This window comes from Mustelus asterias, chromosome 12 (assembly GCF_964213995.1).
Source record: "Mustelus asterias chromosome 12, sMusAst1.hap1.1, whole genome shotgun sequence".
Lineage (NCBI taxonomy): Eukaryota > Metazoa > Chordata > Chondrichthyes > Carcharhiniformes > Triakidae > Mustelus > Mustelus asterias.
The window spans coordinates 41,914,349-41,986,437 of record NC_135812.1 but is presented as its reverse complement, the minus strand read 5'-3'; the positions used below and the strand labels follow the sequence as shown (position 1 = coordinate 41,986,437).

The following is a 72,089-nucleotide window of genomic DNA, read 5'->3' as shown; positions in this document are numbered from 1 at the left end:
AACGTATACAATTCTTAAGTGGTTTGACAAACTAGATGCTGAGGCAATATTGCCTCTGGCTGGGGATCGAAAACATGGCCACAGTCTCAGCATAAGGGGGGCAGGTATTTAAGGTGGAAAAAAAATTCTTCCCTCAAAGGATTGTGAACCTTTCTAATTCTCCACCCAGAGAGCTGGAGATGCTCATTCATTGAGTATACTCCAGGTAGAGGTTTAATAGATGTTTGGGCAGAAGTAAATGAAAGAATCTGGGGTCGTGCAGGAAGTTGGAGTTTAGTTAGAAAATTTGTCATGATCTTGCTGAATGGTGGAAAAGAAACAGAAAATACTGGAAAAACTCAGCAGGTTTGGCAGCAGCTGTGGAGAGAGAAATAGAGTTAACGTTTTGAGTCCATTGATCCTTCTGCTCTTCACAAATGCTGCCAAATCTGCTGAGGTTTTGCAGCATTTCCAGTATCCGTGGCATTTGGCTTTTGTTGTTGAATCGTGGAGCAGACTCAAAGGGCCAGATTCTCTACTCTTATCTCTGATGTTCATATGTGACTGCTGACTTGTTTGAGTAGCAGCTAGGTATAGTTTATGATTCCAGGAAGATAGGTTGCTGTTAAATGCAGCAACCTATCAGCAAACCTCCTACCTTTTGGTTTTGATCTTTTGATGCCACTCTGATAACATTTTTGGGTTGCACTGAACCTCCAGTTCAGGTGGCACTATATCACAATTGCTGCTCTGTGCTGAGGCAGCTGATCTCCATCGGTTTTCCAATTGATCTCGCTCTCCTAGAGGAGAAAATCAGCCAATGTTCCCATTCTTGATTGTTCTTTATGATATTGTACAGGTATTGGGGGCAAGACAGTATCAGACTGAGCTGTGATCACTTCCACTCTTGAATCACCTGCCAACTGCACCAAGATTACCCATAATAACCACTCGAGATGCTTGAAGGCTGCCAGTTAAGTCAGATATTAACGAGTTGGTGCCTCTAGGAGGGAGAACCGGAGACTAAAAATCTTCTGTGAGGACCAGCTAGTGGGAAAGTGTACAGCGTTTCGGGGTTGTCTCTGTTTGATGCATTCCTGTTTCTTCCATGTAGACTAGTCAATCTGATGCCCTCATGGCCATATCGTGGTCTAGCCACTTTCCTGGAAGGCCCCTGGTGTATCCGGGCTGCGCCCAAAGATACTTTGACAAATGGGTTTTTTGTTGCCATGTTTGAAAAGCGATGTGGAGAGGAGACGGAGCAAATCCAAGAGAGGTATGAATTCAATACAAAAATCCCTGAAATTCTGATTAACCACCTCTTTATGTTGGAGAAATAATTATGATGTGGAGATGCCGGTGTTGGACTGGGGTAAACACAGTAAGGAGTCTAACAACACCAGGTTAAAGTCCAACAGGTTTATTTGGTAGCAAACGCCACTAGCTTTCGGAGCGCTGCTCCTTCGTCAGGTGAGTGGGAGATCTGCTCATAAACAGCAAACAGGGCATATAAAGACACAAACTCAATTTACTGAATAATGATTGGAATGCGAGTCTTTACAGCCAATCAAGTCTTAAAGGTACAGACTGGTCACAATGGATGTCTCTGCACTCTACACCAGCATCCCCCACGATGATGGCATTGCTGCAACGGCCTCAGTACTCAACGCCGTCAACTGCCAGTTTCCAGATGCAATTTTACAACTCATCCGCTTCATCCTGGACCACAATGTCTTCACCTTCAACAACCAGTTCTTCATCCAGACACACGGAACAGCCATGGGGACCAAATTCGCACCTCAATATGCCAACATCTTCATGCACAGGTTCGAACAAGACTACTTCACCGCACAGGACCTTCAACCGATGCTGTACACTAGATACATCGATGACATTTTATTCCTTTGGACTCATGGCGACCAATCACTGAAACAACTATATGATGACATCAACAAGTTCCATCCCACCATCAGACTCACCATGGACTACTCTCTGGAATCGGTGGCATTCTTGGACACACGCATCTCCATTAAGGACGGTCACCTCAGCACCTCACTGTACCGCAAGCCCATGGATAACCTCACGATGCTCCACTTCTCCAGCTTCCACCCTAAACATGTTAAAGAAGCCATCCCCTACGGACAAGCCCTCCGTATACACAGGATCTGCTCGGATGAGGAGGATCGCAACAGACACCTCCAGACGCTGAAAGATGCCCTCATAAGAACAGGATATGGCGCTCGACTCATCGAACAACAGTTCCGACGCGCCACAGTGAAAAACCGGACCGACCTCCTCAGAAGACAAACACGGGTCACAGTGGACAGAGTACCCTTCGTCGTCCAGTACTTCCCCGGAGCGGAGAAGCTACGACATCTCCGGAGCCTTCAACATGTCATTGATGAAGACGAACATCTCGCCAAGGCCATCCCCACACCCCCACTTCTTGCCTTCAAACAACCGCGCAACCTCAAACAGACCATTGTCCGCAGCAAACTACCCAGCCTTCAGGAGAACAGTGACCACGACACCACACAACCCTGCCACAGCAACCACGGCAAGACGTGCCAGATCATCGACACGGATGCCATCATCTCACGTGCGAACACCACCAGGTACACGGTACATACTCTTGCAACTCGGCCAACATTGTCTACCTGATACGCTGCAGGAAAGGATGTCCCGAGGCATGGTACATTGGGGAAACCATGCAGACGCTACGACAACGGATGAATGAACACCGCTCGACAATCACCAGGCAAGACTGTTCTCTTCCTGTTGGGGAGCACTTCAGCGGTCATGGGCATTCGGCCTCTGATATTCGGGTAAGCGTTCTCCAAGGCAGCCTTCACAACACACGACAGCGCAGAGTCGCTGAGCAGAGACTGATAGCCAGGTTCCGCACACATGAGGACGGCCTAAACCGGGATCTTGGGTTCATGTCACACTATCTGTAATCCCCACAGCTTGCCTGGACTTGCAGAGTCTCACTCGCTGTCCTGTCTGGAGACAATACACATCTCTTTTTTTTATACTTTTCCAATTCAACCAAATCAAGTCCAATTCAGAGTCTCAACAAGTTGAGACATTTCCGATCCAGGCTGGCAAGACAGGGCAAGCGACCAAATTACCCTGTCCTGGGCCTGATTTACATGAGCCAAGCTGATTGGAGGAGGGAAAGCAATTCCTCCTCCAAGACTTGATCTCATTTGCATCTTAGCCAAAAGGCCGAGATACCGCTTTTTTAAAAAAAAATTGCTTCATATGAAACATATGAAGCTTAAATGCAACCCAATGACCTCAACCAAGTGCAACATCCGCATAACTACACTTGATCTTAGCCAAAAAGGCCTGTGCCAATGCTCTCTCCACTCACATTGTCTGTACCTTTAAGACTTGATTAGCTGTAAAGACTCGCATTCCAATCATTATTCATTATTCTGTAAATTGAGTTTGTGTCTTTATATGCCCTGTTTGCTGTTTATGAGCAGATCTCCCACTCACCTGACGAAGGAGCAGCGGTCCAAAAGCTAGTGGCATTTGTTACCAAATAAACCTGTTGGACTTTAACCTGGTGTTGTTAGACTCCTTACGGAGAAATAATTATACATTGTTCTTAGACAGCAAGTGTTTAATTCTCCAGCACAGCATGAATGGATTATCTTTATTCAGGTCCATGGCAGCTGAAGATTTTCTCTGTTGTTCAGTAACCTATCGTTTGAATCCAATCCAGTCTTGTATTTAGTACATAGATTCTACATGTATGGCTGCTGCGTGTGTGTCACATGTAAATATATGGTGTTTTGTGATAGTTGTAATTTTGAGATGGCTCTACACAATTGTGTGTTATTTCTTTATCGTTTGTGATTTGGAGCAGTGTCAGTGGCCACTGCGTGCACAGTTTGTTGCAAAGTCTGTCTTTAGTTACTGTTTGCTAGCTTCTTGTAGTATGTTGCTGCCGTAGTCTTGTGCGAGTTATAAAGAGATGCATTTTTCCAAAGAGAAATCTGACTCAGGATATCTTGAAAAGATGTTTGATGTGGTTTATAAGAGACTTGTTGATAGTGGAAATTATTATGGAAAAATTGATTGCAGACCAGAAAGCAGTCATGGATAATTTTTTGACATGAGAAATTTAAACATTAGTGACCACTGGCCTATATCTATATACAATATATATGGATGATGTGGCCTTGGATATGGGGCACAATATCAAATTTTGTAGATAACACAAAAATAATGGAACATGGTTAGCAGTGAAGAGAACTGCAGGAAACTCGGATAGAAACAGGTTGAGATTGGATTAAATTTAAAGTCAGCACCATGAGGTGATATATATTAAATGGTAAAATTTCAGAGTGGAAGCGACAAGGCAGTTTCAGACATATAAACAGAGGATTTATAGTTTACACATTACTTACACAAGTTATGCCACAACTAGAGTACTGGGTGCAGTTCTGGTCATCTCATTACAGAGGGTTCAGAAAAGATTTGAGGATGTTGCCAGGACTGGAAAACTATAGCACTGAGGAAGGAGTGGAGAGGCTGGGATTGTTCTCCTTGGAACAAAGGCTGCCGAGGGGACATATGGTTGTACAAGGTTGTGAGGGATGACCTGGTTGGAGAGGATGGGATACGAATTGCCCCTTAGAATCCTAAAAAATGCGTAGGTTAGAGGGATTAGTGGGTAAATATGTGGGGGTAGGGCCTGTGTGGGATTGTGGTCGGTGCAGACTCGATGGGCCGAATGGCCTCCTGCACTGTAGGGTTTCTATGATTCTATGACCTATTTCCCTTAGCAGAGAGGTCAGTGACGAGGGGCATGGATTTAACGTGTTTGGTAAAAGGATTAGAGGGGAGATGGGGAAGAATGTTTTCAGAGGGTGGTAGATGTCTGGAACTCTCTGCCTGAAAGGGTAGGAGAGGCTGAAACCCTCAGCTCATTGAAAAGGTGTGTAGGTATGCCTCTGAAGTTCCATAGCCTCCAGCCTAAAGACAAAGTGCTGGAAAGCGGGATGAGGCTGAGGGGCTTGTTGTTCAGCCAATGCGGACATGGGCAAAGTGGCTTCCTTCTGTGCTGTGAACTTATCTACATTTTACTTAATCCTTTTCAGAGGAGTATGTGAATTGTTCTTTAGGAGAGCCAACATGGTATAATGATTCTCTAGTATAATTGAAACTGATGTATTATTTTCAGCTCTGCTGACGAGGTAACTGGTCTTAATCCTGTGAGCATATCAGAAAAACAGCCTGTGGCTTCCTCAGAATCTGCTCGGTCTCGGAAGATGAAACTGAAAAGGGTGAAGAAGCAGAAAGTCTAGCTGGTGTAGGGAAGATGAGAAGTATAAGAATCCATGGTGGAAGACTTCGCTGGGGCTCTTCAAGTCCATCGATGACGATTAGGACAAAGAAGCCAAATAAATAGAACAGGGTGGACCATCTTTCTCTGAATATGCAAGAGCACCTTTGCACGATCTGGACCAAGAATGTCCTCTGCTGATTTGGCGTTAACTTATCTCAGGTGTGTTAGTGCAACTATTCCCCCTCTTTACCCTATAACAGATTACCACATGCAATGTGCAAATATGTATCTTTCAATATTGGTTGTCCTGGTTTTGACAGGAGGCTCAATGAAGCTATTTCACCAAACCTGGTGACTTATGGCTAAACCAACTGTGTAACATTTGCCCCAATTTGTGCCCCTTATGACCGGGGGAAGAAAACGTGTAGTCAGACCTTCCCAGCTGAATCTTTGCTGGAAATGTCTGTAGTGCGAATCAGTTTTGCTATTTTTGTTCTATTATATATGGTTAATTAAATTGATATATTCCTTTTCTCCTGACTTGATCACTGCCTCAAGTGCAATTGGAAAAAAAGCAGAATTGAGAAGACAGAAACAATTAACATATTGCATGAACTGCCAGCCTTCTTATTCTTGGCAATCCTGTGGCCCTTTTTGTTTCAATTATTGTACTATAAAAGCAGCTGGAGAGCTCAGACAATGGACACTTGGGCTTGTACCATTCTTAAATTTAACAAGCTTCTTTGTAGAATCTGGAAAAAGGGTAAAGGCAGGAAACAAGTACCAAATTATATAACAATGATAGTGAAGTAATGGAAAGATAAATGAGAGGATTGAGCTAAGACAGGTGCAAGGAAAACAGAAAAACTGACTCAGAGGAGGATAAAACATCCAGCAAAGTATAGCCAAGAGAGAAACAGGTCAGGTTGGATATAGAATGAGAAGATCAAACTTGGTTCTAATTAGCAAAATCCTGCCAAGATTTGAGGCTCGCACTTGAAGAATGAAATTCTGGTGAGGTATGTGATAGCTACTGGCAACAATGGAATTAGAACTTTCAAGATCAAATTAAGAGATGACAAGCTTACACAAAGACAGCAGAGATTGGGTACAATCCTCATAGGAATGTGTGATGCTTAGCCAAGGTAGGTGTAAATCATTTCAGAATGCAGTGTTTGAGCAAAACAAGTTATAATCACAGCTTTTTATTTAAAACCATTTCCATTTAATGACATAAGCAAAAATCAGATCTCTTGAACATTCGCAGCCAACTCTACCTCTGCACATTCACTCACTAGTTCTATCAAGCTAGGTAGCACTGATAGAAGTCTACAATTTTTTTTTTTAAAAAAAGCATACTAACAAATCTCCACAACCACCCATTCTACAACTTCATCAGCACTCGTCACTCATGTTTGTTACCATCCATGCCATTGGGACCAATGTAATTTCTTGCTTTTTATTCAGTAGAGGTACATAGGTGTATACTCTGCAACTGTCTCTCCTGGATCAAACATTTAAGCACAACTTTTTCTATATCTAGAACCAAATCTCACCAGTTACTAAGATCGAGGGAATTGATGGAACCTAGGCAGTTAATGAGATACTGTCAAAATTTGGGACATAAATGGACCTTTGGAACAGTTAGAAAATGCTAAAAAAAAACCTCAGCTCATCAGCCCAGTTACTAAGAGTTTGGAGGGAATTGAGAGATACGATTGGAAGGTATCATGTCCATTCTTCATGTGGAGTATTCAGTTCTGTAAATGTAGACATATATGGTATGTATAAAACAGCAAAATGCTTTAATTGAATGATCTTGCGCGTTCTTTGGCCAGCCAGTGTGCACTGGTGATTAACTTCCTCACTAAAATGACTTGGTAACATTGCAGAAGTATTGGGCTCTCACATTTGGAAAGGTGGAACAGTTCAAAAAGCTGGTTTGATCCAGGCTCTATCTCATAACAATGTTACTCAACCCAAATCATCCAAAATAGGACTCCAACGCTGTTTTTTTTTTATATACCTGAACCATCCCAGGGAGAATTTTTAAAATAAATGTAGCAGGGAAAGATCCAAATAAATATGAAAATCATGGCCTTTGTGGCTTTGCAATTCAGAATGTAGAAGTCCATTTTTCCTTCCTTAATTGAACATGCAATGCTGCCGAGTGGCCCCAGCCAGAATTAACCACTTGCCATTTCATGCATCAGACAGTGCTGATACTCAGCAACGAGAGCTCTCAAGAAATGGACATTATGTAAAAAGAGGCCAAACTGCCTTGAGGGAGGGAATCAGAGAGAGAACTAGATACCAATCCTGCTGTAATTCAGTCTGCTTCTTTGTCCTCCTCAGCCGTGAGATGACTTAGGTCTCTCTATCAATGCTATGCTTCAATTGGGAAAAGGCGCATATGGTAGTGATCTGCTAAGTACAGATTGGGAATCAAAGCTGGAAAATTCTGGCCCATGATTGCTTAACAAGAGAACATTTTATTGTAATCACCTATTTAATATTTCCATAGCCTGAAACCATCAGATTTTCTTAAAGCCACTTTAAACCAGACATATTTAACAATCTGAAGAAACAGAAGCAAGCGCTACCTGAAACAAATAAGAGTTCTCGGAGCAAGTTCTAATGATGTGTGTGGAAATGTTATCATTGATTGACACTGCAAATACTCAGCATGTGAGGTGATCAATATTAATGACTCAGCAGTGACTGAAATGGCACACAAAATTAGCTGATCATGGAGTTTGTTGCAACTCCCGAAGCCTGGCAATGCAATGGGATTTTGTTTATAGTTCGATCCTGTTGGAATTGTGGGCTTAGAAGTTTGGACATTTCTGTTAGCACCTGTGCTGTGGAATTACTAAATCAGCACACCAAGATCTATTGTCAGCAATTCTTATTTATACAAATCAATGGGAGTGTAAAATGTAGACAGTGTTTTTGCCCTGCCTCACCCAGTACATCCACCAAGGTGACCCAGGATGACGAAAGAATGTAAGGCCCTGATTTAGTGATCTGGATAACTGGAAGGGAATGATTAATGCAGTGAGCTGTCAATTAAGCAAACCACACATTTCAATACAAAGCAAGGAGTGTGGCCTTTATCCACTCAAGCACTGTCAAATGTAAATAAGAACTGGGAAAAACATTTTAAATGCTTACATTAGGTTGGGCAGAATACAAGGAGAGGTGAACAACAAAAATAACACTAGCATGTAAAATTTTGAAAAGCCATGCAAATGATGTCTGCAGCATCTCATTACAGCTGCAACATAACATGTCTGATATTCTTGGAGATATTAAAATAATGGGGACTAAGACTTGATGCTTCAATAATGCAGTGAAAAGGCAGTGGCACAATCCCACACTGCACTGCTGGGTACGAACGTTAACAGTCGTATACCAGTGCAGTAAATGTCAGTACCTTGCTGTGACATGTGATTCCCTCAAACAGACAAGGAAATGCTTAAAATGCAATACTGATTGTTACATATAAATCAGTGGCTCAGACTCTTTTGCTTTCCAAAAAGATAATGGACTGTGGAATAATCCTACCTTGCAGCAAGTTAAACAGGGGAGAAAAATAACAAATTACATTGAGATGATAATCCGAAGATGAGATGTATCCAGGTTTCTTCATTTACAGTCCATTAATCTGTTTGATTCTTAGAAAGTAACCTGTTTACAACTATTGCTGTCAAAGTTGTCAGCTCAAGTATCTTGCCCTTAATAATCTATTCAGCATTGTACATATTTCTAAATTCAAAGATGCCTAATTTGAAAACCACCTATACAACTGCCATTGGAAGGGGGGGATGGGGGGGGAGAAAGAGTTTGGGGGGGGGGGGAAGGAGGAGGAGAAAGAGTGGGGGGGGGGGAGAGAAAGAGTGGGGGGGGGGGGAGAGAAAGAGTGGGGGGGGGGGGAGAGAAAGAGTGGGGGGGGGAGAGAAAGAGTGGGGGGGGGGGGAGAGAAAGAGTGGGGGGGGGGGAGAGAAAGAGTGGGGGGGGGGAGAGAAAGAGTGGGGGGGGGGAGAGAAAGAGTGGGGGGGGGGAGAGAAAGAGTGGGGGGGGGGGAGAGAAAGAGTGGGGGGGGGGAGAGAAAGAGTGGGGGGGGGGAGAGAAAGAGTGGGGGGGGGGAGAGAAAGAGTGGGGGGGGGGAGAGAAAGAGTGGGGGGGGGGAGAGAAAGAGTGGGGGGGGGAGAGAAAGAGTGGGGGGGGAGAGAGAAAGAGTGGGGGGGGGGAGAGAGAAAGAGTGGGGGGGGGGAGAGAAAGAGTGGGGGGGGAGAGAGAAAGAGTGGGGGGGGAGAGAGAAAGAGTGGGGGGGGAGAGAGAAAGAGTGGGGGGGGAGAGAAAGAGTGGGGGGGGAGAGAAAGAGTGGGGGGGGAGAGAAAGAGTGGGGGGGGGAGAAAGAGTGGGGGGGAGAAAGAGTGGGGGGAGAAAGAGTGGGGGGGGGAGAAAGAGTGGGGGGGGAGAAAGAGTGGGGGGGGGAGAAAGAGTGGGGGGGGAGAGAAAGAGTGGGGGGGGGAGAAAGAGTGGGGGGGGGAGAAAGAGTGGGGGGGGAGAGAAAGAGTGGGGGGGGGAGAAAGAGTGGGGGGGGAGAAAGAGTGGGGGGGGAGAAAGAGTGGGGGGGGGGAGAAAGAGTGGGGGGGAGAAAGAGTGGGGGGGGAGAAAGAGTGGGGGGGGAGAAAGAGTGGGGGGGGGAGAAGAGGGGGGGGGGAGAAAGAGTGGGGGGGGGGGGGAAAGAGTGGGGGGGGAGAAAGAGTGGGGGGGGGAGAAAGAGTGGGGGGGGGGGAGGACAGAGTGGGGGGGGGGAGAAAGAGTGGGGGGGGGAGAAAGAGTGGGGGGGGGAGAAGAGTGGGGGGGGGGGAGAAAGAGTGGGGCTGGGAGAAAGAGTGGGGGGGGAGAAAGAGTGGGGGGGGGAGAAAAGAGTGGGGGGAGAAAGAGGGGGGGGGGAGGAAAGAGTGGGGGGGGGAGGAAAGAGTGGGGGGAGGAAAGAGTGGGGGGGGAGAAAGAGGGGGGAGGAAGAGTGGGGGGGGGAGGAAAGAGTGGGTGGGTGGATGAGAGTGGGGGGTGGGAGAGTGGGGGGGGGGAGAGAGTGGTGGGGGGGGGGAGAGTGGGAGAGTGGGGGGGGGGAGAGAGGGGGGGAGGAGGGGCAGCGATTCACCCAAACCTCCATACTATTGGAACACTAATAAACATTGCTTTTGATGAACTTGAAACTCACAGGACATTTAAAGGTAGAGTTAAACGGGGGGGAAGAGTGGGGGGGGGGGGGAGAGGTGGGGGGGGGGGGGAGAGAGTGGGGGGGGGGGGGAGAGAGTGGGGGGGGGGGGGGGAGAGAGTGGGGGGGGGGGGGGGAGAGAGTGGGGGGGGGGGGGAGAGTGGGGGGGGGGGGAGAGTGGGGGGGGGGGGGGGAGAGTGGGGGGGGGGGGGAGGGAGTGGGGGAGAAGAGTGGGGGTAGGCAGCGATTACAACCTCCATATATTGGAACACAATAAACATTGCTTTTGATGAACTTGAAACTCACAGGACATTTAAAGGTAGAGTTAAACTCAAAGTGGACATTTGACTAAAGAGATGCTTGAATTCAGAATCACAACTCCAGCATGCATGGCCTGCTATAAAACCAATCACTTGCTTTAGTGAAAATTTACAAGCCAACCATCTTCATCCTCGAAACAACTCCTCTGACTCTGCAGTCAGTGGGCAGGATGCAACCTCAAAAGGGACCAGCACCTCGCTGTCTTGCAACCGAGTATTCTTCAGGATCAGCCAACTGTTCAACCTGATCACAGTTGAGCCCAACCTTGTTGTCTTCCGACACCCAGCGTGCAGACATTTTAGCAGGAATACTGGAAAACGATTAGGTACAACTTGGATCACTCCCCACCCCTATGTCCCCTCTCCTGAAGCATGATGATTTGCAGTACCTGCAGAACAACACAATTTATGATTGGTATTTTCTGTGTAAGTCACAGAATTACTGAGACCTCCCTGCTTTTTTATGATTCAGCACTCTACCTAGCTATGAATTTACAGATGGGACAATTCAAACTAGTTCTAAGTAGGGGCTTCCCCCAGCCTCTTTAACACTGCTAAATGTGATCCAAACTGTACAGTAGGATGATTACAGGTTCAGTTCCTGTCCTGTACTAAGTTAATTGATCTCTGATATGATAATGGTTGGGCATTGGGAAGAAATAAGTGTGTGATGGGTAGTATTCTGTCACCAGGAGCTTACTGGAGAGGGGGGATTCTCCATTACAAGTCTTTTTTTGGTGGGGGAGCAATCTCACCTTGTTCGGAATGGATGTCAGTTTCCAATCGAATTACGATGCTCAATTATACAATACCCAAGACAGCAGAACACTGTCCTCTGCATACCAACAATCACAACCTTTTTGTCCTGTCCAATTGAAATAAAAACTAATAACTGCTGACACGAAGAGCACTGCTAAGTTTCACTTCCATCCCCACCTTTGATAATCAATGGGCATCGTAGAAACCAAATAAAATTTTTAAACATAAACGTTCTCCTCCCCCCCCCTCTGTTTCAAACAAGAACCTCAGCAATGCCTGCTTCATAGTGAACTGACTGCAGAGAGAATCGCATTCATAACAGACCCTGTGCTTACGTGATGTCCACGCATGCAGGCGTTTTCCAGTAGGCAGCAACAATGGTTAATAACTAATAATTTAGGGAGTGGAAAGCACATGCAGCATTCCCTGTACCATACAGACTGTGTTCTGCTAACAGCACGGCCCAGGAGTTGAACCTGGCATTTTCTTTTCTCTTCAGTTTAATGCTACCTCGGAATGAATCCTAATCCACTGAGAAATCAAAAGGAAATTTAAAAAAAACATTAAACGACACCCAAATTTTATCCAGTATTATTTTGGCCCAAATACAGGCACGAGTATACCAACCTACGTGTAACTTCCAGCAAAAGAAAAATCATTGCATCCCAACCGTTTTTCCACACACCATTAGTTCTTTCAAACTTACTCACACCAACTTCATATTCCATAGTTAAAAACCAATTTGTACATACAATTGTTTACCAGAAGTATACTATTTAACCAGTGTAGCATTAAGTCTCAATGAACCAAGCTTGAAGGAACGTAGAAGTTTTTGCTTAAATATAAAAATAAAATTTATTGTTTTTTTTTAAACAGTTTTATCTAAATTTAGAAGTTGCCAATCACCCGCACACATTCATACTCAGACATCACAAAATGGCAGTCGTTTATAATGGGATGAGGAGGAACCTTCAGTCTGTCTGGTCACTTGGACCAGCCAGAATTGTCTTAAAAACCTTCCAATGGAAATAGTACAAACATTCTCTGAAAATAGTCCATAAATGGTTAGATTGCAGTGTCTAACAGAGCAATGTGTGTAATCAATGATTGGATGTTATGTTGCAAAACAAGTCATCACAGTTTTTTCATTTTCTGCGTCCTATCCCATCCATCGCTTAACTTTGTCTTCCTTTTTACACCCTTCTTGATTTTAACTTAGTTATATCTCTGTAAACCTGTCGATTTTTAGCCATAATGATGGGGAGGCAACTAATTTCCAAATTGATCAATGGCAGATCACCCAGCATTGTAGTTTGAATGGAAGAACACCGTTGCACTTTGCTACCTCATGGAAGGGCTCATTAGTTATTGGCCAGTTACCATTTCGGAACCATTGAGGGCAAAAACTAATCCCATATGGCCGGCAACGTGAAAAATACTCAGGGATGGGAGTGTGGGGGTAACGGAGTTGATGGGGCTATAGAAAACACAAAGGGTGTTAGAGAAAGTCCAGTTCTGTTACCACATGGAGAAGACAAATGTTTTTTGAAAAGGAGTGGCAAAATTTACAAGTGATTTCATGAAAGCACAAGGAGGATTACTGTTTCTCCACGTAAACCTATTCAGATCACACTTGTGTGGGATGCTGCCTCCTCTCATTCCCCTCCAAATCTTATCCCAAGTTTTCCCAATTTTCATTTAGCAACTTGGAGGATGGGACAGATCTCACTATGGTAACCCAAACCATATGTCAAATGACCATTAGCAGCTTGGTCATGTGGCTGAAGAGGCACTCCTATCTGGACTACTCGGCCAATAGATAGTGACATTATTTTGAATGCCAGTCCATCCTGTTCCACAACTAGTCTAAGGGCCCCCAAAACTGGCACTGTCATGTTGCCCAACACTAAATTGGTTCCTGAGAAGCCCTGCTCAATGTGTCACAAGATTTACTAAAAAAGTTTGCCAAAAAATATCCAAAACAAAAATAGATCAGACCTCATAACCTGCCATGAACTTGGTATTACAACTGCAGTACTACCAGGAGACTGGTGAGGTCCACCTTCAAGGCTCCACTCATACCAGATTTTTGACAACAGGAAGCATGAGGTTTGTATAATACGTGATCTGTATCCCACCAGTTATAAAAAAGCACTACGCAACGTGACTATGTACCCAGTATAACGACTACTCCTAATAAAATCTGAGTTTAAAGTCAAGATTATTCAAAACATTTTGATGAGCCACTTTACTTTTTAAAAAAATCTTTTGAAAAATCAGTTTGTTTTTAATAAAGAAAATTAAAACAGGTACGTTTGCAAGCTGCACCCCAATAAGATGCAAGTACCTAGTCGCGGTTAAAATATACACGGTATATATGTATACATGTACAATTCTTAACATTGCCAGCCAAAGTTTTGGTATAAGCTGAAAAAATTTGTATTTTTTTTAAACATTATAGCACCGGATTTTTAAAATCTGTTTTTGAGAGTCCTATATTGTGTATTCGGAACCTCCTCCAAAACTAGCCATGACTGCCATTTCTCCATAGAACACTGCTTAATGTGTCACGCAGTTATAGTAGCAAAACACTATCGCGTCAGATTAGCAAGAGTCAGATTCACATATATCCAATGAACCAGCCAGGTCCGGCATTACTAACATGCCGCCACACATACTGAAATTTTTCCTCCAAACTCGATTCACTGAGCAAAAAAGTGAGATATACAAGCAAACACTGATAACATTACTGTATATAAAAAAAATCTGACACTTGGGTGGGGAAAGGGAGAGGGGCTGGAGGAGTAGTATGGAAGGGGAGAGCAATTTGGATTGGTTTCCTTTACCTAACTAAACAACATAGATTTTAAACGAAGCTACTCACAGGAGGAAAAATAAAGAACAGAGGTAGGCAGCAAAGCAAAGGATGTTGAGAAGTGACTCAAACAGGCACAAATTTTCTTCTCCCAAGTTTCAGTAAGGGTTAGAATTCATGTCAGGTGTAAACTAAAATGAATGAAGTGTCCAAGGAAAATGCGAGGGCATACAAAAAGAAAGGAAAAAAAAGATTTAACATTAGCCTCCAGTTCAGTTTTGCCTTTGGACAGAAGACACCACAGAAAGTGGTGATATTACTGGGAATTGTGCCCTTAAGAAATGTAATTAAAAAACGTTTTCAAGTGCAGCAATATGTACAAAAAAGGGTCAGTCCAGAAAGGTCTGCAAATCGCATTTTACAGCAACCTTTAAAGTAAAACATTTCAAGTAAAGCTATGTCTGTTGCTTACTGAGTCACCCATTACTGCTGTACCCTGAACCAAACTAAAATCACTGTTCTGCAGTGGTCAGTTTAAAGAGGATGCATGAACTTAAGACGACGAGGGCTTCACTGCAGTCCCAACGAGCTTTCCGTCCAGTTGCAGCGAAATATTTTTCAGCAGCCACAAGCCATTCGTTGACAGTTCAAGCCCAGAGAAAAAAAAGACCTAGATTTAAACATTATTTTTCTCAAGTATATATTCTCGGCTTTTGAGGTCAGTTGCCTGCACATCCACGACTGGCGTTGTTTAGGGTACAAAAGTAAAAAGTGGTAATGGTTTTCAGAATAGTCAACACAATGTTCATTTGCGCCATTCACATTTCCAATGTCTATCTCTTCCGTACGTGTTGCCGTCGAGCCTGCAATCTCTGTCTGGTTCCAGTAGGTCGAGATCCAGCTCCTATGGAAAAGGTCGGTGTTGCTGCTGGGAGAAACAGAATTGAAGGCACGGTTAATCCATGAGCACCGATATTAATAGGATGTGGAAACTCTCCTCTGTCCCTTGACCCCATAAAAAGACTGTCCACAGTAGGCCAAGATCATGAGGGAATTGCTTTGTGTGGAGACACGACGCATTCCCAAGTGCTGCTTGGATTACCTGACAAGAGTACGATGCATTTTTTGTTCAAAGTGTTAGAGACATTAGGCCAGGGCCCATAAATTAAACAGTACAGGCACATATCTGGAGAAAAGACTGAGCTCAGCAAAGATTGGACAAGCCCAACTACAGACATGCGCCACTGTTTTGTCGTTGCTTTTATCAGCTGGAGAACCCAAATGGATGATTACAAATCTACATTTAAAATTCACAGCACAAGGGACATGGTGGTGTATGACGATGCACATTGAATCACAATTCCTTCTCAAAGTATAGATCTTCACACTTAAAGCTTTTACATGAACACCTGCCATTATGTAGAAATGTCTTAAAAACAAATCTGAGAGGAGGCGCCTTGTTATACAATTAGGACAAGCTATCATTTTACTCTGCTTATAACAGAGGCTGAGATCAATGTGTATTAGGAGTCCTGTTATGTAGCATGCAGAGATGATCAAAGTCTAACAATTCCATTTAACTTAACCCTTGGATTATCCTCAAAAGTTCAACAGCACCTGAAGATTTCTAATGTTCCCGAACTTTCATGTGTAGTACAACACCCCTGCAATCAGTGTCTGCCTAATATACTCCTCAATTTGTTCTGAAGTCAATTGATAGCTGTGCAGCTTCTTTGGAGCTTCATCACGTTGATCAACTGGTTAACAGGTAATTTTAGAGGTAAACGTTGTGATTCCCCGTTAGAAACTAGTTTCCTGAACAAATGTCCTAAGTGCTGAAAGACTCTTGTCAAGATTTAACTATGAAGGCATGTTCTGTTTAATTGCTTCACAAGGCTTTTAACTGTTGCCTGCAAGGATATGGTGATGTAGTGTTGGGTTAGACGGCAAATAATCCAGAGATTGCAAACCTAAAACCCACCATAACAGTCTTAATAGTTTGAATTTAGTTGGAAAATAAAATCTGGACATTGAAAAATGTGGCCAACTGTCATAACTTAATAAGGTGGCTAACTGCTTTAGTGAGAAGCTTGCTGTCCCAAAACAGCCTGACCTTAATCGTCATAGAAATCATAGAAACCCTACAGCACAGAAAGAGGCCATTCGGCCCATTGAGTCTGCACCGGCCACAATCCCACCCAAGCCCTCTAACCTACGCATGTCAGGACACTAAGGGCAAATTTAGGATGGCCAATCAACCTAACCCACACATCTTTGGACTGTGGGAGGAAACCGGAGCACCCGGGGGAAACCCACGCAGACACGAGGAGAATGTGCAAACTCCACACAGACAGTGACCCAAGCCGGGAATCGAACCCAGGTCCCTGGAGCTGTGAAGCAGCAGTGCTAACCACTGTGCTACCATGCCACCCAATTGCATAATAATATTTTCAATTTACCGTCATCTGAATTGGCCTAGCAAGCCACAGTACAAAATCAGAAATGGGCAATAAATGCCAATTAAACCCATACCCTGAGAATGAATTGTTAAAAAAGTCTCCCTGATCTTTAATACTATACGGGAAAGCATATGGACTGAAATTGACAGCCCACATCTGTGTTTTCGCCTTAGATAAGCTTGAAGCCAAGGTTATAGAAACAATGTCTTTTTAACAGGGTCTCAGTTTTTGATTGTGCATGGAGTACCTGTCAGTACAGTTACTGACCATCTGTTTTTTTGAGGGGATGATTTGCATATAGGGGCCTAATGACAACACACTGGCTGAAGTACATTGAGTTAGTGCAGTTGGCTGGGCTTGCAGGATTTTGTTTACTCCAATTGCAAATGCCATGGGGTTTTCCCCCAGAGGCATCTATTTCCCAGAAGCTTCAGTGAATTCTCTGCTTTGGCTTTTTTGATAGCTGGATGAAATAGACCTTGCTCACGACGCAACCAATCCCTAATGTCTGATCGGTTGATACCACTGACATTCCAATGACTTATTTGATCAAAGATACTCATATATATAGGAATCATGCTCTGATATGATGAATATCTCCTGTCAATAAACATATTCTACAAATTCCCCCATCCATCAAGCCACAGGGGGAACATGTAGAACCTTTACGCTGCATCAAAGAGCCACGTGGGCTCATTAAATGGGTGTAACTGCTAGGGACACTCAATGGAACTTGTAAAGTGAAGCAGATTATGTTATACATTACAGGGCTCTGAGACGATGGGTACTCTCTCACCAAATGCTGATGCTGCTGCTGCTGCACTTGCTCCTGGACTCCCAAAGTTTGTTGCTGGAGCGCCAGTGGTCCCAAAGGAAAAACTGCCGCTTGGAGTACTCTGTCCAAAACCAGGTGCAGCAGTCCCTGGAAGAACAGGAAAAGACATGAAGCTGTTGAATATCCACTTCGTACAGAATTAGCAGAAAATACAAAAAGGTCTTAGTTTTTGTACGAATGAGAAATTTCTAATACTACAGATGCAAATCTTTTACTTTACAGCCCCACAAAACCACACTGCTTCCTTTAATGAATGATTCTCTCTCAGGATATCCAGCAATGCTTTACATACTATTGACCAAGAGTCCCCAGGGTTACCTTTAGCGTTACATTTATACTTTTCCAATCCTTGGATGATGTTTTCATTGAAAGTGTGGTTGATTTTAGTTAGCTATTTTCCACAGCTACCATGGAGGTTTCCGCTGGGCCCATGCCCTCATTCAGCACCTGTAGCCTGCCCTTCACCTCCATACTTGTTATTTCAAATATGAAGAACATTTCACTTAATATGGGCTCCAATTTTAATCTGGACTCAATGCAAATGAACACTGAATCCTTGTTCACTCTCAAGGAGACAATTTAATGAAAATTCAGGTAAAACACTAAAGCCTTTGTTTTTGGTCCCTGCCTGACAACCACCCAAGATCAAACCAGACTGCCTGCAAACATGGTGGCCTATCTGACCTCCAAGGTGAGCTTCCAACCACACACCTACAGCATCAAGACTCCATTTGCATAATATTGCCCAACTTGGCTCCACCGTATTTCATTTGTTGCTGAAGCCCTCTCCTCACCTTTGCTAGCTCGAGATCTCTAGTACACTCCTGACCAGTCATAGAAACATAGAATTCCCAAGTGCAGGAGGAGGTTATTTGGCCCATTGAGCCTGCACCAACAACAATCTTATCCAGGTCTGTAGAAGTCTTGTTGAAGTTGTACAAGACATTGGTACGACCACACTTGGAATACTGTGTACAGTTCTGGTCACCCTATTATAGAAAGGATATTACTAAACTAGAAAGTGCAGAAAAGATTTACTCGGTTGCTACTGGGACTTGATGGTTTGAGTTATAAGGAGAGGCTGGATAGACTGGGACTTTTTTCCTTGGAGCGTAGAAGGCTGAGGGTTGATCTTATAGAGGTCTATAAAATAATGAGGGGCACAGATCAGCTAGATAGTCAGTATCTTTTCCCAAAGATAGGGGAGTCTAAAACTAGAGGGCTTATGTTTAAGGTGAGAGGGGAGAGATACAAAAGTGTCTAGAGGGACAATTTTTTCACACGCAGGGTAGTGTGTGTCTGGAACAAGCTGCCAGAGGTAGTAGTAAAGGCGGGTACAATTTTGTCTTTTAAAAAGCTTACATGGGTAAGATGGGTATAGAGGGATATGGGCCAAATGCAGGCAATTGGGATTAGTTTAAGGGTTTAAAAAAAAAAGGGCAGCATAGACAAGTTGTGCCAAAGGGCCTGTTTCCATGCTGTAAACCTCTATGACTCTAAGTGGGTACAGAAGATATTAAAACAAAGTAGACTAGTTTAGAATAGGGATCACAGTGTGCCTTATATATATATATATATATAATCTCATGCAAAGGTATTGTCTGCATAGACACATATCTAATAATTGGTAGGGAATTTTGAACACGTATTGTAGAATTTAATTTATTATTAAATGTCTTGTAAGTTTTGGCCAAGATGCAGGTTGCCCCAAAGCATAATGGGAAACGAGCAGAACTAGAAAGGCCACATTCTTTGGAAACAATAAGGTACAGAATATATTCTCTATTATCAGTAGGAGACCCTGCAGCTGCAAGCTACCAAGGTTTTAAAATGAATGGAGGCATCTAGTTTCTGGTTGCAGTGAATGGAAGCATTCAGCTTCTACTGACAAAGCGTAGCATGCAGACAGAGGGAAGTGACTCCCTCTCTATTCCCATGGTTTACAGGTGGTGAGGGTGATCAATGAACCCATCGGATTTGCGCACGTAAGGTTACTAGGCAACCGGTTGACCAATGAATTCTCAATTCTGCTAGAAGGTAAAATGCTATTGGCCATGGTAAATAATGTGTATTAATGCAATTGGATCATCCAGTTTGGATGACAGGCTGAGCGGGACAAACACACATTCGAAAATGTATATCTGTCTTACACATGTACTGTAACGGCAGAGAGGAGTTGGAACCTTCCGTCTCTCTCTCCCTCCCAATGCGTAATGGTCAAAGAAGAATGTCTTTAACTGCATACTGTCTTTTGCGAGTCTTTGTATTAGCTGAGTTCAGCTCAATACGTAGCACCAGGGGGAAGCCCCTAGAAAATCCCCATACAAGGTCCTACCCCCATAATTCCATGTATTTACCCTGCTAATCAAGGGGCAATTTAGCATGGCCAATCAACCTAACCTGCACATCTTTGCTGTGTTGGAGGATACCAGAGCACCCGGAGGAAACCCACACAGACACGGGGAGAATGTGCAAACTCCACAAAGTCACCCGAGACCAGAATTGAAAGCAGGTCCTTGGTGCTGTGAGGCAGCAATGCTAACTACTGTGCCATCCCTCAGTAAATTCGAGGTCATACAAAACTCTGTTGCTTATATTCCAACATGCATTAAGTTCTGTTCCTGCATCATGCCTGTGCTACATTGCCTCAATTGTAGGATTTCCATCCTTGTTTTCAAATCCCTCTCTGGTCTTGTCCCTTCCTATATTTGTGATCTCCTCCAACCTTAACAAGGTATCTGCATTCCTCGAATTCTGGTACCCTGCACATCCGATTTTAACCACCCACCATTGATGGCTTGCCTTAAATTGCAAGGTCCTGAAGCTCTGGATTTCCAGTCTAAACCTTTCTGCTTCTCTATCTAGCTTTCCTCCTTTAAGATGTTTCAAAAACTTGTCTCTATTTACTTATCTGCTCAGTGTTAGACATTGTTTGATGATACCTGTGAACTTGGGGGTGTTTGGCTACTTTTAAAGTGTTTTATAAATATAAGCTGCTGCTGTGCTGGGACTCCCTGTACCTGGGCTCTAAATGATTGAGCTGGAGAACGGGGAAAACCCTACTCATGCCGGGAATTGCAGTAAAGGTAAGCAAACAATTAGCCAACAACACCCCACATAATAACACATCCCAAGGTGCTTCAGATGCATTACTTAACCCGGCCACATAAGCAGCTCAGATAACCAAAGGTTGGTCAAAGAGGTAGGTTTAAAGGTAAATCTTAAAAGGGGGAAAGAGAAGGATGCAGAAAGGTGGACAGGTTTAAGAAGGGAATTCCAGAGATTAGGGCTGTACTGCAGAATGAGGAACAAATGCTCAACTGCATTCACAAAATAAAACATGTGCTAGATGCAGTCTATCTCCATAAAACAAGCTAAAATGGCAAACGCACAAACTTTATCTAATAGGCCATTTCTGAAAGGCCAAGGTTTCACTTTTTCCAAAAAATAATTTTCTCCTATTTGAGATGCTGACCCCTGTGGATATGTTTGCAAAGCCGTGCCAGCATTCTAATACATTGTTAAATAGCCATTCTTTACATTTGAGCATTGGTGGGCTATTCAACTGTAGGAGACATCCCAGACATGTCTACTATCCAAATAAATATACAATAAATCACTCATCTGTACTGGTTTCAGTCCTATTTTCTTAACATGCTAGCAATACAATGCTAAATATATTATTGGAAAGGACTTGCTCACACCCACTGCCTACAAATTCTGAAAGGCCGAGAGAAGAAAAAAATACAAGAATTGGGCAATTTAGCAATGATTTGTCAGATGTAGAGTTAGCACTTGTGCAAAATGCCTGCATGGAAAAAGCACTAACACTCAGAGGAATATCTTGGAAGGGGACCATTCAAAAAGTACATTACAGTTTTTGAAACAAAACGATACTCTCAGGATGAGGGCAATATTACAACACTGCATTTGTTGCTCATCCCCAGTTGTCTGAGGTGGTACTGTGGTAAGTTTTCCTATAGCTGTTACAGTGATGATGCTCACATAAGAGTTCGTTAGGGAGTTCCAAGATTCTGCCCCAGTGATGACAAAGGAAGAATAGCTACATCAAGATGGAATGTGATTTAGAGGTGATGGTACTACTTTGTCATTGCTTCTCTTCTTGCTGGTAGACATTATGGGCAGCAAGGTGCTCATGAAATTAGATTTCTGAATTGCTAAATTCACCCATATGTTCTTCAGCTGGAGAGGAGTGGGTGGATATTGAGATCAGTGACAGAAACACAGAGCATGCAGCCTGCTGTGCCCTGGATGGTGTTGAGCTGTTTTGAAGCAGGCCAGTGCTGTGTATTTCATTACAATGCTCATTTGATCTCTATAGTGAATAAGCATTGAGGCATCAGAAATTAGCCACTTCTCCAGCCTGTCCTGCTCATGTCAGTGTTAATATGGCTGGTCCAGTTAAGCTAACAATGGGACCTCCTTTACGTTAATGGGTGGAGATGCAGCAACAGAAGGGGTTGGGTCTTTTCTTGTAAGAGACAATCACTGTCTGAAATATATGGGTTAATGTTACCTATCACATGTCAGCCTAAAATCAGACGTGACCCAAGACTTCCTGCAGACAGGTGTGGGCTGCTTTGTAATTAAGTGGAAAAATCTGGCTGAAACATGTAGAAACACCTGTCGTTTTCCTCACTCATGACCTTATCCCAAGGATGATTCATGAAGTACACCAAGATGATTGAGCTAATGTCACTAATCTGAGGAAGTCAATGATGCCCTGAACCTTCTACAATTATAAACAGCTTCCTGTGTTTAGGGAGTTTAGCCACTGAAGGGTTTTCCTACTGCCCTCAATTTTGCTTCGTAACCTTGAAGTCCTACTTGCTCAGGTGCTGTTTTAATGTAGACTGCATCACCATTCTGGATTTTCAAGTATCCTTGCTAAGTCATAAAAATAAGAACCGAGTACGTGACCCCCATCAAGTCTCAAGATAGTTTTAAGCCTAACAGTGCATGCTGTGAAGGCTGCTTTCTTTAGTGTGATGTCTCTTTAAGAGCAAGTGGGCTGGAGAGTATTCTGAAAAAGGGTTTTTAATTGGTTTCCTGATTTCAGCATAGTGAATGTTTCTTGGAACCTAATATGACCTCAGCTTTTTATCACCATGGCAACCTAAGAAGGGTAAATAAAAAGCCATTTGCATCGGTTTGGGACAGCCAGTATTTTCTCCGTTCAGCAGTTCTGAACTCACTGAGAATACATGTAAAAAAGAGAAAACAAGCAAGGTTCTATCCAAATTTAACCATTTTCTGTTTGTCAGTCTTCGAAAAAATCTTGGCGTTGAAACAGGTCTCTGAAAATAGAGCAGACACTGGGTGCGTTATATAGATGGAAAGAGCAAGAGATCAAAACCAGAAGGGGAAATGGTTTGGACAAGATGCAGTGTTGCTGTTTCAATGTGACCAGAGACAACCAGCCCATTTAAAAGTGTTGGAGAAGGGAGTCTCTGGAGTTCAGCAACTCAAGGGCTGAAGTGGAGACAAGAGTTATTCAGAAATTTGGGAAGTTAACATAGTTGACAGTTGACCTTGATGACAAAAATAACAAAGTATCAAGATTCGCAGACACCGAGAGGAATAATGAGGTGCAATTTGCTCAGTAACAAGATTAGCAGGTATCTAGAGAAACTGAGGTGCAAATTGCCATATTAGAAAAACTATTTACCAGAGATCAGTGCACCTACTCAAATAATAACTTCTAAAGGCAAGGAATCTGAGGTACGAAGCCCAATCCATAGGGTGGAACATAAAAGAAACTGAACAAAATAACTGCCAGCATCCTCATAGGGAGAGAGGTCAGTTTTCCATGCAACAGTCAGAGAGGCCTGTTCCATCTAACATTCCACAGCAGATTTCAGATAATCTCCTCTCAAACATCGTTTTGAGTCTTCGCTGAACCAGGAAAAGACGTTTTCTGAGACTTGGTCACCAAAGCTGTATTGTGTGGTAACTAGTATCTGGATTTGTCTGAGGGTCACGAAATTGAATGCTTTTTGGGAAAAGGGGTGTCCCAGTGAGTTCATGGAACGTGGATATCTTTTGGGAACAAGAGATAATTTCAGATAAAATGGTGTGTTTAGTTACTCATAATTAAATGTCAGTGTTTATTAATATTTTTATTGTTTTCTTTTACTTTAATAAATACTCTTACTCCAATTGTTCACACAGCAAGTGGACTGGTTCCTCACTGGGTTGTACATGATTCCTAACATTATTTAAAATGAAATATACACCACTAAGAACCGGTGTTTCAATTATCCTTTGGGGGTTTGAGAGACTCTTAGTGGGGTTCTTAACAGAGTTGGAAAGACAGAGATTGCATGCAGTCCCATGGTTGTTCAGGAAGTAATGACAGTGCTTGCAATTACATTACATACACCTTTGTTGTATCGATTATTTAAAGTGAAATTTACTTTTGTTTGAAATATTCTTTGTCAATTGATGTTTGAATTAGGTTGATTTTAGTTGGTTTGTTACAGTAAAAGTTTTAAAAAGTAAAATCTTGCTCACAGGTTCTTCCCATTTGTAGGGATTCCTTTCTTTTAATAGTTAACACCCTTATAGGGTCGTAACAGCACGCAGCTAGAATTACCTTGGTGATCTGGCAATGGAAACAATGCATATTCTAATTTCCTGAGGTACACATTTTACGTGGAATATTTGGGCACATATTACCACCTATCTAGAAGGAACCAGCTATTGATAGTGTCAGGGTGAAGTGTAAGAAAACAACTCAATTGCAACTGCCAACTATTATGCTGATAATTTTATAGTACAATAGTTATCTAGATAGATGCAATGCTATAAGATAAGGAATAATGTTTTACTTTTCATTTGAAAATCAATTCTTTGTTATGTATATAGATTGCTCCAATTTTCTGTTTCCAGGGTTAAGTGAAAGGTAACTACTGCAGCAGCAGCTAAGGTTATTAACAACTGCATAATCTACAGAAAGAGCTGTGCCATTTCCGTTAAGCAGCTAGGCTTGCTGGAGCAGAGGCAGCAGAATCAAGTCAAAATGATCTTCTAAAGCAGACAGTTTTTGTTTTAACATGTCTTCTTTGCTACTGGTAGAAAATAGCCAATAGTGAGCAGCCAAAGCTTACAGAACACCGCAACATTGCATTAACTTACCAGTCCCAAAGTTCAAACTGGGAGTTCCAATGTTGAACCCTAGTGGGAAAAAAAAGGTGACTGTCACCAGCAACAATTAATCGTTAAAGCGTTCATACTATTTCAGGCAGACTCACACTGGCTTCAACACCACCTTTTGAAGGTTCATCTACAGCAATTCAGCTTTCTCCACAGGAACTGGATTACGTAGGAACAAATAACCACTGGAGAGCAATACAAGAACTTCCACAATCTGCAATGATTCCTGAATGTTGTTACTAACTCTGGCTGGAAAACATATGTGGATATTACAGAAGAATAGGATCAGCTTTAGCTATGATACTCCACACATGCAAAGGTAATTCTTATCCGTGGATTCACTCCGCACTTGTGTACCATGCTCTGCTTTCAAAAGTTTCAAAATCCATAAGTTTGACTATGTCTTCAATCCCTTAAATCAGTGGTTCCCAAAGGGTGCGGCACGCCACACTGGTGCGGCGAGAGAGGATGGCAAGTGTGGCGGGAAGATTCAAGGACAATCAAAGAAACATTTAAACATGGTTTGAACAAGCATTGTTTTATCCTTTCTGGATGTCCCACGATCATATTATAAAGTAGTTGTGGTTCTATGTTATGAATCAAGCACTGCTAGTTGTTTTTATTTTTTGTTTTTGAATGTATTTCTTATCAATAAAAAATTCAGTGCGGCCCAGTGAAAAAAGTTTGGGAACCACTGCCTTAAATCATGTCTTTGTCAATGTAACTTTGGAGCCAATATGGTGAAGTGGACTGCATAGTTTTTCTGGGGAAATTCTGATCCACATAGTTCAGGCGAATTAAATTGAATTTGGGATGCATTCATGGAACCTGCCACTTAAACCAATCACATTGCCAAGCTAATTCACACTGCCTTAGCAAGCACTTCATTCAATGTTAAAATCTAATCCATATGATTTGAGATCCAACAACTCTGGTCATATTAAATCGAGCCATTCTATTAATTCACACTATTGATAGGTAATAATTAAACAAATTAAGCACTGCCACTGTTTACGACTTCTAACCATCACTCTTCCCACACTGTACAATAATTGATTGAGCAAACCTGGACTTGAAAAACCTCTCAATTGTTTATAACTTCTCCACTGGCCAAGGTTAGATTTTAAATGGGTCAATTTCAATAATTCAAACAAGGATTTTTCAATTTTATCCAACCTTTAAAGCAATAAATTACTAATTATATTAACTCTACCATGTAGCTTCTGGACTATCAAAGCTGCTTTTTATTTTGATATTTTAAGATATCAGCACTGCTTCCACACAAGAGGGATTAGAAGGCACCAACTCTTGGCTGCATGAATCTAAGTATGATCATTCAGAATCAGAAACTGTAGCGCAGAATAAAGCAGTTTAAGCCTGTATGCTGATTATAACACTTTCATTTGGGTTATCCAATCTAATGTCATTTCCCTGCCGTCTTCCCTGTAATCTTGGAAAATCTGTGGGCCATATGAAGAAAATCAGCCCGGACTTTAACTCCTCACTGCTATCCAGTAATCCTGATTGGATACTGGTCATAAACACGTTTGTAATTGAACATTTAAAAAAAAAATGATTTGTTCATGGAATGTGGGCATCGCTAGGCCAACATTTGTTGCCCATCCTGAATTGTCCCCGAGTCACATGTAGGCCAGGCAAGACTGGCAGATTTCCTTCCCAAAAAGACACTTGTGAAACAAATAGGTTTTTATGACAATTGACAATGGTTTCATGGTCATCAGTAGACTTTTAATTCCAAATTGTTTTATCAAAATCAAATTTCACCATCTGCCATGGTGGGATTTGCACCCGGGTCCGCAGAGCATTACTACCCTGGGTCTCTGGATTAGTAGCCTAGTGACAATATCACTACGCCACCCAGTCATGTCTCTCTTCAGCTCTTCAATTCAGAATTGCAACAGCTCACAATCAACTGGAGGATATTGGTACAGAGCTGTTAGAAAGAGATCTTTGCCAAGACCATTGCTAGTCATAGAATCCCTACAGTGCAGAAGGAGGCCATTCAGCCCTTCGAGCCTGCACCAACAACAATCCCACACAGGCCCTATCCCCATAACCCCACGTATTTACCCTGCGAATCCCCCTGACACAAAGGGTCAATTTAGCATGGCCAATCCACCTAACCTATATATCTTTGGAGTGTGGGTGGAAACCGGAACACCCGGAAGAAATCCATTCAGACAGAGAGAGAATATGGATACTCCACACAGACAGTCACCTGCGGCTGGCTCACACAAAGAATAGTAATTCGGACAAAATACCCAGGGAAGTATACTTCAATAGAGGTCAGCATCATGAGGACAGGAGTCAGATAAAGAAACACAATTATACAAAGACTTATCTTCCAATGCAGTGAGGGGGACACTTGTTCAATGAAATGAAATCTATCGGGGGTAAATTTGATGATCTGTGCAATAATATTGAGCGAGACCCAACATCAATTTGCATGATGTCCGACCAATGCCCATGACAAAAGACATGTCAAATGAACAAAGGAAAAATCCTAACTATACCTAGATTTACCAAATTCAATATGCAAAGTTCCACACAATCAGCTGCTGATTAAGCTCAAAGGGAAAAGGATTGAATTAACTTTGTGAATGGATAAGAAATAGGTTAAGGGGAAAACAGGGTTATTTGTTGCAGGAGTTATGTAGGGATGTATTTTAGTTACTATTGTAGATTATATAAAAATTAAGAGGGATAGACAATTCTGAGATAGAAAATTAGACAAAAGGATGTATGGGGTAAAAGAAAATACATTAAATTTATTGATGAGTAGAAAGCACCGCAAGAAGAAAAAGCGTGTAACGTCAACTCCAACAATAGTGTTGAACTAAAGTCAAAGAACAGCTAAGCCTAACAATACATCCAGCCACTAAACAGTAGTATTGAAATAGAAAAAAGAATTCTGAACTAAATCACCTTATCAACACAGTACAAGTTAGAGGAAGTCATGCTTATATTAGGTTTGGTTAAAGTCATAAGATAGGCATTTAATTGCTGATGGTGGCTGAAAGGAGATTGAGGAAACTGGTCCCTTGACCCAAGAGGTGTGGCATTCAAAGATGAGAGAAATAAGGGAGAACCCAGGTTTAAAACAGTCAAATATATACAAGGATAGATCCTAAAAACAACTTCAAAATTAAGACTGTCTGACAAGGAGTGACTGTCCCACATATGAAAAGCAAAACTAGGATTGTTTTTTTTTACAAGTGATGAGCAGAGGATGAAAAGTAGGGAGGAAACAGAAGGAGCTTCCCCTCAGTGGATGAATTAAGGTGCCTGACAGTCCTTTGATGCTGCATTCCTATGCACAAATTTAGCTCAATTATCACCAAAACTATCAAAAGCATTATCAAAACTTAAATAATCAGGTTACTGGACCACATTAACGGTTGGTTTTTAACATGTCCAAAATGTTCAGGTAGTATTACATTAAAAGACTGAAGTTCTGTTAACTTTAAAAATCTGAACCTGCACAATCTGTCCAGAGATTGAAGTCAAATAGGTGCTGGCAGTGTTTTGAGCTCAATATAAGTATTTGAATCTTATGCACACAAGTTTAGCAGACAATTTAAAATTACAACTTCATATAAACTCCAACAGACCACAAAATCTCAGGATATACCGAAGTTGAGATACTTGATCTGAAGTGGGGCAGCAGTGGGGACACTTCAATTGGTCACAACATTCCTCTGTAAAAAGGACACTTTCGCAACGTCCATTTTTAGTTTGACTCTCAAGATTAAGGGAAACTTGAGCAACCAGTGCCTTGGATGAATACCTCAATGAAGGACTCGATGTGTTGGACAGGAACAGCAATTTTTTCTAACGAGATTGTAACATCTGAATTTTCCCCTCTGACCCAGAATAAAAAGTATCCCATGGACAAGTAACTTCAATACTAACCAAATCGAACACCTACAGATCAAAATCAATTTGTTAAAATAACTGAATTAAAAGCACAGAATGTTCCTGTGCTGAATACCTAAAAATTCTACTTGCAGTGTAAAACGGGTTAATAATCTTGGGCTCCGGCTGCTTTCAAGTCCAACTCTCAATCTGAGACTTATTTTTCATATTCACAAAATGCCTGTCCTCCAAAACCGAAAAGAAAGTAATGGTACAAATAAAACACAATGTGTCTTAGTAAGTTTCATCGTCGAGAAATCCCAACAGAGTTCAGAACAGAACTGTATAGAGTAAATAGAATTGTCTTTAGCCTGCCATAAAGCAATGCTGAAGATTGGCCTACCAATGTCTTTGTAAACAAATATACTACGAGGCATGAAGACCAAGGGGTTGCCAGAAATCACAGTCAGTTAATGGGACTTGGTGCAGGTCACGTTATGGACAGCAGCTTCAACACAAGTTGGGTCATTATGGTGGTGAACAAGGAATAATTAGTCTGGACTTAGAATCAAATTTAAGTTCAATCAAGAAGCTTGATTATTCATTCCAATTTGTACTTGTAATTAAATCAAGATCAAATGCACCAAACTGATATTTAACAAACTCAGGCTCATTCAGATGGTCAGAAAGGAGATCCTATGGCATTATTTCAAAGAGGAGTACAAAATTCTGATGAGTAGTACAATCAAATTAACTGGTTATTCATCTTTGTTTTTGAGGAATCATCTTATACACATTGTTACCATGCAGGCAAATGTGGCATAGCCAATGACTACATTTCAAAAATCATCCTTCACTTCACTTGGGGACAGTCAGAGCACATGGCAGCTGCTATGCAGTCACACACCAGAAGAATTCAACACCTTTACATGAGGAATTGGCAGAAAGTACTGCAAGTCTGCCATGAAGATATCCTCAATCTAGTTCTGACTGTGAACACACTGGACAACATAACAGACAATACAAAAAATGGAAAACTCACCAGTGTAATGGGACTGCTGGTCTGAGACACAGACATGGAACAGTGGCTAATTTTAATATGTCAGACCAACAACTGGAGTGCCTTTTACCACTGCTGCCCAAAAGCAGAAAAAATCCAATCTCTACCACTGGTATCCCTCACTTAGAGGAACACAAAACACCAAAAGCCCAATGTAAGAAGTTAAATTAAACTAAGTCAGTCAATTATAAGAAAGCATGATAATGAGAGGTGCAAACCAATTTGAAGGGCCCAGCTGTAGATTCTAGCAAAGTAATATCAGAATTTGAGTAATTGGGAACACAAGGCCACACAAACTGCTGTTAAGGAGAAACATATGCAGCAAACCCCAACAATCTTTTGAATGGCAGGTTAGGAATAAAGCTTCACTCACCTCCAAAGGTAGGTTTGTTCTCAACAGTATTGGTAGCTCCAAAGTTGAACTGTGGAGTGCTCTGGTTCTGCTGGCTCTGGTTAGTCAATGTCGAACCAAACATATTTTGAGATGATGACGTTGAGGTGGAAGTGGCAAATGGGACGGAAGGGTTTGAAGAGCAAAATCCACTCTGACCTGAACCAAAGAAGCCAGCAGTAGCCATATTTGGATTTGATGCAGCAATAGTGAAACCGGTAGTTGTTACAGCTGGCTGATTTGATGAACCAAAGCCAACCACTTGTGAGGAGCCAAAGATTGACCCAGTTGTACCAGCACCTGAACTCTTAGTAGCGTTGAATATTGGAGCAGTAGTGGAAGAGGTGGTTGTGCCGAATGAGAAAGCTGCAGAGGTGCTGCCAAATGCCGGTTGTGTGGAAGTTGATCCAAATGCAGTCTGAGCTGTAGCACCCCCAAACACTGGCTGGCTGGGAGTTCCAAACGTAGACTGTGAAGTGGTGCTTGGAAAGGCTGACTTAGCAGCAGAAGTTCCAAAGTTGAAGGGAGTAACAGCATTGCCAAAGGCGGGAGTTTTACTTGGCGTCTGTTGAGTTGCTACAGCATTAGTTCCAAATGTTGATTTGCTCCCTGTACTTCCAAAGTTTAGTTGGGTAGTCGGCCCTCCAAAAGGCGGTGCGTTTGCCGCATTACCAAACAAGGAGGTTTTTGCTGAGTTTCCAAATGAGAGAGCATGCTGCCCGCTTGATGTGGTAGAAGGTGTTGACACTGAAGGGGTAAAACTCCCAAATAAATTTGAAGTGGATGCAATGCTTGTTGATGCCTGGCTTGTAACCACTGTTGCCTGTCCAAAGGCAGCTAGTGGGCCAGCTGATGTTGCAGCTGTATCCCCGGGGCCCTTCCCAAACTGGAACACAGCACTGGCTGCAGCAGTGGTGGTTGTTGTTGAAGGGTTTGAACCAAACTGAAACAGTTGCTGGGATGACAAGTTGTTGTTTGCATTGGGTGCTGGACTTGGTTTTGATGAAACAGCGACATTTAAACCAAAACTAAATGGGGTTTTTGAGCTCTTGGCTTCTGAATCAACGTTTGAACTTGCCAATGTATTGGAAGCTGCAAATGGGAACAGACTGGAACTTGATTTTGTAGAAGTTGTGAGAACAGTAGTTTCATTACCAACTGCAGCTTGAGTTGACTGGCCAAACGTGAATGGTGCGGATGTGGTGGTTGATGTTGCATGTGCCGGAGAGTTCCCAAACACTGGCTTGAATGAAACAGTTGAGGTAGCAGGACTTGATGTTATTGATGCCACCAAGGTTGTGGGTGTAGCAACTGGCATTGCCAAACTCAAAGCCGTCGAGACTACGTTGGTCTGGTTTGCCATTGGCAGACCAAACACTGGCTTAAACCCAGGTGTGCCAGCAGATGACGGAGCTGGGGCACCAATGACCGTTGGCATTACAGTCACTGTGCTCGGCAGGCTAAAATTTGTGCTTGGAGGTGCAGAACTCCCAGAATGCGCAGCTACACTAATTTCAGGCCCTTTGCTAACTTTACTTTCTTGTGCACTAACCAAAGCAGAAAGCTGGCAGGAGTTAGTGGTGGTGGTGATGGCTTTGGTGGCAAGCTTATTGATTGGAGTTATCAGCGGCTGGTTGATTGAGGAACATGAAAAGTTCAAAACATCAATTGGTTTAAACCCTGCAATGTCAGTCGTCATCGGCATAGTAGTAACAGTAGTAGTGGAAGGAGGCAATAAATCACTCTTGAAAGTATTAACAGAAGGCTCTAAGGCTTTAACCACGTTGCTTGAAGACACTCCATCAACAGAATCTGTGAAGGGAAAGAAAGGTAACATAATAAGCCACCTCAGCAATCAAGAGTTTAAAGTTTATTAGTCACAAGTAAGGTTTATATTAACACTGCAATGAAGTTACTGTGAAATTCCCTAGTCGCCACAGTCCGGTCAATGCACCCAACCAGCACGTCTTTCAGGATGTGGGAGGAAACTTACGCAGACACGGGGGGGGGACGGGGGGGGACGTGCAGACTCCACACAGACAGTGATCCAAGCTGGGAATCAAACCCAGGTCCCTGGAGCTGTGAAGCAGCAATGCTAACCGCAGTGCTGATGTGTCACCCCTTTTTAGCTTAAAAAGCTAAAACAATACATTTGCAACTCAGCAATCACCAATATGAATCCTCCCCTCAACATACCATTAAAAGTATCAATGCATTTTTGTTTCTCAGAAAAAAAATTTAAAAGCTATAATCTTAGGTGCACTCTCTGGGTTATGCCTCAAATTCAGACTTGGGCAGTGAGTCAAACTGCAGGAGACCTAGATCTGTAACACATTCCAAATGCAGAACTGATTCTTATGGGTAATGGTTCACAGAGCACAAAACTGAACTCAGCACCCACCCCTTCAACTTAGCAATTCCAATTTGCATTTCTAGACATGCTAGAAGAGCATTATTAAACAAAATCTAACAGTGTCACATTAGGGCAGTGAATGAAAATTTGCTCAATGAAACAAGTTATAAGAAACACCGCCAAGAGAGGCAGAATGGTTGAAGAAGGGAATTCCAGAGCTAGACACCTGAAAGCACAGTCACAAATCTACAGGATGCGCTGCAGAATTTCACCATTAGTTCCACAGAACCTCCCTCCCTGCAATGTTTAGAAGCAGTAACAAATGTCACTGGAACCCCATTACAATATATAATTCTGACCTGGACTTTTTTTTTGGATTGTCAGAAATACATTATGGGCTGATAATGTAGCAAGAGGCCCACACTTGTTTGCAGCCTTCACACTCTGCTCCAATCCAAAATATTAACACTGGCAAATGATCATGGAACCATAGAATGTTACAACACAAGTGGCAACCATTCAGCCTATTGTATCAGCATCAGCCCCTTGCATTCACGACTTGGTCCACTTGCCCACTCATGCCCAACAGCTTTGCAAATCTTTTCCCTTTAAATTTATAGAATCCCTTTTTAAAGTTTTTATTGCATTTGCTTCACGTTGATCCCATTTCTGCTCCTATTTTGTATGTTCATGTAACTCACTGTGTAAAATAAAATGCTTCACGATGTCACCTCTGGTTCTTTTGACAGTTGCCTTAAATCTGTCTCGCCGGTCACCAACCTGTTTGCCACTGGAAACAATTTTGCTTCATGCACTCGATCTAAACAATTTATGATTAAATATCCCTATCAAATCTCAGAATTATAGAAATCCTTCAGTGCAGAGAGGGGCCATTCGGCCCATCGAGCCTGCACCCCACCCAGGCCCCATCCCCGTAACCCCACGTATTTACCCTGCTAATCTCTGTGACACTAATGGGCAATTTAGCATGGCCAATCAACCTAACCCGCACATCTTTGGAATGTGGGAGAAAACCAGAGCACCCAGAGGAAACCCACGCAAACATGAGGAGAAAGTGCAAATTCCACAGAGTCACCCAAGGCAAAATTGAACCCAGGTCCAGATCGAGTGCATGAAGCGAAATTGTTTCCTGTGGCAAACAGGTTGGCAACCAGGGGGCACAGATTTAAGGCAACTGTCAAAAGAACCAGAGGTGACATGGTGAACCATTTTATTTTACACAGGAAGTTACATGAACATATCAAATAGGAGCAGAAATGGGATGAACGTGAAGCAGATGCAATAATAACTTTAAAAGGGGATTGTATAAATTTAAAGGGAAAAGATTTGCAAGGCACTGTGAAGCAGCAGTGCAAATCACTGTGTCACACATACTCATTTAGCTTCCATTGCTTCAAAGCTAACAAGCCAGATTTTCTTGTCTCTCCACATAACTGATTCCAACGAATCTTCTCTGCAATCTCTTCAAGGTGAGGACATGTCTCTTTAAGTGTAGTGCCTAGAATTGTACACAATACTCCAGCTGTGTCTAACCAGTGTTCGATAAAGGTTCAGCATAACTTGATTGCTTTTGTACTCCATGCCTATATTAAAAAAGCCAAGGATTCCATGTGCTTTTTTGTAGCCGTCTCAACTTGGTCTACCACCCTCAAAGATTTATGTACATACATTCACAGGTCTCGCAGTTCCTTCAACTCCCTTAAAATTGTAGCATTTACTTTATATTTCAACTCCTCATTCTTCTGAACAAAATATATCATTTCACAATTCTGTTAGATTTCATCTGGCACTCATGCTCATTTTATCAATGTCCTCCTGAAGTCAATTCTCACTTTTTAACTACATTATTGAGTATCCTGTCATCAACAGATTTCAAATTTAAGCCCTGTATGTCCAAGAAGTATCAAAAAGAGCACTGGTTCCAATACTGGCCCCTGGGGAACATCGGTGCATACACCTTTCCAATTTACAATACAACCATTTATTATATACTTGCTGCTCCCCTTAGCCAATCTTATATCTGTATTGCCAATGTTCCTTTAATGCCATGTACTTTAATCTTGCTATCAAATGCCTTTTAAAAGACAAAAAAGGAAAGCACTGATTTTAAAGAGAATCTTTTCAATTCAAGAGTCTGTTAAAGGAGAATCACATTTTTAGTGAGTTAATCAAAGCAGCCCTTATTGTTAAGCCTTTGAACAGTGACTGGGATCCTGCAAATAATTAGATGAGTGACAAGTGGAGAGATGGCTCATCCCAACACAATCAGGATGAAAACAGAAAAAATCCATTTGTCAGTCAGTAAAAACCAAGAACAAAAATCATCAGATCATCAGTTGTGCGTCAATTTTTTTTGTCCCCTAAAGAAAATGCATGTTCACCTTGGCACTGGTTCTGTGATAGAGGTATCAACATCACAATATGCCATAGTCAACACCCAGTGTCAGCTTCAAGCACTGCTAGGTCAGTTCGGGGATCACTCAGCCAAATGCAGAATAACTCCTCTGTTCTGCCCCTAATCCAAACTCAGATGAGCAACGACAACAGAGGCATGACATTTTCCTACACCAACCATATTGTGACACCTCTGCCGGAGATTTCTACTGTGTTAAATTAAGAAGCGTTTTGCTTTAGGCCCATGTCCATTAACAACCGGAACAACACATCATTGGACAATGCTGAATAATTAGCTTAGCAGAGACAAGGATTCTGGTGGTACCCACAAAAGGCCTATTCTGCCTGATGTTTCTTAAGTTATTGTGCTGATGCTTAAAAGGTATTTATTCTAATCCTTGCACACACAGTGAAGTAAAACTCAGTGGTTAGGTGCTTTTAGCACAGGCCCATTATTACACACCTGAACTGGTAACTGAATTTGTGCAGTTCTGCATCTTTTTCAAACTGGCCAGCAGAGGGTTGGAGACAATAGTAGAAATGGAGGTGGAAGTGGCTGTTGGGTCAGCAGAGCTTTCCACTGCTGGGGCAGTAAATGTTATCGACAACGAGGGCCCTGTTGCTGTCGTCACAGGTGCTGGCGACTTTGAAGGCTCTGTTAACAGCAAGAATCATCACTTAAATCTCATCAATAACACTTTCAATGACCTTTAATAGACTAAGAATAGACTTTATATAGTCATGCCCAATTGAGAGAAAGCTGGTTGCATCATTGCGTCAAAATGTGGGTGTCATTTAAATCACAACATAAAATATAATGATAAAAACTGATTGTAAATGAGAGCCTGAGAGTTAAGTACAGCATCTTGTTGCTTCATGACTTATGATTTTTGAAGAACATGTCTCATCTTATGAGATAAATGATTTTAAATGATAACTCAATTTTTTTTTACCTTGGGTGCATACCATAGAGCCTAAAGGTAACAAACTATTTAAATTGATGTTAATAATACTTGGAAAATTGAATCCCATGTGGCTTCCTTCAGGCTCAGGAGATGCCAGGTTGCTGATATGAACTGATTGATATCAAGTTCGAGGAATTTTCCATTTCTGAGGCAACTGTCTGAATCGCAGACCTTTCCCAAACAAGACAAACCAACAGCAAGGATTTTTTTTGTTAATTTGTTCATGGGATGTGGGCGCCACTAGCTGGGTCAGCATTTATTGCCCATTCCTAATTGTCCTAAACCGAGTTGATTGCCGGGTCATTTCAGAGGGCAGTTAAGAGTCAACCACATTGCTGTGGATCTGGAGTCACATATAGGCCAGACCAGGGAAGGATAGCAGATTTCCTTCCCGAAAGGACATTAGTGAACCAGATTTTTTTTTAAAAACGATAATCGACAATGGTTTCATGGTCATCATTAGACTTTAAATTCCAGATATTTGAGTTCAAATTTTAACATCTGCCATGTGGGATTCGAACCTGTGACCCCTGGGCATTACCCTGGGTAATTTCTAGTCCAGTGACAATACCACTACACCATTATCTCCCTCTGGTCTCATGGGCTATATATGGCTCAAGGCTGTAATTGAGATAGCCATATTCAGTGCCTCCCTCAGGTCTGGGGCTATAAATGGCTCAAGGCTGTAAATGGGACAGCCCTGATGAGTATCGGAATTGCTCCCTTCATGACAGAGAGATCCCGGGAATGTTCAGCTGCGCATGGAGTATTTTATAACACCCCTGCAAGGGAGGAATTAGAGGTAATGATTACTCAACCATAATAAAAATGTTCCAAGTTCCCCAAAAATAGTTTAATTTATTAGTTTATTTATTAGAGTCACAAGTTGGTTTACATTAACAGTGCAATGAAGTTACTGTGAAAATCCCCTAGTCGCCACACTCCGGCGCCTGTTCAGGTACACAGAGGGAGAATTTAGCATGGCTAGTTCACCTAACCAGCACGTCTTTTGGACTGTGGGAGGAAATCCACGCAGACACGGGGAGAACATGCAGACTCCGCACAGACAGTGACCTGAGCCGGGTCCCTGGCGCTGAGATAAATACAGTTCCTGGTATGTCTGATGAGTTGCCACAAAAGACAAGGACAATCTTAACCCCAAGTGTTGGCCTTACCTTCCTTTTCTTGCAATGCTTTTTTAATTCTGTCAAGACCTGCTTTCTTTTCAGAATCCACAACATCCGCTGTGATGATATATCCAAGCTCAAGCGGAGGATGCTGTAGGAGAATGGAGTCGGTTAGCAGCACAATTGTGCATTAACTCATTTTACAACAATTTGAAAGAGGTTATACTGCTAGAAGTACAAATAGTGATAGGGGCGCACTGTTATTTTGCAGGTATCAGTGTGTCAATTTTGCTGTAAAATAAAAACAAAATACTGTAGTTGTTGGAAATCTGAAATAAAATCAAGTAGTGCTGGAAAAACTCAGAAGGTCTGGCAGCATCTGTGGGGAGAGAGAGAGAGGAAGAGAGTTAATGTTTCAATACAACCTTTTCGGAACAGTTAACTCTCTCCCACTCCACAGATACTGTCAGACCTGTTGAGTTTTTCCAGCACCTTCCATTTTATGTCAATTTTGTTCAGCTGGTAGCACAATCACCACAGAATTAGAAGGTTGTGGGTTCAAATCCCACTCCCAAGATTAGGGCAAGTAATTTAGAATACAACAGTACAGTGCCATGGGAGTCACTGTTGGAAGTCACATTTGCAGATCAAATTAAACAAAGATTTGCTCTGTTTGGTCAACTGAAAGTAAAAAAATCCTGTGGTATTAATTCAAAAAAAGGGTGTGCTCCCAGTCAACATTTATCCCTCAAACAACATGATTATTTTTCTAATTTACCATCTTTAAATTTGCTGCTATGCTAGCTTACACACAAGAGTCTGCACTTATTTAGTGCCTGTGAGCCAAAGATAGGAACATGAAAGTTCTGACATGAATGCATATTTTTATTAAATAGCTCTTACAACCTTTCACAAGACATTTAGTTGTGCCATCTATTGGAAGATAATCAGAACTTCAACTTTCCAAGGGGGTGCATAAATTGGCACGGTCTCAATGGAAGTTCAATCAACTTCCGATCAGCAAACATACTGAATCAGACTGATTGGCTGCCTGTGCAGTTATTCAGCCTATTGAGTCCATGCTGGCTGTCACTAGAGCAATCCAGTCGGTCCCCATCCTCCCTTATCCCTGTAGCCCAGCAAGCTCATTTCCCACTTTCCTTTTTAAAATCATTAATAATCTACACTTCTATCACCCTTGTAGACAGCAAGCTGCAGATCATGACCACCCTCTGCATCAAAAAGCTCTTTCGCACTTCCCCCTGCACATCTTGTCCAAACCCTTAAATCCGTGTCCTCCAGACATTGCACTAATAGCTAGTCAAAACTGTTTTTCTTTGTCTACATATAAACCTCTCATCTCGTGTATCAGATTTCCCCTCAATCTACTTTGCTTCAAGAGGAGGAACTCCAGCTTCTTCAATCAAACCATCTTGCAAAAATCCTTCTCATCACTCGAATTATTGCTGGAAAATCTCCTTTATAACCTCTCAAAGATCCTCATATCCTTCCTAAAGTGCAGTGACTGGACCAATTCTTCAGCTGTGGCAATAACTGGTACTTTATAAAGGTCCCTGCTTTTGTACTCAATATACCTATTAAGAGGCAATGGGTCCTAAATGCTTTTCAATGACTCTCTCATTAAGTCACGTCACCATCAAACATCTGTGTACACCAACCCCAGGTCCCTCAGTAGAACGGAATCAGTCTATTTTGCCTCTCACTTACCCTTTGGCCAAAATGCATCATCTCAAACTTCACAGAATATTACAGCTGCCACTCTGCCCATTCTGCTAACCTGGCTTTGTTCTACTGCAGTTGTTCGATAGCCTCTTCACTGTTTGCCACACCATCCTCTATCTGAAAACAACCATTCACCAAAACTCACTGTTTTCTATCTTTAAATCTTTTTTTTAAACCAACTGATACTGACCCTTCTATTCCATGAGCCTCAAATTTGTAATCAGCCTGTGTTTTCTTATAATTTATAAACATCCACTGCATTGTTTTCATTAAACTTCTCTGTTGCTTCATCAAAAAATGCAATGAGATTGTCAAGATCTGTCTTATACAAATTAACTCAAACCTCAGCAAGTGCTTGCTGACATTTTTCTCCCTATTACTGAGTCATTTCAAACTGACCAGCCTTTAGTTACTAGGAACGCCCTTGCCCCTTTCACGAATAAGGGTTGTCACATTTGCTGCTCTGCAATCCTCCGGAAGTGATGCTTCAATTACACAAAGTCCTGGTTGCACAACATCTGTAGTTCTGTGAGCTGTTAAAAGTTTATTTACTAGTGTCACGAGTGGGCTTACATTGACATTGCAGTGAAGTTACTATGAAAATCCCCTCGTCGCCACACTCCGGCACCTGCTCGGATACACTGAGGGAGAATTTAGCATGGCCAATGCACCTAGCCAGCACGTCTTTCGGACTGCGGGAGGAAACCGGAGCACACAGAGGAAACCCACACAGACACGGGAAGAACGTGCAGACTCCACACAGACAGTGACCCAAGCCAGGAATCAAACCCGGGTCCCTGGCACTCTGAGGCAGCAGTGCTAAACCATTGTGCTGTGCCGCCCTATGTGAGTCAACACTCAATGCCAGAAACTATTCATCACAGTTCACGTCGCAGCCAACTAAAACCCTGGCCTCATTCAATATCCACTCATCCAAACCTTTAAAGTTAATGAATAAATGTTAAGAGCACAAATGTCAATGCATTAACTCAAAATATAGGGACAATGAGGTCAAAATCATAGCAACATGTCTCTTAATTTTTTTGTTCTACAAGATGACAGATTATCCCTGGATTATAACCAATTTATTTTAGTTAGAGTAGCTAAATAGCAGTGAAAGTGTTTGGAAATTAATGAGGAATAAGTAGTACATTACTCACCAGAGTAAGCTGATCTCCTTTGCGTTTCGACAGGAGGGGAATCTTCCGCTTCCGTTTCCCATCACCCTCTGAGGGGCCAGAGTCCACTGTTGAGGGTGACAATTTTGACAATGGAGACACGGTTTCTAGAAACAGAAAAATCAACTGTAAATAACAACCACTCATTTTTTTAAAAAAAGGTTCTTCTGGGATACGATTGCATTGTTGTAATGACATCAGTACTGCAGCACTACAAGAAAAACTGCAACGCATCAATTCACTATTTGTGCATATTTTTTATCATTTCATGGATATTGCTGGCAATTTCCTCTTCTGGTTGAAAAGCCCAAGTCTCTCTCCATAATTCAGATCCCTAATGCTAGGATACAGCTTTATGGGTCCTCTTCACACTGCCACAAGCCTTTCCAGTTTCTCGCAGTCTTACCAGAGCACTGGATGGTTTGAGAACACCGTCCTCCACTTGTATTCTATTATTTTGGCTGTGTAGTTCAACATTCCATCAGCTGCTGCCCTGTATTGATGACACACATTCAATGCAGAGTCCATCTAGACTCCAAGGTTTCTTTCCACTTGATGCCTAGCTATTTCAACACCATTCATGTAATGTGTCCGCTATCTATTTTTCCTTCATGTACCATATTTATCAACACTCAATTTCATCTGCAAATGCTCAACTTCGAGACACCATTTGTTTGCCTCATTCAGTATTTTCTGGACCACCTAATTTAATTTCACTGTGTAATTTCATATCATCTTCAAACTTGACAAATGCTCATTCAGTTATGGAATCAAGTTTCTGCAGTAAATATGAAACAATACTAGCCCCAATATTGAGCCCTGTGGTGCCCAACTCAATGCTTCCCACTATGGCATGAATCCTTTAACTAGCACCAGTTGTTGTCAATCTTTAGCTAATTTTCTAGATCCTGCATATCCTAGCTTTGAACTAGTCTTTTTTTAAATGGAACTTATCAAAAGCCTTTTGGAATCCCAAGATCAAAATATTGTAGGGTTTAAAAGCTGAAGGATTTATTGGGCTGACAAGATTTCTCATAAAACTATCCCAGGGGAATGATTTTGCTTTAAGCCTTTTCAGTTTGGCTGGAACTTTTATTGCCCATATATTTTAAGTCCTAAATGTTGCTCGTACATTTTTGGGAGGAAAGTACAATTGTCTTTGTGTTTGCTTGTGAACAATTGAGGAACTAATTCGTTATAATATTTACCACTTCAACCTCAGTTTTAATTTTATTTGCACCTTTGAAAGTTCTCACCTCTTTTCTGAACACAATGTTTTTACTCTTAGACATATCCATAAGTTCATAAGATATAGGAGCAGAATTAGGCCATTCGGTCCATCAAGTCTGCTCCGCCATTCGATCATGGCCGATATGCTCCTCATCCCTATTTTCCTGCCTTCTCCCCATAAACTTTCAACCCATTACCAGTGAAAAATCTGTCGAACGCCTCCTTAAATTTACTCACTGTCCCAGCATCCACCGCACTTTGGGATAGCGATATCCACAGATTCAGAACCCTTTGGGAGAATTAGTTTCTCCTCAACTCTGTTTTAAATTTGCTACCCCTTAGCCTAAGACTATGACCTCTCGTCCAAGAATGCCCCACAAGAGGAAGCATCTGCTCCACATCTACTTTATCCATACCTTTCCTCATCTTGTATACCTCAATTTGATCTCCCCTCATTCTTCTAAACTCCAGAGAGTATAAGGCCAAACTGTTCAATCTCTCGTCATACAACAAACCCCTCATCTCTGGAATCAATCGAGTGAACCTTCTCTGAACTGCCTCCACTGCAATTATTTTTTAAAATTATGTGCAGGTCTCATTTGCTCCTCCAATCAACCTTTTTACATATTTCTGTGCATTTCCATATCCCTCCAGTTAATTACTTTCCTGATCTTCACGCAAGATTTGTAATTTTGCTTTTAGCTCGATCTTAATTCATTCAGAGCCATGTTCGTTTAGTTTGCGTTTACTGACCATATCTATTTACTTGTCTTACAAGCTCAACATTGTTCTTTTAAAGTTCTTCCACTGAGATAGTTATGAACATCTGCCTCCAACCTACTTCACAATCTCTTCAACTGGGTTCAAGGATAACAGGAGACTGGACATTCTTGTTGGTTGGCATGAACTGTGGTGTTTCCACAACTGCAGAAGGTCTACAAGAATGACAATGGGTGACGGTTTCATTTGATACCAATTGCTTGAAGGGCTACAGGACACAGGTCTGTCCTAAATCTTGAAGTATTAGCTATACGCTGACAACACACTCACCTTTTAGGCTACTGAAGTGGAACAGAATAGGCAACTTTTGAACAACAGAATTCGTAACTTTTGAACAACAGAATTCAGGGATGCACTCTACACCCGAAGGAAGCAATTAAAACATTCTTCCATGCAGCACCATTCAGGAAGCCATGAGAGTATGCAGAGAGCAAAAAGTGTGCTCAATGGAGTTCTGCAGGGAAAAAGGGAAGGCCTATCTGCAAAACAGCAGAGTGGAATTATTGTAATTTTGAGAGGAAGCAGCATCAGGTCCAAGAAATCTGGGAAAAAGTCCCCGAGAAAAGAGGGGTTGGAGGAGTTCCACCAGCTGCAATGGCAATAGGGCCATCCAACAACTGTAGGGACTGTAGGTGAAAGCTATAACAATGATCTGACAGACAGTGGGAACAAGCAGGTGTGGAATGTCAATAACAATCTGACACCAAACTTGGGCTTAAAGGCTGCCTGTTTGGCCAACAAACAAAACAGACAACTGTGTAAATTAGGGTGTATTGCTCAACGCACGACAGAAACTGGAAAACATTTAACTGCAAATTCCAAGCTTTACATAGAAACATAGAAAAACTACAGCGCAAACAGGCTCTTCGGCCCACAAGTTGTGCCGAACACATCCCTACCTTCTAGACCTACCTATAACCCTCCATCCTATTACGCTCCATGTACTCATCCAGGAGTCTCTTAAAAGTCCCTATTGAGTTTGCCTCCACCACCACTGACGGCAGCCAATTCCACTTGCCCACCACCCACTGTGTGAAAAACTTCCCCCTAACATTTCCCCTGTATCTACCCCCCAGCACCTTAAACCTGTGTCCTCTCGTAGCAGACATTTCCACCCTGGGAAAAAGCCTCAGAGTCCACCCGATCTAAGCCTCTCAACATCTTATACACCTCTATTAGGTCTCCTCTCATCCTTCGTCTCTCCAAGGAGAAAAGACCGAGCTCCCTCAGCCTATCCTCATCAGGCATGCCGCTCAATCCAGGCAACATCCTTGTAAATCTCCTCTGCACCCTTTCAATCTTTTCCACATCCTTCCTATAGTGAGGCGACCAGAACTGAGCACAGTACTCCAAGTGGGGTCTGACGAGGGTCTTATACAGCTGCATCATTAACCCCGGACTCCTAAACTCAATCCCTCGATTGATAAAGGCCAGCTCACCATACGCCTTCTTAACCACCTCCTCCACCTGCGGGGGCCGATTTCAGAGTCCTATGGACCCGGACCCCAAGGTCCTTCTGATCCTCAACAGTACTAAGAGTCTTTCCCTTTATATTGTACTCCTTCATCCCATTTGACCTGCCAAAATGGACCACGGCGCATTTATCTGGGTTGAAGTCCATCTTGTGGAGAGTCAAAACCTCAGAGGCAATCTCCACTACTCAGTCTCAGTTAGCTTCTCATATTACCATTAATAGAGCAAACTTCACCTAGAACTCAACAGCTGGAAATGAACAAAGAACAAAGAACAGTACAGCACAGGAAACAGGCCCTTCGGCCCTCCAAGCCTGTGCCGCTCCTTGGTCCAACTAGATCAATCGTTTGTATCCCTCCATTCCCAGGCTGCTCATGTGACTATCCAGGTAAGTCTTAAACGATGTCAGCGTGCCTGCCTCCACCACCCTACTTGGCAGCGCATTCCAGGCCCCCACCACCCTCTGTGTAAAAAACGTCCCTCTGATGTCTGAGTTATACTTCGCCCCTCTCAGCTTGAGCCCGTGACCCCTCGTGATCGTCACCTCCGACCTGGGAAAAAGCTTCCCACTGTTCACCCTATCTATACCCTTCATAATCTTGTATACCTCTATTAGATCTCCCCTCATTCTCCGTCTTTCCAAGGAGAACAATCCCAGTCTACCCAATCTCTCCTCATAGCTAAGACCCTCCATACCAGGCAACATCCTGGTAAACCTTCTCTGCACTCTCTCCAATGCCTCCATGTCCTTCTGGTAGTGCGGCGACCAGAACTGGACGCAGTACTCCAAATGTGGCCTAACCAGCGTTCTATACAGCTGCATCATCAGACTCCAGCTTTTATACTCTATACCCCGTCCTATAAAGGCAAGCATACCATATGCCTTCTTCACCACGGAGTGCTCGGAGTGCAGCCAAAATACGGAACAAAATATGCAAATGAACACTAACTTGTGGTGGATAGAGAAGAAATATTCCACACACATCACTCAAAGCTAGTAACACTGTGATGGTGTGCGAGTTTGTCATGCAACCTGTACATAAAAAGGCAAAGACAGTGCAACAGACAGTGCTAGTTGGGTTATGGAGATGATACAAAATACGTGCTTGCTTCAAAATTTACCAAATTATGTCAAGTACCCAAAATTGCAAGAGAAGCAATGGGTCCCACAAGCTTGTAGTACACACGTGACTATTCCTGATTCAACTACAATGTTTTTGCTTCTTACCTTCCTCCACAGGCTGTTCTTTGTCTGCACTGTCCACCTTAACTGGAGTAGAAGCATCGGATATTTGTACTTCTTCCTCCCTGTGGATAAATATCAAAATTAAAAATATCTGCAAAATTCAACAAACCCAATATTTTGCTTTGTTAACATCATAACTTCCCTTCCTGCAACGTACAGTTCAAAAGGTGCCAGTTGCCCTCTGACATTGCACCAAAATAATCACGTTTTTTGATGAAGGCTACATGAGCAAATTCTGACCTCTCAAGATCACATGGATGTTTTCCGCCTGGGGTCCTGAACTAGCCGTGGTTGAATTTCTTTCTTAGGACAGATTATTTGCAACACCTGTTCACATTAGTTCAAGAACAATTATCTTGGCACAGGATTGATCCTACGAACTCCTAGGAAATATGGATGAATTAGAATCGTAGAATCCCTACAGTGCAGAAGGTAGCCATTTGGCCCATCAAGCCTGCACCGACAACAGTCCCACCCAGGCCCTATTCCCATAACCCCACATATTTACCTTGCTTGTCCCCTGACACTAAGGGACAATTTACCAAGGCCAATCAACCTCACCCGCACATCTTTGGACTGTGGGGGGAAACCCGAGCACCCAGACAAAACCCACGCAGACATAGGGAGAACGTGCAAACTTCACGTTTGCACGGTAGAACAGTGGCTAGCACTGCTGCTTCACAGCTCCAGGGACCTGGGTTCAATTCCCGGCTTGGGTCACTGTCTGTGTGGAGTTTGCACATTCTCCGTGTCTGCGTGGGTTTCCTCTGGGTGCTCCAGTTTCCTCCCACAGTCCAAAGATGCGCAGGTTAGGTTGATTGGTCATGCTAAAATTGCCCCTTAGTGTCCTAAGATGCGTAGGTTAGAGGGATTAGCGGGTAAATGTGTAGGGATATGGGGGTAGGGCCTGGGTGGGATTGTGGTCGGTGCAGACTCGATGGGCCAAATGGCCTCTTTCTGCACTGTAGGGTTTCTATGATTCACAAAGTCAATGACCCGAGGCTGGAATTGAATCCGGATCCCTGGTGCTGAGAATCTTTATTGACTGAACAGTAAGCGGAACAGCAACAGTAGAATTTTGCCAGTCTAATTCAACAGTTAAATGCTAGAAATGTAAAAAATCAGCATCTGGCAGGTACAGCGAGCTGAACTGGGCTCAAAAGGTTTATGATACTGTAGTGATTATAATGCTTGACTGGCAATCAAGGTGCCATGTTCAAATTCCACTCTGGCACAATGTGAAACTAAATTCATTCAACAAATTTGGTCATGTGGATTAGTGTGCGGCAGACCACAAAATCTGTAAAAATAAACCAACTAGTTCATGAACAATGCTCCCTCTAAGTTGCAATCAGGCAGCACCCCAAAAGTACCCTGTAAGCCATACACAAGTTGGCCCTTTTAAGTCACTGCATGTACACAGCTGTGCAAAAACATTTTTTAAGGATCCAAAGTAAAGTTTATTTATTAGTCACAAGTAGGCTTACATTAACACTGCAATTAAGTTACTGTGAAAATCCCCTAGTCGCCACACTCCGGCACCTGTTCGGGTACACTGATGGAGAATTTAACATGGCCAATGCACCTAACCAGCACATCCTTCGGACTGTGGGAGGAAACCGGAGCACCCGGAGAAAACCCATCCAGACAAGGGGAGAACGTGCAGACTCCACACAGACAGTGACCCAAGCTGGAAATCAAACCCAAGTCCCTGGCGGTGAGGCAGCGGTGCTAACCACTGTGCCACCGTGCCACTTAAAAAACATCGGCTGTGTAGTGCAACTGAAAAAAAGAGGGCATACAGTTCATGATTAACTTTCAGGAAAGTGAAATTGTGATCCTTTATCTTATCCGGCCTACATGCAAATCAAGTACAACACTGCTTAATTAACACCGAAATAGCCTAACATCCTGTGTTGTAAAGAATGATGACTTAAGACCCACTATTACATTTTCAAGGCAATATATGCAGCCTTGGAGTTAGCCAAAATACAACAGCAGAGCACTTTTGAATTTACATCAGTTACACATCTTAACAGAGTAGAACACAATACGCATTGTGAAATTCTTTGGAACCATATCACTGGTTAGCAACAATGACATCACCAGGCTGGGGGGGGTTCAACAGGTACACGTGAATATTTCAATGATCTTTAATGCAGTAAGGCATATTTTCAGAAATGCAATTAGTTACCTCATTTTCTTGCCTGGTCTCTCAGGAGTTTGAGAACGTGAAGATGCAGGGCTAGAGAGCGGGGAAGTACTCCGTACGGAGAGATAATTCTTAAAACCCTGCAGGTTAACAGAGAAATTCAGTCATTTCTTGATTTAAAGCAAGGTACATAGTAATAAGTTGCTGCACTGAAGAAAACATGGCCAATTCCAGCATCGAACAAGATAAAGATCAACATCGGCACCAGAATTTAAAAAAAATCTGCAATTGGTTCACACTCCTGGAAACATTTCTCATACATTCCTATGACAGAATTATAATAGATACGCCTTGTGTAATTTTAGAACTGTCATTGTACCATCCTGTCAATGACAATGCTGCAAGAGGGGATATAATGAACACTTAACATAATGCATTTTCATTAAAAAGGTGCATATTATGCTCCAATTTCTCATTACTGTATTTTGATTTTTTAAAGACTTAATCATCCAATATAAAGTCAGACTTTTGCGAGGTTAAACTAGGATGGTTTACCAAAGGTTTACCAGGCTGATTCCAGGGATGGCAGGACTGATGTATGAGGAGATATTGACTCGGTTAGGATTGTTTTTGCTGGAGTTCAGACGAATGAGGGGGATCTCATAGAGACTTATAAAATTCTAACAGGACTAGACAGGATAGATGGAGGGAGGATATTCCCAATGGTGGGGGAGTCCAGAACCAGGGGTCACAGTCTGAGGATTCAGGGTAGACCATTTAGGACAGAGATGAGATGACATTTCTCCACCCAAACAGTGATCAGCCTGTGGAATTCATTACCACAGGAAGTAATTGATGCCAAAACATTGAACGTATTCAAGAGGCAGCTGGATATTGCACTTGGGGCAAATGGGATCAAAGGTTATGCGGAGAAAGCAAGATTAGGCTATTGAGTTGGATGATCAGCCATGGACATGATGAATGGAGGAGCAGGCTTGAAGGGCCAAATGGCCTCCTCCTATCTTCTATGTTTCTATGATCTAATCCTGTGTACACAAATTATAAAATTGTTGCATTCATCACAACTATATTTGTTTATAGTGAATCATTAAATCCAAATATCAGCAAAGCAAAACAGAAGGAAGGAAGAATCATAGGACATTGGTGCAAAGGTTCAGAGAATAGTTATATCATTCGGCCCTTCATGTCTATTTCACCTAGTGTCATTCTCCTGCCCTTTTACCCGTAATTTTGCATTATTTCAATTCAATAATAATGATTTCCTATTGAATGCCTTGACTAAACCTGCCTCCACCACACATCCAGGTAGTGCATTCCAGCCCCTAACCACTCACTGTGCAAAATAGTATTTTTGCATTTACAAAGATAATACCACAAATGCATGGGTGTATATAATGTATATGCACACACGCACACATCAGGAAAGGATCAACAGACAGGCTCTGTTCTCTCTTGGGAAAAATAAAGAGTTGACCTCACTGTAGTCTTTAAAATTACCAAGCGTTTCGATAATGTTTTCTCTCACAGTAAAGAGCAAAACTAAAGACCATCAAGACAGTCACCAAGAAATCCAATAGGGAATTCAGAAGAAACTTGTTAACCCAAAGACTGGTGAGAATGTGGAACTCAGTACCACAGGGAGTGGTTGAAGTAAATAATTTAGGTGCATTTAAGGGAAGGCTATGAGGAAGACAAGCACACGATGGAGTAGTGAATAGATGGTTACAATGAAATATTTCAATAAAGAAAGAGGAGGAAGCGCAAGTGGCGTGTAAACACCAACATGGATTGGCTGGGCCAAGTAGCCTGTTTCCGTGTCTTTGAAATCCAATGTGGGAAAAAAAGTCAAGTATTTTCAGTAGTTTGAGAGCATTTGGTGCATAATCAGTCTCTGGCCTACCTGGAAGAGTTCCTACAGATTGAAGGGTAGCTAATGTCAGCCCATTATTCAAAATGGGAGGTTGAGAGAAAACAGGGAACTGTAGACCAGTGAGCCTAACGTCAGTACTGGGGAAGTTGCTAGAGTTTATCATCAAGGATTTCATAACTCAGCATTTGGAAGGCAATGGCATCATCAGACAAAGTTCGCATGGATTTACAAAAGGGAGAGGAATATACTTGACGAATATACTGGAATTTTTTGAGGATGTAACTAGTAGAGTTGGCCAAGGAGAAGCAATGGATGTGCTTTATTTAGACAGTCAGAAGGTGTTCGATAAGGTCTCACATAACAGACTACTATGTAAAGTTAAAGCACATGGGATTACAGGTAAGGTCTTCAGATGGACAGAAAGCTGGTTAGCAAATAGGACGCAAAGAGTTGGCATAAATGGGTCTTTTTCTGACTGGCAGTGACTAGTGGGATTCCACAGAATGATTTGGAAGAGGGAACTGAATGGATTATCTCCACATTTGCAGATGATACAAAGCTGGGTGGGAGGGAGCTGTGAGGAGGATACAGAGATGCTTCAACGTGAGTTGGAGAGCTGAGTGTGTGGGCATCTGCATGGCAAATGCAGTATAATGTGGGTAAATGTGAGATTATCCATTTTGGTAGCAATAATAGGAAGACAGATTATTACTTGAATGGGTAAATTAAGAGCGGTGGACACTCAATGAGACCTAGGAGACCTCGTGCATCAGTCGTTGAAAGCGCAAAGGTGCAGCAGGCAGTAAAGAAGGCAAAAGGTATGTTGGCCTTCATAGCGAGAGGATTTGAGTATAGGGATAGGGATGTTTTGCTGCAATTGTATAGGGTGTTGATGAAGCCACATCTGGAGTATTGTGTGCAGTTTTGGTGTCCTTATCTGAGGAAAGATATCCTTGCTATACAGGGAGTACAGCGTAGGTTTACCACGCTGATTCCTGGGACAGCAGGTCTGTCATATGAGGGGAGACTAAGTCGGTCAAGGTTATATTCACTGGAGTTTAGAAGTGTGAGAGGATTTCATAGAAACTTATAAAATTCTAACAGGGTTAGACAGGGGAGATTCAGAAAGAATGTTCCCAATGGTGGGGGGGTCCAGAACGAGGGGTCACAGTTTGAGGATAAGGTATGAACCTTTGACAACTGAGGTGAAGAGAAATTTCTTCACCCAGAGGGTGGTGAATGTGTGGAATTCACTACCACAGGATGTAGTTGAGCCCAATAAGCTGTCTGATTTCAAGAACAAATTAGATATAGCTCTTGGGACTGAAGGGATCAAGAGATTTTGGGGGGGGGGAGAAATCAGGATATTTAATTCGATTATCAGCCATGATCAAAATGAATGGTGGAGCAAGCTCGAAGAGTCGAATGGCCTACACCTGCTTCTAGTTTCTATGTATCAAATCCATTACAATATTGTAGCTCATGACTGAAGGGTCAGATTTAACATAATTGGCAGAAGAACCAAAGACAGCATGAAGAAAAACTTTTATACACAATGAGTGGTTAGGATTTACAATGCACTGCCTGATAAGGGGATTAAAGCAGATTCAAAAAGGGAATTGGATGAATACTTGAAGGCCAAAAATTTGCAAGGATAGAGGAGTGAGACTGACCACATAGCTTTTCAAAAGAGCCAGTCGACTTGATGGGCTGTATGGTCTCTTTCTGTGCTGCATTATTCTATGATTCTAAACATGGAAGAAAATAGACTTTGGGAAGTGGGTAAAGAGGTGAACGCCAGTCCATCTGGGACAGAAAGAGCATTAGAGTCAATGGACTACTTTCAAGTGTTTGCTTGAAAGGCCAATGATAACTAATTTTGACACATCCACAACAGCAAATGGCCACTCAGTTAATCCGCTTTTGGCACTGATGGTTGAAAATAAATGTTGGCTAATACACGGAGAACTCTATTCTCCAAATGAAGCGGTGGAATTTTATGTACCCAGAGAGCATTCAGTTTAGTTTCTAATCCAAAAGACAACTTCCAACCACAACCAGATCACCCGCAATCTTATTGAATGGCAGAGCAGGTTTGAAGGGTCAAATAACTACACCTGCTCCTCAGTCCTATGTTTCTAGCCTACTGAGTATCGCAGCGATTTTTCAAATAGAATATGTACCGATACAGAAAATTCCCAACATCCCATCATATCTTGAACAGGAAAGTGGGTTTGAATGTTCAGTTTCACTTAATTTTCCAAAATTTGCGAGATTTAGGAAAGGTTCCATCAGACTGGAAGGCAGCAAATGTGACCCCTTTATTCAAGAAGGGAGGGAGGCAGAAAACAGGGAACCACAGGCCAGTTAGTGTGACGTTTATCGTGGGGAGCGTGGTAGATCCGATCATTGAGGTCACATCTGGACACTGAAAAAACACAAGGTAATCGGGAGAGTTGGCATGTTTTGGTAAAGGAAAATCATATTTAACCAGTTTATTAGAACTCTTTAATGGAGTAACACGGGGAGAAAGGGGAGCCTGTAAACTTACTGTTCTTGGATTTCTAGAAGATATTTGATAAGGTGCCGCATCGAAGATTATTGCGGAAAACATAAGCTCATGGTGCAGTGGCTAACATATTTACATGGATAGAGATTGTCTGGCAGAAAACAGAGCATATATAAATTTTCTGATTAGCAGGGTGTGACAAGTAGAATACTGCAAGGGTTTGTGCTGGGGCCTCAACATTTTACAATTTATATCAATGAGTTAGATGAGGGGAGTAAAGGCATGGTAGCTAAATTTGCAGACAATAAGTAAGATAGGTAGGAAAGTATGTTGCGAAGTGGACATAAGGAGATTGCAAATGGATATAGGTAGGTTGAGTGAGTAGACAAAAATCCAGCAGATTTGGGAGTATAATGTTGGAAAATGTTTCGTTGTTCGCTTTGGCAGGAAGAATAAAAAAAGCAGAACATTACCTAAGCCGAAAACGGCTTTTTAAAAGATATTCGTTCATGGGACATGGATGGCACTGGTGGGGCCAGCATTTATTGCCCATCCCTAATTGCCCTTGAGGGGGCAGTTACGAGTCAACCACATACTGTGGCTCTGGAGTCACATGTAGGCCAGACCAGGTAAAGGTGGTTGATACCCTTCCCTAAAGGACATTAGAGAATTCAAATTTCACTATCTGCAGTCGTGGGGTTTGAACCTGGGTCCCCAGTGACAATACCACAGTGCTACCGCCACCCCTGCAGAATTCTGAACTGCAGAGGGATCTAAACGTTTTTGTGCATGAGTCACAAAAAATTAGTTGTGCAGGTAGAGTGAGTAATTAAGATGACTAATAGAATGCCTTTATCGTGAAAGGAACCTAACATAAAAGGATGCTATGATTCCTATACAGGGCATTGGTGAGACCGCATCTTGAACGCTGCAGTTTGATCTCCTTATTTAAGGAACGATGCAAAGGAATTGGAGGCAATTGAGAGGAGGTTAAAGGAGGTTCTCTTATGAGGCAAGGCTGGAATGATTGGGCTTGTTTTGGCTGGTGCGAGGAGTGACTTTAAATATATAAGATCTTGACAATGTGAATGTGGAAAGGATGGTTCCTCTTGTTGGTGAATCCAGAACTAGGGGGCACTGTTTTAAAATTAGGTATCGCCCTTTCAGGACAGAGATGAGGTAATTTATTTTCTCGCAGAGTTGTGCAACTTTGGAACATTATCTCAAGGCAGTGAGGGTGGGATCAGTGAACATTTTTAAGTAGATAGATTTCTGTTTGGCAAAGGAATCAAAGGCTATTGGGGGCTGATAAAGTGGAATTTGAAACACACAGATCAGCCATGATTTTATTGAAACAAACTCGAGGGCTGAATGGGCCTACATCTGCTCCTATTTTGTATGTTTGTACTACATTCTTCACGATGCACTAACCTGAACATGACCTCGGGTGGAACTATAAGAACTGAAAATGGGATTACGAGAGGAACTGTGCTTCCCACCCACGCATGTGCTGTTCAGTGAACTGATGGAGGATGTTCTCGACCTTTTGGAGATGGGGTCATCCGAACACTGGGAATTGGTGCTCCTCTTTAGGGTTCCAGGTCTAGAAAACAGGAAAAAAGTGAAATCAAAACAGGGAGAATGTTCTGTTAGAGTTGCCTTTTTATAAATAATCCACTGAGTTTATATTAAGTATCCTACATGGCAAGTTCTAAAGTACACCTTCTCTGTTTTTCGCAAATCTTTTGTTCTTGTTCCAATATTCTGCCTAGCCTCTCATGAATGCAATATCTCTTGTGGTAGTATTCCTCAATGTAACCTGTATAAACTATAAGATTACACCAATCGGACTTGATCCTGATCTCAATTATAACTTATTTCTCCACTATATAGTGACCACTAATCACAGAATTGACAGCATTGCCTTCATCCATCTTCACTATTACTTGCTGGAGTTTTTTGAAGAGGGTAAGTTAAAAATGATTTTTCCTTTACAAAATCCATGCTGGCTTCCCTTCATTAACCCGCATTTGTCCATATTCATTTTGTCTGAAATTACTGTTTCTAATGGAGAGGATAAGCCATCAGTGTTACTGAATAACTGAGGGGGCACAGAGCAAATTACAATGCCACAAGCTGCTGCCACACTGATACTGAATTACTCACAATCAAGGTTTTGAACCTGGAAATCTCTGGCACCGCACAGTAATGGACCATTCACATATCGTACAAGAGACAACTCTCTAACATGCAACATCTGCAGGGTATTCCATACAAAGGCAAAAATCTATAACCTTTCAGTCGTACACAGTACTTTGTCGAGTCATATTTGAAATAAAATTACCAATAAGCATACTTGAGAGTCAGATTTGTTTAGACCGAAAATGAAACATGTCTGAGAAGCAGCCAGTAAAAACTTGCCCAGAGAAATTACCACTGTACAATTTTAACCGAATAATGAAATGATTTTCCAAAGTAGCCAAGCCATTTTCTTATTGGCGCGAGAAGTTGAGGGAGAAGAGAGATTCAGCAGGCTGAGGGAAGAGTGGAGAGTGAGCACGGCCTGGAGCGTACAAATGTCAATAAAGTCAACTCCAGCCATAGTTATAGATTTTTATTTATTCTTTCGTAGAATGCGGGCAAGGGCAGCATTTGTTTCCCACCAAAAATTGCCCTTGAACTGAGTGGCTTGCAAGACCATTTCAGAGGGCATTTAAGAGTCAACCACATTGCTGTTGATCTGGTAGCCACATGTAGGCCAGACAGGGGAGGGATGACAGATTTCCTTCCCTAAAGGACAAGTGGTCCTTTATGACAATCAACCATGCTTTCATGGTTACCATTGCTGAGACTAGCTTTTAATTCCAGATTTACTAACTGAATTTAAATTCCACTAACTGCCACAGTGGGATTTGAACTCCATGCCCTAAGCATTACAGGGGCTCTGGTTTACTAGCACAGTGACATTACCACTACACCACCATCTTCCCCACATATATCAAGATGAAAGAAGCTACAATTGTACAAGATTGCTCAGTAATCATGCGAAACAAAGACCAAGCTAGCTGTTAAAGCAGTTCAACTATATTACCTGAAAAAGCAGGTTTTTTCCCATGGCACCGGCAGTTTATATGTTTACGAGAACAGTTGCAGGTAACTGTTCCTCAATTTTCTAATCTTCCCAAAACAAAATCCCAGATGATGTTCCAACAGTCCAGCAAGGTCAACACCAAATGGGAATGGGAAGCCAGATGTGCAAACCCATGCCCCAGTATTTGGTGCCATAGTACTCTAGGAATTCAAGAACAGCAAGGCTGAGCTGCCTGAGTGCGCAGAAAACTACTTTGTAAAGAAACTTCACACACAGCCATGAAAACCTGCTTAAATTTAAGGAGCACAAGGAAAACTTAAAAACATGAAGATCAGCAGGAAACACAGGTGTGTAGCACCCATTTCAAAGATTTACTCAGATAAGTTGCACACTCCTGGTCTGTACACTGAAATCAGGCTGCAAGGCATTCACGTGACGATATCAGATGGAACAACCATTTCATGACAGCATATACCACCCCATCCCTGACCGCCACAGAAATCATAAAAAACACTGATAAAATTTTACAGAATGGCATAAACGTAATCATTCCAGATATTAAGCAGATGGAAATGATTGAATTTTAAAAGACCACAGTATAGTTTGATTACTTATGAAACTATCTGGAACAACATTTTGAAACTGAAAGACAGCAATGCGTGTAAGTTCAGTTACCAGCACCAGTTTATTATGCACCGATTCATGGCATCATTCCAGTCTTTCCTCCCCTACTCAACTTACTTTGGAATCAAAGAAGCAGGAGCTCCATTGGCCAACAGGGGTTCAAATGCAGAGTGACCACTTCCACTGCTGTCATGGCGCCTGGAAACAAACAGCAACAAGTTAGGATAACACTACAAGGCTTGACTGGAACTTGACATCTGCCGGTGATTATTTTTCAAAGACATGGAGATCATTTTCTCCCCATTCTTCAGAACTGCATGTGACTTCACAGGAGGATGACTGACATCAAGTTTGTAAATTTATTTATTTAACAAAATTAGTTTCTCTCGAGGATTCGGATTTACAAACTTAAATCTTAGCTTTGTTCAACCACATGGTTATCCAATGAGTGAACTGGCAAACTGTATGAAAAACATTGAGGCAGCTCATGGGTTTTCACTAGTTTTTTGTTCAAAATAAAATTGTACAAAGAAAATGGTTCTTACTGGATGCTGCATTCGTAGCACTTCTGGGAAGTGTTATTTTAAATTGAGGGGAATGTGGTCACTTGAAAACAGAGATGCCTCATGCTCAGGAGTATGAAGGAAAAAGAATTCCCCCAGACTAGAAAGATATGACGCGCTATGTTCTAGAGTTGCAGATGCTCCAATTTAAAATAGGAACAATTTAAACTTAGGACTAGCTGATCCTTTTCTGCCCATCAATTCTACCACTTCCCCAATGCTCACCAAATAAGCCATTCAATTTCTGTGCATTCTAGTTTAGACTACGCAGAATTAAATCGACTTTTATAGAACTTCTAATATCACAATTTGCCAATTCCAACACTCCCCCAGCCCCTGCTTCTCTCACCCATCCCCAAAGTCGAAACTGAACTGTTACAGGAGTACTATTCCATGTGTGTCGACTGCTTTTGAAATGATCCAAGTGGCCAGCTATCTTTCATCAGTTCTTGGGGGAAAGGAAATTGTCCTTGGATAACATCCATGTCCAGCAAGGATTTTGGGGGTGGGACATTACCTCAATATCAAGAGGAGTAATTGTGGCCTTTACTCTCATCCAGAGCAAGTGCAACCTCCATAATTGCTGCCCTTGCTGAGACAAGTTAACTCAGTAGATTATACCCGATGCTCATTTTTAAACCTATCCACAACAGTCAATTCATGAAATTATTTCATTTTATCACCTGTGCAATGCAATTGAGGCAATATTGATCTTGAACCACAAATGGTCACTTATCCACTTTGCAGCGTGGGGGGACACCAGAGCTGGAAAGAAAAAACTTCACAATGCTGCATGCTTTCCCGAATACATCAAACAAACCTACTTTACAAATTCTTGGAATTGGAACGTCACTGAGCTCCATTTATAAAAATTAATTCAAAAAGAAAAACTGAGCAATAAACATGCCTTTAAGTAAAGTAAATCTTAACTGGACCTTTCCAGTCTTGTCCATTATCACTGCAGATTTTTTAAAATGCACAATACAGTTTCTTCCCAACTCATAACTCAAGCATTCCCTCCACCACCCTAATTCCCCTTATCACAAATCACTGCAATGACCCATTAGAAACTCAATTGACCAACACACATACCTACGCTTATTCTCTCGCTCAGAAACCAAATTTCTTTCAGTTTCATCTTCAACCGTTCTCTTCCGACTTTCCTTGAGTGCACTGAGCACAGTTGCTTTTGAGCAGGGGTCAATCAGAGGAGATACAGCAGAAGACATCATGTAGTCAAACCTGGGAAGTGAACAGAATTTAAATACATGTCCACAGATGGCACGGAAATCTGTGCTGAATTACTTAATTATTTCATACTTCTCATGTCAAATGCTGAATTAAATCAGAAGGTATGTAAATGGATAAACTGTCAGAAATCTGAAATAAAAATAGAAAACATAGGCCAATTAGCACCGAGGGGAAAGGAGAGATTATGCCATTGCAGGTATGTGCCCTTTATCTTAGTCTTAAGTTCTGATGAAGAGACACAATAGCGAAGGTGGAAAAAGGAGGAAGAAATAGCCTAATTAGTTCTTTAACTACCTACTTGGCCAGGATTCTCATCTTGAGCATCATCTCTACTGCCAAAATTACCTCCAAGCATTCTATCTCCTCTATGTTCCAAACTGCACCTTTTTAATTTCTATTATTCTTCACCTTCCGCTCCTGAACTCCACAGATGGCAGAAAAAATGTTTGACCCCTTATTTGAGCCTCCGACATCTTTCACTCTATGCCTAACCGCTTCACCCCATCACAACTCATCTTACCTTCATTCACATACAAATCTATCTGGGGCAACTTGATCAAAGCTTTCAAGACATTAAGGGGAAGAGTTGGTGTAGTTGGAAACTATTTCTTCTGTTTGGGAGTCCACGACGCAGGGAATAGTCAAAGAATTAGGGACAGACCTTTCAGGAGTGAAATTAGGATACACTGCTGCACACAAAGGGTGGTGAAGATTTAGAACTTGTTTCCACAAATGACAACTGATGCTAAGTCTTCTAATTTTAAATCCAAGATGGGGTTTTTATTAACCCAAGTTAAGGATGATGGAGCAAAGTTGGGTACATGAAGTTGGGTCACTGACTAGCCAGGGTCTCATGATATTGTGGGACAAACTCAAGGGGCTAAATGGACTACTTCTATTTCTGTGTTCCTATCTCTGCCCTCGATATTTGTACCGATTGTAGCTTCATAAGCCACGACAGCCCCTGCTTAGCAGTTCTCACCTTTTTTGGCTTTGCTGCTACAGAAAGAACAATATTTGCTTAAGATAATGTTTAAATTATCTTCTGGCAGCAAATTATTTGTTCCTTTAAACTGAAAGCAACCTAATTAGGTTGTGAAAATCTGCTGAACGGAAAAGCAGGAGCAAGTAGAGGCTGATTTATTTATTGATATGTATAAATTTTGTCTGCAGAATCCATGTACCAATTTTCTATGAATAGCTCTTTGAATATTCTATGAATAAGGATGTAGACCTAACATCAGTCCATAGCCTCACAAATGCTTCCACTAGCCACACGTCCCAATGCATGAGCAGCCAGGACTCCCATTCTTGATTACTTAGAACCATTGCTGGAAAATGCACAAACATTAGTTTCAGCTACACGGTGCACCATTGTCAATGAGCCTGTTAAAACTAACGTGTAAGAGTGAATTAGAGAGACACAAAGGAGGGGCTGGAAGAAAATCTCTCAAGCATAAACGTTCAAACACTTGAGACGATTCCCCCAAGCTACTTAAGAGGGAAATCAGGAGGGCTAAAAGAAGACATGAGGTTGCTTTGGCAGACAGAGTGAAGGAAAATCCAAAGAGCTTCTATAGGTATGTTAGGAGCAAAAGGATAGTGAGGGATAAAATTGGTCCTCTTGAAGACCAGAGTGGTAGACTGTATGGAACCAAAAGAGATGGGGGAGATACTAAATGGTTTTTTTGCATCCGTATTTACTAAGGAAACGGGCATGGAGTCTACGGAAATAGGGCAAACAGGTAGGGAGGTCATGGAACCTTTACAGATTAAAGGGGAGGAGGTGCTTGCTGTCTTGAGGCAAATCAGAGTGGATAAATCCCCAGGACCGGACAGGGTATTCCCACAGACCTCGAGGGAAGCTGGTGTTGAACTTGCAGGGGCCCTGGCAGACATATTTAAAATGTCAGTATTCACGGGGGTGGTGCCGGATGATTGGAGGGTGGCTCATGTTGTTCCGTTGTTTAAAAAAGGTTCCAAAAGAAATCCAGGAAATTATAGGCCAGTAAGTTTGACGTCGATGGTGGGCAAGTTATTGGAAGGTGTGATAAGGGATAGGATCTACAAATATTTGGATAGACAAGGACTTATTAGGGAGAGTCAACATGACTTTGCGCGTGGTAGGTCATGTTTGACCAATCTATTAGAGTTTTTCGAGGAGGTTACCAGGAAAGTGGATGAAGGGAAGGCGGTGGATGTTGTCTACCTGGATTTCAGCAAGGCCTTTGACAAGGTCCCTCATGGGAGGTTAGTTAGGAAGGTTCAGTCGCTGGGTATACATGGGGAGGTAGTAAATTGGATAAGACACTGGCTCAATGGAAGAAGCCAGAGAGTGGTTGTGGAGGATTGCTTCTCTGAGTGGAGGCCTGTGACAAGTGGTGTGCCGCAGGGATCGGTGTTGGGTCCATTGTTGTTTGTCATCTATATCAATGATCTGGATGATAATGTGGTAAATTGGATCAGCAAATTTGCTGATGATACAAAGATTGGAGGTGTAGTGGACAGTGAGGAAGGTTTTCAAAGCTTGCAGAGGGATTTGGACCAACTAGAAAAATGGGCTGAAAAATGGCAAATGGAATTTAACGCAGACAAGTGTGAGATATTGCACTTTGGAAGGACAAACCAAAGTAGAACGTACAGGGTAAATGGTAGGACTCTGAAGAGTGCAGTTGAACAGAGGGATCTGGGAATACAGGTACAGAATTCCCTAAAAGTGACATCACAGGTGGATAGGGTCGTAAAGAGTGCCTTTGGTACATTGGCCTTTGATCAATCGGAGTATCGAGTATAAAAGTTGGAGTGTTATGGTACGGTTATATAATGATGTGGAGATGCCGGCGTTGGACTGGGGGAGGCACAGTAAGAAGTCTCACAACACCAGGTTAAAGTCCAACAGGTTTATTTGGTAGCAAATACCATAAGCCAATGGTATGGCTTATGGTATTTGCTACCAAATAAACCTGTTGGACTTTAACCTGGTGTTGTGAGACTTCTTACCAAGGTTATATAAGGCATTGGTGAGGCCGAATTTAGAGTATTGTGTACAGTTTTGGTCACCTAGTTACAGGAAGGATGTAAATAAGGTTGAAAGAGTGCAGAGAAGGTTCACAAGGATGTTGCCGGGACTTGAGAAGCTGAGTTACAGAGAGAGATTGAATAGGTTGGGACTTTATGCCCTGGAGCGTAGAAGAATGAGGGGAGATTTGATAGAGGTGTATAAGATTTTGATGGGTATAGATAGAGTGAATGCAAGCAGGCTTTTTCCACTGAGGCTAGGGGAGAAAAAACCAGAGGGCATGGGTTAAGGGTGAAAGGAGAAAAGTTTAAAGGGAATATTAGGGGGGGCTTCTTCACGTAGAAAGTGGTGGGAGTGTGGAATGAGCTGCCGGATAAAGTGGTAAATGCAGGTAAATGCAGTGGTAAAGTGGTAATTTTCCCTTGTGCGGCTAGACAAGAACCTTTTATCATTAAAAAGTGCCACTTTTAACATTTAAGAAAAACTTGGATGGGTTCATGGATGAGAGGGGTGTGGAGGGATATGGTCCAAGTGCAGGCAAATGGGACTAGGCAAAAAATGGTTCGGCACAGACAAGAAGGGCCAAAAGGCCTGTTTCTGAGCTGTAATTTTCTATGGTTCTAAAAGTTCAACTGACTCGGTAATAGCAGAGCTATACAGACAAAAAAACGCCCTGGGGTTCATTTGCAGTCTACCACTACTTGACACGTACTTTGAACTCAGATTTGGAAAGAACAATATCCTGGGATTGGCATTTTGCTGCTTCACCATTATGCGCTATTGTAATTCATTGATGTTGCTTCTGCACAGGACCCACAAAAGCATCAGCATTCAGATGCTTTTATTTTCCCTTGTGCGGCTAGACAAGAACCTTTTATCATTAAAAAGTGCCACCCATTCATTTCAGCCACAGCAGCAACATGAACTCTACAACTGACCTTTGACTTTAAATTATGCAGGAGAAAGGAACAGGAAACCCCATTCTGGATTGTGATCAGTGCTTGTGTGGGGTCAGGCTCAGCTGTGGGGACTGGCTCAGCTGCGGGGACTGGCTCAGCTGCGGGGACAGCCAGTCAATTGGCCTGTAAACACTTTAGTATTTAAGTTGATACATAACTAATGGTCCCTTAGGCAAGGTTACAGAGAAGAACCAACTGTGAAAACACCCCAAGCTGATGCCTTTGAGAGCAACAGCACAGAAGATTTAAGAAAACTATTAAGTCCTGAAGCAGCATGGGGACCCAGTGATTTTGTTGCACTGTCTTTACATGCTGTTGTATTCCTTACCTTGGACATGACTCTGAAAGGAAGTGACAAGGAGGTCAAGCACTGCCATGCTTTGACAAAATGGTATTAATCATCATGGGCCACAGACAACTAACACTAGGTAGTCACATGTATATTCATTACAACTGGAAGAAACTGAGCAAAATCAAAACTTACTCATATGTATACATACATGGGCATTTATAACCAAATTATGGCTTGTTTAGCTTGTCCCAAATCCCGCTATATATTAACTGGAGTCAACACTTGGTCATCTAACAAGCTCTGTCATTATTAGAATTTCAGTCAAGCAATGAATTATGCAAAACAACAGTTGACATAATGTGTTATAATAATGTTGATGTTAATGTGTGAAATACATGTATATGTGTTATACCCACAGAACATCTGCAACTGCATAATGCAAGGGAGACATCCTGATAATTACAAATTTGTCACTAATGACACAGCAATTTGTGATTAACTGATTGCACAAGTGCAACCCACATTAAAAGTTACCATCTTAAGTGCAACTGTTTTTATGACAACTATTACTGCGTTCAGTAAGCCTAGTGGCATCAAATCAGTTAGCAGATTTCTCAATAGAAATTTATTCAACGAGCCTTACAGAGTAGGTGATTTCAGGTATAATTTTAACCAGTCTGTACTGATATAACCCATCTGTTAGGACGGACAATCCTGTTACTTCAGCATCAATCTCAAGCCTGAGGAGGCAGTCAGGCTTCCTACTCTTTGTCACTAGCAGTGATTCCTGCTGGAAAGTTTCATGTGTGCAACCCAGATCAGTAATGACATGCTTGGTGGTTAAGTCACTGAATGATGTTCACTTGGACAAAGCACTGCAGGGCCAGTCATCAGCAAGTTCACACCAGAAAGAGAAAAGGAAATTGTTTCCACAGTATTTCACATATTAACATTAAACTTTATATACATTAAAAACTTCTTGTGAACATAAATGGTCCTGGTGACGTTATATTGTTCCCACGGTTTTTAAAGAAGGTACAACTGGTAAACTGGAGTTATCACTTGATTTTTCACTGCTGCTCACAGTTACGTTGCATTGTATTTACTATATCCAGTGCACAGGGTCAAAACAAGGTCAAGATGCTACATAGGAGATGCAGAAAAGGCGCAACGTTAAACTAGTATTTACTAGCTTTAGTTGTGAACAAGTTTGTAACACGCACAATTTGAAAACAGCAGCTAAAAAAAAACTGTTTTGTACCCCTCAAATTTGGAGCTTTTGATGGTTGTTCAAGTTAACAATGTTTGCAAAACTTTTGTCCAAAATTGCCTGGTCTCTGTGCTTGATACATGTTCCTCCAGTCCTAACTTTCAAGGGTCCATCTATCATCACCATGCTAACACAAGTCAACAGTTCTGATGAAAGGTCACCAGCTTGAAAAGTTAACTTTGTTTTTTCTCACTACAGATGTTGCGCAATGTACAAAATATTTCCAGAATTTGCGATTTAATTTTGGATTTCCAACAATAACAGCATCCTGTTTTTTTCCTAAAAACTAGCATGGGAAGCTCAGGGTGACAAAATGAAGTGGACAAAACATGTAAATGGCAGATGAAATTTAATACAGGCAAGTGCCAACACAAGAAATGGATAACATGAATGGTGTCAAAACAATTACAGTTGATATTGAAAGACATTAGGAAATTTGGTAGATAGGATACAAAGAACAGTACAGCACAGGGAACAGGCCCTTCGGCCCTCCAAGCCTGTGCCGCTCCATGGTCCAACTAGACCAATCGTTTGTATCCCTCCATTCCCAGGCTGCTCATGTGACTATCCAGGTAAGTCTTAAACGATGTCAGCGTGCCTGCCTCCACCACCCTACTAGGCAGCGCATTCCAGGCCCCCACCACCCTCTGTGTAAAAAACATCCCTCTAATATCTGAGTTATACCTCGCCCCTCTCACCTTGAGCCCGTGACCCCTCGTGATCGTCACTTCTGATCTGGGGAAAAAGCTTCCCACCGTTCACCCTATCTATCCCCTTCATAATCTTGTACACCTCTATTAGATCTCCCCTCATTCTCCGTCTTTCCAGGGAGAACAAACCCAGTTTACCCAATCTCTCCTCATAGCTAAGACCCTCCATACCAGGCAACCTCCTGGTAAACCTTCTCTGCACTCTCTCTGACGCCTCCACGTCCTTCTGGTAGTGCGGCAACCAAAACTGGATGCAGTACTCCAAATGTGGCCTAACCAGCGTTCTAAACAGCTGCATCATCAGACTCCAGCTTTTATACTCTATACCCCGTCCTATAAAGGCAAGCATACCATATGCCTTCTTCACCACCTTCTCCACCTGTGTTGCCACCTTCAAGGATTTGGGGACTTGCACACCTTGGTCCCTCTGTGTTTCTATACTCTTGCTGACTCTGCCATTTATTGTATAACTCCTCCCTACATTATTTCTTCCAAAATGCATCACTTCGCCTTTATCCGGATTAAATTCCATCTACCACCTCTCCGCCCAATTTTCCAGCCTATATATATCCTGCTGTATTGCCCGACAATGCTCATCGCTATCCGCAAGTCCAGCCATCTTCGTGTCATCCACAAACTTGCTGATAACACCAGTTACACCTTCTTCCAAATCATTTATATATATCACAAATAGCAGAGGTCCCAGTACAGAGCCCTGCAGAACACCACTGGTCACAGACCTCCAGCCGGAAAAAGACCCTTCGACCGCTACCCTCTGTCTCCTATGGCCAAGCCAGTTCTCCACCCATCTAGCCACTTCTCCTTGTATCCCATGAGCCTTAACCTTCTTAACCAACCTGCCATGTGGGACTTTGTCAAATGCCTTACTGAAATCCATATAGACGACATCCACGGCCCTTCCTTCATCAACCGTTTTTGTCACTTCCTCAAAAAATTCCACCAAATTTCTAAGGCACGACCTCCCTCTTACAAAACCATGCTGTCTGTCACTAATGAGATTGTTCCGTTCTAAATGCACATACATCCTGTCTCTAAGAATCCTCTCCAACAACTTCCCTACCACAGACGTCAAGTTCACCGGCCTATAATTTCCCGGGTTATCCCAGCTACCCTTCTTAAACAACTGGACCACATTCGCTATCCTCCAATCCTCAGGGACCTCACTGTTAAAATACGTTAAAAAAAAGATAGAAAAGGTGAATCCGAAAAACTGCTCCACAGAAATAGTGACAAGACAGCACAGGATCAAATGAGAAAAGGCAATTTGGGACAATGGTCAGGAAGGAATTGTTCATGCAACAAGTGCTCAACACATAGAAAAGACTTCAGGGTGGATTAGTAGAGGCAAGGACACTGGTATCACATCTACAATGGATGGGAGAAAGAAGAATGGACTTAAGGGATAGTCATGGTGGGCTAGACAACCCAGTATGTAGCTATCTTGTGAACATTCTCTCCTATTTACATTTGTAACTTGTGTCACCATGTTTAGCCATGTGAACTTGAAGGTTCCATTAAAGCAAATTCCGCACCAAACTTTTACTTCCAAACTTGATGAGAAGGATTTGTAAAATTCGTTGTCCATCTATTTCACTGAGATATTATATGTTTTTTTAAATCAGATTATTCACCTTAAAAGGATTTTGTAGATACATATAAACAAAGAAAGATGCTCAGCTTCTTCCCAATACAAATCTGCTACTATCCAAAGTGCTGACTTGGATACATAAAGCGCTTTGAGTTTGCACTCTTTCATATCATTCGATTTAACCTGGGAAAGTCCTGAGAAACTTTGAATATAAAAATGGTTACCAAGAATACTTACAGAGGTGACCGCATTATACTTGCATCAGGGCGTGCAATTTTTACAGTCACTGGACTATGTACCATGGGTGAATTCCTGGAGGACAAAACATTTTTCTTCTGGTAGCCATCCCACCGTACAGTTGGCAGAGTTCCTGGTACTGAATACTGGGGCTGGTGGATTGGATATCGTCTCCGAGGGGTCACTGTAAATTTATTCATCATAGCCTGATGTTCCCTAGAGGAGACAAAATGATTCAGAAACAAAGATTAACAAGAGGTATGCAGTGTCCACGGCAGCTTGAAAGTTAGTTGTTTGTGTGTAACTTCAGTGAAAAAAGAATGACTATTTTGTTCTTTCATGGGATAGGAGCATCTCTGGCAAGGCCATCAATTGTTGGCCACCCTCAATTGCCTTTGAAGAGGTTGAGCGCACAAAACCAGGGAAATCCATACAGCCAAATGTTTAGCATTAGTGATAATTCAAATACAGATTTAGAAATAACTTCGATGTTCTCTGATGTTTCAATTAGTAGTGGCCCCACAAATCATGCACTGATTTCATAAAACCATCATAAAACCAAGGATTACAGGTTCTTAATCCAGCCACAGGGTGCTATACGTGACCTCAAAGGTCCAAAGTAAAGGATCAAAGGGGAAAATAGAAGTCAGAACTTTTACTTCCATTGCTATCCACTAATGCCAACTGGGATTAGTTGACTTGCAAGAATGTCAGGATTACATCACATTGGTTAGCATTTACAGCATAGAAACAGGCTGTTCAAACCAATACACATCAACGTTGGTGTTTATGGTCCATGCAAGCCTCCTCCCACTCTTCATTTCATCTAATTAACTTTACCTTCACTGCTTTCTCACTCCTATCCTAACCTCGCTTCCCTTTAAATAATGCATCTATGATATCAGCCTCAACTACTCCATGAGGTCACAGATTCCACATTCTAAGAATTTTGTGAGTAAACTGCTTCTTGATTTCTTCATTGGATTAATTAGTGACTCTTAACATTGATTGGGTTTGGTCATCGTGTTCTCCATGATGGAATGGCCTCAGAACACTCAATACCCAGCCTCCACAACAAAAAGTGGCCATGCCACCAATGGATTTGAGGGCTCCTGGAACAAATGGAGCCACGTCCCAGCAAATCAGAAACATTGAGGGAGAGCGGTGGGAAGAGAATTAGAAAGGGAACAAAAACTAATTGCAGACCAAAAATTAGATACAAGTGCAGACTGAAATTTTAATATTGCAAAGAAACTTTCTTCCAGGTTTCAAGACCTGGAAGAAAACAGAATGCAACTGCAATTCAACTTCAGTTCAGCAGTGAACATCTTACCACATTGCTGTGCACACAAGATACAGATCAATTGAAGTGGCTACAAATCCAGGCAAATTGTTATAGCCTTTCATTAAAATGTCTGTTGTCAGTATAAAGAATCATGCTAAAATTCATTTTGGAAAAATTACTGAAAAGTGTCATTGGCAAAAAAACGCTGAAATTCATTGACACCTCTTGTGTTAAACAACCAGGCTTTGAGATACAAGTTTACATTCTTTAAAAGGCTCATTTGAATTTACATTAAATATTTTATCATTTGCTGAGAATTAACTTAGTGAGTGTCCCCTCACCGTGATAATTTAACACATCCTAATGTTGGGTTAATTCAAACCTGCAGAGGATCCCTCATCGAAACCCGCTGAGATGAGAGAGTGCAATTGTGACTTTGCTTTGGGGCTGGAATGTGAAGCACACAAACCAAATGGCCAAACCTACAATTTCTACTACAAGAAATTTCAGCTGAAACTCAATTGTCAGAGCTCGACAAAACTTGTAGTTTGGCAGAGCCCTGGTGGTGAATGGAGTTCAAGTGCAAATCTTGACTATGCACACAAAATAAAACAGGTATTAGAAGTATCCCAAGAATGATATTTATAAGTAAAGGCCACTAATAAGCAAGTCAAAATATTTAACTCTAGAGCTAAACGACTCAGAGCATATGTCTCAACTGTATAAGGCTGTGATCGTTTCATAGTTTGAATCCCACATCTCATTCTTCAAACTTAGAAAGCAGTGAAAAAGCGTCAATTAGCTATGAAGGAAGGCTGGAGGAACTTGGCCTACTGAATCTTGAAAGGAGGCAGCGGAGAGTTAATTTTTTTGAATGAAAAACTCTAACAGTGGCAGTGTAAATCTGGAAATTAAACCCTGAGAATGGAATACAGGGGAAAGAAATATTAAGCAATAAAGTTGTATAGATGTTCTTTGTATCAAGTGATCAAGCTGGATACAGTGATGGGGAGATTGCTTTCCTAGATGAGGTAAGCTGAGCTGAATGGCAGTCCTCATTGTGGTTGGCACACTCTTCAATGTGGGAAAAACGACAAGTCCTGAACAAAAGTCAATGTTCCAGCGGATTTGCTTACATGAAGCTGGCATCAACAACTTAACAAATGGGAATATGGCAATGTTGCAAAGGAAAGAGTGTAACAGATGTTCCCGTCTATTCATTATCTAAGTATTGACAAATTTAGTTTCACCAGTTACTGACACTCTCGGTTTAACATTAAAATTTAATGCTGAAAATAAATGAAGCGAGACTGACAAGATATGCTTTACTCTTCCAGTTTGAGCTCTGCTTCACTTTGGAGTGGAAATATTTCCATAGCCCTGATAAGGTTAACAGTTTAGATTTGCTTGTTTGTGCATGAAGAATCACTTCTATTGTGCTTTTAACTGTAGCTACTGGTTTCACACACCACTATTGAAACATGCACCTGTGTGCAACACTAAAATGTTAAACCACAGATCAAGTGGAAGTACAAATATGAAAAAGCATAAAAGATGCTGTCACTATAACAGTTTCTGCGACAACAGGAAAGTTGAAGATTTTTACTAACAGTCACTATGGACCTGCTCCCCAGTTTCCCTGCAATGTTGCACAATGGCTGCAGTTGTTAACCATTTGGAAAACTTTGTTCTCTAAATGGTTAATAGCTCCAGTACTATATACACATGTATAGTTATTATATTAGAAACAAATCCCAATTTCCACAAGAGATTGGGTCACCGAGTCAATCTTTTGTGCTTGATCATAATCCAACTGCAGCGAATGCAACAAAAGCAACAAACTAATGTTCTACAATATAGCTGCAACCAACATCTTAAAGAGCTTGAATGATGAACACACTGCCATCTAACCATATCAGCATACTCTGCCAGTAACACAGAATGGTGACAGATACTGAAGTCATTCTCACCACCCTATTTAACTGATATGGGATCGTGATCTAACCGACAGCAGAACTCTGACCATCTCCCCCTTAATTTAAACACCTTACGCCATTTCACCAATTGGTGAACCTGCTCCATTTTGGCAACTGAGGCACTCATTTTAAAATACAGCATCACGAATAAGGCAATTATGCTCATACACTTTGTGTGTTGCATTAACTACTGCACTACTAATTACCTTTGGCACCTTTCTGAACACAATTTTATCGCTGTTCATGTCAACAGCAATATTCAAGATGATGGCCGGAATTTTACCGCCACACACACCCCAGAATTCTCCGTTGGCCTTGAGCAGGATTTTAGGAGTCTCGCCTGAGCAGGGTCATAAAATACCAGCCCACATCTTGGTAAAAATTCCCAAAAGTCATTCCATCTATAAATTTAACCTCACTTATTTTAACATTTCAAAAGTTGACTAATTTGCTTAAAAAGCACTGGGGAAGAGTGGAGGGAAACCAAGAATATGCTAGGCAATATCATTGGCTCTGAGGGAAACTAATCTGATTCCAACCCAGCACAGTGAAAGGTTAAACCAAATTCTTCCACATTATAATATTAATGCAGCAATTGACTTTTAGAACATTCTAAAACATACATTAACTACTTTCCATGATTATACAGAATGGAAAGCAGAGAATTAAGCCATTAAGCCAAAGTGATCCATGCTGGTGTTCATGCTCCGCAAGAGCCTCCTCACACTCCTCTTCGTCACAGTATCAGCAAAATCATCTGTTTCTTTCTCTCCGATTTGTTTATCTAGCTTTCCCTTAAATGCATCTATGCCATTCGCCTCAACTACTCCCCGGCCAGCTAGTTCTGCAGTCTCAACTCTCTGGCTGAAGAAGTTTCTCCTGAATTCCCATTAGATTGTAGTGAGCATCTTCTGTGTACACAACCCACCACCTTTCCTGATAAGTATGATCTCAGTGCTGGTATCACCTGATAAATAATTTTGATCCCTCATCCAGTGTCTCTCTATCCTTTTTAATCATTGCTGGGTATTCTAAGTGATTGAAACAAAGCTCTTTACAAGTTTTACATAACTTCTCTGCTTTTCAATTTTAAACTTTGATAACTAAAGCCCCTTCTTTTATTTGTTTTCTGGAGGGCCTTATTAACTGGCCTTGCTTTTAGTATTTTGCGTAACTGATTTCTAGATCCATTTTCAACATACCCAGTTTACGTTAGTGTTCATTTTATTTTTCAATACCAGAGTACAAAATTAAATAAACATGATTTGACACAATCAAATTCAAAGGCAAGAATATCAAGGTTTATCAACATAATGTACAGGAGGCCTGAAAATAAGGTTTTTCTTAGATTTCAGAAGTTAAGCACACCAGAATTCAGATCACAAAATTTATGCTAACACTCAGTGCAATGCTGCACCGACAGTGGTGCCATCTTACAGATGGAATGTTAAGCAAAGAATCTGTTTGCCTTTCAGGTGGATGTAAAAGATCCCATGCACTATTTTGAAGAGGAGCAACATCCCCTCCATTAACCTGCCAAAATTTAACCCTCAATTATCATCACTAAAACAGATATCTGGTCATCACAATGCTGTTGACGACAACCTGCCATATACTCTGGCTACCAGATTTCCAACATTACAACTGCAACTTTGCCTCAAAAATACTTCTGATTATAACACACTGATACCGGAGATCATGAATGGCATTAGAAATGCAGCTTTATCTTTAATTAACAGCACTTCTATAAAGGAAGTGTCTTTCTGCAAGAACTTGAAATATGCATAGATGAGCAGTTGTATTACTGCAAAAAAAATTTGAAACTCTGAAAAGGTCCAATGGCAGCCTTCTGATGAGAATTACAAACCTGCATTCCTTTTTTTCAGATTTGATACTCAATTCCAGTGATTTCTGGTTTTATTCCAGATTCTCAGCATTGCATTTTTATTTCTACATTCAATATTGTGTGTGGGGATAAGGTCATTCAACCTCTGGAGCCTGCTCCACCACTCGTTAAAATAATGATTGTTCTTCTACCTCAACTATACCTTCCCAACTCCTTAATGTCTAATCTCAGTATTCCCTTAGTGCTTTCAACCCAGTGAAATATTCCCAAATTACTCGAACACAGATCTAAACCTCTTCCTCAGCAAATCAGCAATGCATTGCTATGGGCACCTATTGCAGCAGAGCAACGCGAAACAATAAGAAGCTTTACGAGAACAAGTTGAATGAATGCGAGAGTTTGCTGATCCTGGTGTGTTAACTTCTGCCAGGTCCTTTGCCTCTTACCCAAAGGACAGCCTCCTGGTGGGAGTCTGGATGGGATTCGGCCGACTGTAGCGGTTCTTCAGCTCCTTGCTGCTGAACGGGGCCTGCGACGAGCTTTCGTTCGATAAGTAGCTGCCCATCATGAGATCGGCCGGGCTCCGCTCGCCAGCATAAGCCGCCACCACCAGCGAGTTGCGCTCCACGCAATTCACCACCTCCCACTTGCAGCTGTTCCCCTGGGCCCGGCCGGGGTTCCAGGGGCCCGGCTGAGGCCTGCCCCGGGCACTCCGGCCTCTCCCTTTCCACTGGCCGCCGCCGTTCAGCTTACTGTGCACCACCTCGGCCCAACGCGTCCCGAGGAGGAAGGCTTTGAGGCGCTCGAGTAGAGCTCGGGGCCCAGGCCTGGGGCCTACTCCCTGCAGCGAAGAGTAATAAACCCAGGCGGACGCCACGGCCAGGAGGCCCAGCAGGTACCAGCCCAAAATGTAGAAGGAAAGCACCAAAGCGAAGCTCAGCCCCGCCGCCCACGTTATCACCGACCGCTTGTGTGCGGGAGACATGGCGGCGGCTTCAATCCCGTCTCATTCGCCGCCATTCTGCTCTCGGTCTGTCCGCCATTACCGGACGCTTCAGACACTGCACATGCGCGCCATTTCCCGGCACCCACTGCCGAGCGGCGTCAGCAAACCCGCCCCGCCCCCATCCCCCACTGCGCCTGCGTCCTTCCTCCCACCCACCAGCCGGTCGCCAGGCAACGTGCGCGCACCCTGCGTCCGGGCGTACACGTCCCCGTCAGCCGCGCGGGCTTGTGACAGCGGCGCGCGCTGGCTAAGGGTGGGAGGGCACAGTAAAAAGTCTCTCAACACCAGGTTAAAGTGGGAGGGAGCAGGGCCAGCCTTTTGTGGCTGCTGCTGTTTATAACCAGTGGCCTGCTGCTCTTGTCAGTATACAGAAACCCAGCGGACTAGTGTTCGAATCCCACTGCGGCAGATGATAGAAATCATAGAAACCCTACAGTACAGAAAGAGGCCATTCGGCCCATCGAGTCTGCACCGACCACAATCCCACCCAGGCCCCCATATCCCTAAATATTTTACCCGCTAATCCCTCTAACCTACGCATCTCAGGACACTAAGGGGCAATTTTTAGCATAGCCAATCATCCTAACCTGCACATCTTTGGACTGTGGGAGGAAACCGGAGCACCCGGAGGAAACCCACGCAGACACGAGGAGAATGTGCAAACTCCACACAGACAGTGACCCAAGCCGGGAATCAAACCCAGGTCCCTGGAGCTGTGAAGTAGCAGTGCTAACCACTGTGCTACCGTGCCGCCCAAGAAAGAGGCCATTCGGCCCATCGAGTCTGCACCGACCACAATCCCACCCAGGCCCTACCCCCATATCCCTACATATTTACCCACTAATCCCCCTAACCTACTCATCTCAGGACACTAAGGGGCAATTTTAGCATGGCCAATCAACCTAACCCGCACATCTTTGGACTGTGGGAGGAAACCGGAGCACCCGGAGGAAACCCACGCAGACACGAGGAGAATGTGCAAACTCCACACAGACAGTGACCCGAGCTGGGAATCGAACCCAGGTCCCTGGAGCTGTGAAGCAGCCGTGCTCACCACTGTGCTATCGTGCTGCCCACTCTCAAG

At 42.3% G+C, this 72,089-nt stretch overlaps 2 protein-coding genes across 6 annotated transcripts in view; one reads left to right on the top strand and one right to left on the bottom strand.

The window, feature by feature from the left end:
• nsun5 (NOP2/Sun RNA methyltransferase 5) overlaps window positions 1–5,814 on the top strand; it is a 21,651-nt gene extending 15,837 nt beyond the window's left edge. The window contains exons 7-8 of the mRNA XM_078226017.1: window positions 1,094–1,255; window positions 5,177–5,814. Coding sequence (XP_078082143.1) covers window positions 1,094–1,255; window positions 5,177–5,300 — 286 coding nt within the window. The 3' untranslated portion in view covers window positions 5,301–5,814. The remainder of the gene's footprint in view (window positions 1–1,093; window positions 1,256–5,176) is intronic.
• An 8,051-nt stretch (window positions 5,815–13,865) lies between these two features.
• On the bottom strand, window positions 13,866–71,072 carry pom121 (POM121 transmembrane nucleoporin). Of its 5 annotated transcripts, none has more exons than XM_078225082.1 (14): window positions 70,446–71,062; window positions 64,893–65,108; window positions 56,638–56,787; window positions 55,100–55,180; window positions 52,699–52,870; window positions 46,910–47,007; window positions 44,698–44,777; window positions 39,969–40,093; window positions 37,114–37,216; window positions 35,437–35,628; window positions 30,188–32,017; window positions 24,861–24,899; window positions 17,664–17,789; window positions 13,866–15,333 (listed from the first exon to the last, which is right to left on the bottom strand). In XM_078225082.1, exons 1-14 carry the CDS (start codon window positions 70,982–70,984, stop codon window positions 15,242–15,244), a joined length of 3,843 nt encoding a protein of 1,280 aa, XP_078081208.1. In that variant the 5' UTR covers window positions 70,985–71,062; the 3' UTR covers window positions 13,866–15,241. The 5 variants fall into 5 exon arrangements, with proteins under 5 accessions (XP_078081208.1, XP_078081210.1, XP_078081207.1 ...); XM_078225081.1 differs by having other exon boundaries at window positions 15,104–15,336; window positions 70,446–71,072; XM_078225084.1 differs by lacking the exon at window positions 24,861–24,899.
• Between the last annotated feature and the right edge of the window lie 1,017 nt (window positions 71,073–72,089).

Coding starts and splice junctions, on each gene's coding strand:
- pom121 (XM_078225081.1), bottom strand. CDS start 70,984: ATGTCTCCCGCACACAAGCGGTCGGTGATAACGTGGGCGGCGGGGCTG. Junction 17,790..24,860: donor CAGTTTGAACTTTGGGACTG/GTAAGTTAATGC, acceptor CTGTTCTTCCAG/GGACTGCTGCACCTGGTTTT. Junction 15,337..17,663: donor AGCAGCAGCATCAGCATTTG/GTGAGAGAGTAC, acceptor TGTTTCTCCCAG/CAGCAACACCGACCTTTTCC.